Here is a 72,089-nt window from a genome sequence, read left to right on the forward strand (position 1 = left end):
GAAACATCACATCAAAGGATCAAAGACCAAATCATATGTTAAACTCTCTTAAGTTTATAAACTTTTAAACTTCCAATCAAGTGTCTCATTCATGCCTAAACAACTCGAATCACAATCAAACTTTGCACATAAGTTCCAAATGACATAACGAACCTATTCCAACTCCCGGAACAGCAATCCGAACTTGATAACATCGAAGTCAACTCCCAGTCAAACTCATGAACATTTCAAACCTTCAAATTTCCAACTTTCACTAATTAGTGCCGAAACCTTCTAGAAATATCCAAATAAAAATCCGGGAATACGCCCAAGTCTAAAATTACCATTCGGACCTAACGGAACCATCAAAACTCTGGTCCAGGGTCAAATACATAAAAGTTAAACATGGTCAACTCTTCCAACTTAAAACTTCTAAGATGAGAATCATTCTTCCAAATAAATCCCGAACACCCAAAAATGAAAATCGACGATACACGCAATTCGCAATACCTCATACATAGCTACTCATGCCCTCGAACCATCGAATAGAATGTAAATGCTCAAAATAACCTGTCGGGTTATTACACTTAGAGCTCATTTGGATTAGTTGAAAAAAGTAGCTTTTAAGTGCTAGTGCTTGTTTTATAAATAAGTAGTTACCAGTTTGGATAAAGGTGCTGAAACTTAAAAAATATTATTGAAGTGTTTGATAAACAAGTGCTGGTAAGCACTTTTTCTATTAAAAAGACAGAAATATCCTTAAAGTTATTAACATAATAAAGTAGTTGATTACTACATTATAAAAGAGTTGATTACTATAATTTATTTAATTATGAATTAATCCAAATCAAAAATAATTTATATTTTAATTTTAATTTAATTGATTACTTTAGATAATTTTTACAAATATAATTCTTGAACGTCCATTTTTCACGTTGCCCAACCTCAAAACCTAAGTAACTCAAATTCTTTTAGAGAATCTAGCAGCAGCTAGTGGCAACGTAGTTGTCAAGTTCTAAGGGTTTTCTATTATGTTCTATTTTTTCTTCTTTTTGCATATGTTCTCATTTAAAATTTAAGGATCTTGCTCTTTATTTTCCAAAGCTTTCTTTTTGTTTTTTAGTTGACTTTCTGATTTAGAGTGGATTTTGGCATGAACACTTACCAAACTATCAACAACAAACAACAACAACAATGACCCAGTGAAATTCCACTAGTGGGGTTTGGGGAGGGTAGTGTGTACGCAGACCTTACTCCTACCTCGAGGGAGTAGAGAGGCTTTTTTCGAAAGACCCTCAGCTCATGAAAACGAAAAGAGACAATATCAATATCACCAATACAAACCATAGAAAAAATAACATAATGAAAATGAGAAAGTAGATGCAAAGTAAACGCGATAGACAATACATAAACCCGACACTATGGAAAATAAAAGAGTAGTAAGACACAACCTTGCTACTAGTTGACATCGACAAAAACCCTACCAGACTAGCCTCACAAAGGTACGAAGTAAGGGAAACTCAACTATATACCTCCTAACCTACAACTCTAATACTCGACCTCCACAACTTCCTATCAAGAGCCATATCCTCGAAAATCTGAAACCTCACCATGTCCTTCCTGATCACCTCTCCCCAATACTTCTTAGGCCGTCCTCTACCTCTTCTCGTACCCTCCAAAGCCAGCTGCTCACACCTCCTTACCAGGGCATCTGGGCTTCTCCTTTGTACATGTCCGAACCATCTGAGTCGCGCTTCCCACATCTTGTCATCAATGGGAGTCACGTCCACCTTCTCTTGAATATCTTCATTCCTAATCTTATCCATCCTAGTGTGTCCGCACATCCACCTCAACATCCTCATTTCTACTACTTTCATCTTCTGGATATGTGAGTTCTTAACAGGCCAACACTCAACTCCATACATCATGGACGGTCTAACTACCGCTTTGTAAAACTTACCTTTGAGTATCGGTGGCACTCTCTTATCACACAAAACTCCAGATGCTAACCTCCACTTCATCCACCCCACCCCAATACGGTGTGTGACATCCTCGTCAATCTCTTCTTCCCTCTCGATAACCGACCCAAGTTACTTGAATTTGCCACTAGTTGGTATGACTTGTGATTCAAGCCTCACTTCCACGTCCACTTCCCACTAACCAAAATATCATAATATCAAAAGTTTAAATACATAAAGGAGGAGATAAATTATTATTGTATCTAAAAAATAAAACTACTCCATACATAAAAGACCAGGCTATATGAGTGCCTTTATCAAATGTTAAAGTGAGTATAGAAATTATAGGGATGAATTACATTTTTACATCATCATGCACCTTACCAAAAACTTACAACGAGGATTGATTTCTGCTGAAATGCTTGAGGTAAAATGCAGAAAAATGAAGATGAAGCAGAGAGGAAGAGGAAAGAAGATGACTGTTGTCTTCAGAAGTGTAGAAAAGGGGATAAATACGAGGTTTTAGCATTTTATTTGACTGAGGGTAATTTTGATATTACAAAAACTTATAATGGACAATAAAGTAATTTTATTGGTCAAATTAAAATGGCTTTTAAGCCAAAATCGGAGAAGTTGGGGTCAGCCAACTTGTTGCTTTTGACTTTTTTAAAGCATTTTTTAGCTTTTTTTAAGCAGGTTTTGTTTTTTGTCAAACACTCCAGAAAATTAAAAAGTACTTAAAAGCTAATTTGACCAGCTTTTAAGTCTATCCAAACACCCTCTTATTCGTCTCCTTGTTCTTTTATTATTCTTTATTTTTTGTATCTGCTTTGTCACCATCTCCCTTATATTCTTTTTTTTTTTTTTGCTTTGCGATTTATCCTATGTCTTCTTGACCATTAGATTTTTAGGATCTATTTTAATATTTCCCTGATTGTCACTATTTATTTTGTTCTTTTCAGCAAATCTTTATTGAACGATAGAATGTCCCAGAATCTTGTAATGTTTATAATACGTTGGAAAACTCTCATATTCAAGCTTCTGTGTATATCATTTTAAAGGATTCCTTTCTTCCTATTATCCAACCTAGACTGAGTTCAATTTAGGTTTGGTTAAATCGACCTCCACCTTAACCTTCGCCATACCAGGCCTATTTCTGTGGTCAGTAGCCATATTCATTGATAGTAGAATTTCAATAGAACTAAGAATTTGTTTCACATAGTTCGTTCTATGGCAATGGAAAGGCAAACCAGGCAGAAGGACCCATATAGGAACTTTAAGAAAATACTCCTTTGGTTTGAAATCTGGAGACCATTTTTAAAGGAACATTATTTGACCTTCAATCTCAATCGATCTTCTCCACCACACATAATTAAAATCATCTTCATTGGTAAAATTTAGAAATACAATTCAAAAATCATATACACCAATCTTAACATTATTCTTTACCGAAATTTTCTCTGCGAAGTTGGATCTAATATTTTCAAATTGAGGTCAGTCCGTAATATATTTGCCCACAATTGTTAGTTGACATTCTTCTGCCTTCACTCCATAATAATCTCTAGCTTTGGAATGACCATAGGCATCCCATTATGAGTGGAGAGTCGGGCTTTAAACATTCGAATTGCTGTGGCGATTCGAATTAGGGCTCAAAAAAGAAGGAGATTTCACCTCATTAGCATAGACTGATTTTGATTAATTTTCTTCCTCAAGTGCATGACAGAAGATGGAGGGGTTGGATTCTTAAGAAGACGCGCTGGAATGGAGCCGATTAGTGTTACTAATAGGGTCATGTGTGAGCACCAATGTGACGGCCCGATAGGTCATTTTCAGTATTAGCTCATTTTCTTTATATTATGAGACCTCCCATAGATTTATTAGATGGTTTATGACTTGCGTGCGTGGTCGGTGTCATTTTTCGGAAAGCTATTATGTGAAATTTTAAAGAAAATATGATTTTTGACTTAAATTAAGGCTTAAGTTGACCACGGTCATCGTTCTTGGTAAACGACCTCAGATAGGTATTTTGATGATTCCAGTAGGTTCTTAGGATATTTTTGGACTTGTACGTATATTTGGTTGGGGTCCCGAGTGATCCGAGGGCATTTCGACGCATTATGTGAAAATTGGCAAAAGTTTGAAAATCTGGAGTTTTGATGATCGATTCTTGATTTTGATGTTATTTTTATGATTTGAGTAAGCGAGAGAGTTTGTATGATATTATTATACTTGTGTGAATATCCGAGTTGGATCCCGAGATGATATTATTATACTTATGTTTCAGATGTGTTTTGATTGATTTTAGAATTGCTGAAGCAAAGTAGTCGCTGGTGTGAAGTTGTAGGTCTCGTATTTGCTAGGACTTGACCGCAATTGAGAGCCTCGCATTTGCGATGTCAGGCTCGCAAATGTGAAATAGGGTAGGAGACTGAAGACTTCGCTTTTACGAAGGAGTGTTCGTATTTGCAAACAGGTGGAAGGTCTTATTTATTATCATGGAGTCGCATTTGCGATAATTGAACTAGGCAGGTAGCTTCGCAAATGTGAAATCCACATTTGCAATGATGGAGTCCTTCGAATTTTGCAAAGGAAGGGTCGCATTTGTGACATCTGGGCATTGTTGCAACGATCACATTTGCGATCAGTGGTTCGCATGCGGACATTGCAATAGTGAACAACAATACTTGCAGCTGGGTAAAAATGGAAAAGTTTGGGACTTAGCTCATTTTACAATATTTTTCGACCCTAGACTCCATTGGGGATATTTCTTGAGAGCATTTTCTCTTAGTTTTATTGGTAAGCAACTTTAATTTACTTTCCATCAATTCCCATTACGTTTTCATAAATTTCTTCATCAAATCTATGAATTTCAAGGTAGAAAATAGGAATTTTGGGTAGAATTTAGGAATTTTATAAAATTGAGATTAAGACCTCGAATTAAGGACGAATTTGGTAATAAATCACGTATCCGGGCTCGGGAGTGAATGGGTAATCAGTATTTGATCCAAATCTCGAATTTCAACCATGTGTGTTCGGGTTGACTTTTTGTTGACTTTTTTAATTATGATCAAAATTGAACCTTTTTCATTCAAGGGTAGTTTCTAAATCTTGTTTTGGATTGTTTGAATGATATTTGGCTAGATTCGGTTGGTTTGAAAGCTTGTTCTAAAGTAAAGGTCGTGGTTGATTATTGATTTTATTCCGAAAAGAGGTAAGTATCATGGTTAACCTTGACTTGAGGGTATTAGGACTTGATTGGTTTGTTGCTTGATTTATGTATGGGGACAGTGTATATACAAGGTGAAGAGTGTATATGTATTGTCATGGTTAAGCATGTGTGGAAGACTACTTAATTGCATGTTTTCACTTATACCATATTTTCTTTTATTCCGTGTTATTACTCGTTATGTGCTTTAATTGCTACTTGTCATTACTATTTAAATTCATGCTTTCATGCGTTACCTGCTTCAATTTATTATATGTCCCATGTATTCATGTCTTCATTTATTTATCATCTTTACTTGCTTTATGCTTTTGTATGTTGTTAAATAGCCGCTTTTACTTGTCTTGTGTCTTTACTTGTTTAATTGAACTATCTTAGAGACTTTATTTGTTTAGTTCCCTTTTGTGTTACGTTGTGAGATACTTCGTAGCTTGTTGTAGTATTATAATATGTATATGTGGGATTGGATTGCACGCCACAATAGTAATGATATGATATTGGGATCGAGTTGTACGCCGCAGCAGTATTGAGATTATATAAATGGGATCGGGTTGTACGCCGTAACAGTATTGATGTTACATATGGGATCAGGTTGCATGCCGTAATGGTATTGTTATTGTGTGTGGATCGTATTGCGCGCTAAAACAGAGAAGTTCAATTATGGCTATTCTTGGCTTTTGATTATGAACCGTTGTGTTGTGGAACCTTGCATTGATGATATTCTAGGGCCCTCTGTTGGGTATTTCTTATTCTGGTTTTCATGTTAATTGTTGTTTCTCTATTCCGTTATTATTTTCCACTTATACTCGTAAAAGTATATAGTGAGTGCCCTGTCATAGCCTCGTCACTACTTCATCGAGGTTACGCTCATACTAACGCATGTCTTCAGTATTATAATTCTACACTTCTTATGCAGATTCCGGTGTTGGTCTCAACGGCGTTTAGTGGAGATTGCTCGGACCGCTCATCCAAGAGACATGAGATAGATATGCACAGCATTCGCAGACCCCAAAGTCCCTTTTCTATCTGTATTACTGTTTATGTTATTTCAGATAGTTGTATTTTATTTCAGATTTTGTATGTAGTATTCTAGTCACTCATGCACTTGTGACACCAGTCTGGGTTTATACTACATTGCATTGGTTTCGGGTTATTACATTACTAAGTATTTCAAACTTAGATTCTTAATCATTTGCTTTTAGATTGTGAAATTGAATAACTATTTAGCTAATATTGGCTTGCTTAGCAAGCGGATGTTAGGCACCATCACGGCTCTCGAGGTTGTGATTTTGAGTCGTGACAAGTTAGTATCAGAGCACTAGGTTCCCTAAGTCTCACGAGTCATGAGCAAGCTTAGTAGAGTCTTGAGGATCGGTAATGATACGTCTTTACTTATCTTCTAGAGGCTATAAGGCTTTAGAAAACTTCACTTCATTCATTCCCTATTTTGCGACTCTATCGATCGCGGAGTTTAAATCATTATTCTCTTAATCTCTCATAGATGGTGAAGACACGTATGACATCCACAACTGATCAGGAGTCGGAGTCCCAAGTTGCAGCCAATACCAGGGAAGGGGCTGGGGCCGAGGTAGAGCCATAGGGAGAGGTAGAGCTCAGCCTAGAGCACGCACATAAATACTTGTTGTCGAGACTGAGATCGAGCAAGATGAGGAGATCCCTGTTTCGATCGCGCAAGTATGTCACGACCCAAATCGGAGGGCCACGACGGGCAACCGGTGCCTTACTCAACCGAGTACCAACGTAACATATTTTTCTTATCATACCATCATGGATAAGTAGGCCAGAAGGGTCGTCATGAGCTAACCGGAATAAAACATAAGGGAAGACTAGACATAGGACGACCCAACATGATATAGAAACTAATACATGTGACATACGGGCCTATAAGGCCGACATGATCATTTGTACACTCAAAACATAGGCCGACAAGGCCATACAAGTATCCATATACACGACATATGTCTACAAGCCTTTATGAGTTCATAAACATCATAAAAGTCAAGACAGGGCCCCACCATACCAATCAATACATGTCCAAATCATACTTACCAAATAGGCAACTCCTGAGCAAGTGGAGTGCACCAGCACTTATAGCCTACTAGGAGGACTGTCAACCTATCTATCGGGACCTGCGGGCATGAAACACAGCGTCCCAAGGCAAAATGGATGTCAGTACAAATAAAGTACTGAGTATCTAAGGAATGAAAAGTAGTATATAAAAGACATGAAAAAAACATGAAGTAAAGGACTCAACTTGTAATTCTGAATAGTTCTGTGAATCATGAAACATTTATAATGTCATGCATATGTGTATTAATAACATACCATGCATAGGTATATGCATGCATAACATCATCAAGCTTCTGAGGTCATCCCATCATATCATCTCGGCCTCTGTAGGCGAAATCATCAACATATACCAGGTGATCAGGTGGTGGTGCATATATAACGCTGTAACCTTTCCTCATACCCCATATACCTATTATATATGCGTATATAACTCCATCTGGGCATGGGTCAATATACATGTATAAATGAATGCAATGCATAATGAAGTCAGTAAGATCTCTCGGAATGTCATAAGATTAATATGCCTTCGGTTAATATCACAAATAAAATTTATCAACTTATGTATTTTCTGAGACCCATGAATAGACGATATGATAATAGGACATATGGGGAATCAAGAACATAGGCAACCCTAGTACTTCTAAGAATAGAGTAATTTGTGAAAGTTACGTGTTTGCTTGTTTTGTTGTATCATATGGATCATGCCAAAAGGAAAGAAGGGATATCCTTAACATAACCTAACTCCGTTAAGTACTTAATACCTTCCAAGCAATTCTTCAAACAACTCAACTCAATCTACCATAGCATAAGGAGATTCAAAATCAGTGTTGAGTAATGGTTAAGTCCTCAACTTAAACTAGTAGCTCGTTTATGTAAATTTGGGAAGCATCTCCCCTATAACAAGGGCCTCCTCCAATACCATATATAAAAAAAAAACAACTAGAGAAATCCAGCAACATATAAATATCAATAACATGAGACCATTTAACAACAACAAGTCACAACTACTTCACGACTAGCGGCAAGCTCCGATTGGAATCAATATCACCCCTTATAGACTCCTTAATTTAACTTAACAGTATCATTAAAATGATAATGAAGTCATGCATTAATGATTACAGCCTTATACCATATATTTATAACAAAGGAAACAATCCACAACTCCAACTATCCTCAATTAGCAACTTTATTTACTAGTTCATGTCTAGTCCATCCATTTAACTTAATCAACATCAAGATAACCTTAAGCACAAGCTATAACACAATATACATACCTCCTACAGTAGCTTCAAGTCAAAATCCAAGTTACATTTAGCTTACAATAGCCCTCAATGGAAATACAACAACATAGAAGTGACTTAAGCTAATCTTCACTTCCAATCTCAAGTTTTATATGATTCTTTCACCAATTCACTTGATAAACATATAGACATGTATAAAAATAGAAACCATATCATAATCAAGTTATTTTCCCCATTTTCCATCCATTTATAGTTCATGGAAACTTCCAGCCTTAACAACATATATATATAGCCTTAAAACAACCCAACAAAAGATAACAACATCTCTTCCCCTTTCAAGTGCTATCTTGTAATCCTTCACTCCAACACCACAAAAACATGTAATTAACCTTAAACACCATCAAAATGATGTTAACAATACCTTATCCAGTAGATAGAATTCGAACCCTAAGCTTAAATTAGCTCACCATCATCCTTATTCCCATCACAACACCATAGAGGGGTTATTCTACACCTTTGGCTAACTTTGATGTTGAATTATGGTGTATTTTTTAAAAAATTGTTTGGAGCCTTAGGGGAACTGTTTGGGAGGGTTTGAAGAGTGTGAGTATGGAAGGAGGAAGAAAAATGAGCAAAGCTCATCCCAAAAACGAGATAAAAACAAGCGAAGGTCGGCCACCGACCAAGTGGATCCCATAGGGGCTTCCTGCGCAGTATCGTAAAAATGCGAATATCTCTCTATCGTGATATCGTATTGATGAACGGTTTAATGCATTAGAAACTAGATCCGTAAATATTCAATTTGGTAGGTGGATCACCACATAAGTAAATTTGGAGAAACGTTCATCAACATTTGACCTAATAGTTGGCACATTTATGAATGTAACTTGTGATGACCTTTGCCAACTTTTATTCCACAACTTACTTGACTTCATAACACACGACTATCATAAGACTAAAATAGCTCATAAAATAACCTCCTTATCATGTTAAGAACCCTAGTCTCTGTCACGCCCCGAACCTGAGGGGCGAGACCGGCACCCGGTGCCTCACCTATCCTTGCGTACCAACTTGCGACTAAGGGACTCTGAACATATAATGTCATACTTTAGCCATGGGCCACATTGCAAGACAATTGCGAATGCTGACTAAACATCAATAAGATGCTGGGTCGACAAGGCCGTCATAACTACTACAGCTGGCAAACATACAAAATATACATAAAAGGCCTACTGTGATCGGAACAGGGCCCCGACCTACTCATATCATATATACATATATACACAAGATGTGCATAAAGCTCTAGACCCAGAAACTCCGAAGGGCATAGAGCTTACCGAACAAGCTAAACTCGGGCAAACACCTAATGAGGAGGTCTACTTGTCAGTCTTTCTGAACCTGCACGCATGAAATGCAGAGCCCCCAGAAAAGAGACGTTAGTACGAAATAATGTACCTAGTATGTAAGGTAATCTAAAGATATGCTCACCTGTTGATACTGACTCAACTCTCTCAATGTAGTATGTAAAATAGTTGTCCGGCCTTATAAGGCTCGGTATATATATATAACTGCTCTGCCGTAGTAGGCTTGCTCATAGGCGCTCGGCCATAGTAGGCTCGGTATATAACTTACCATCTGATCAGAGGTTTCCCAATAGGGGCCTGCCCATCGATTATAGCTCGATTGTAATGAAAATACTGTAATACTGTATATATAGGCTCTCTACTCTCTTGACTAGAAGAAGACAATACTCAATTAAATATGAAGTCCTGATAAGGATAATACCGTAATTTATGAGACTAGGATAATGTATATAAATTTGGGAGTATGAACTTCTCTTTATGCCTCATTATCAAACACATATAGTTACGAGATCATGCCAAAATGAAGGAAGGGCTTAGCCTTAACATACCCGAGCTGATTCTCTTGACAATCCCTTTACACACGTCAACTGCGACAACACGTTACGGCGGATCGAGTAGGGAAAATTCCGTATGATATTCTTGGAAAAGATTGTACCGTACTCCCTTAGAGTCGCGATTTCACGCTGCTGCAGTTTCATACGAAATGTCGAGCTCCATTCTTTACTTAGCAGGCCTTAGCATCCTACTTTTAATAAGATAAGAGATCTCTTAAATTAGAGAGTTCCATCTGTTACTTGCATCTAGATATAAACATCTCAATTTGTAATTTGATAGGCCTTTTATATAAGTGGGTGTGGGACCCATATTTTGTAATGACTAAGCCACTAAATCTGACACCTTATCATAAGAATTATGAATCATTAATTTGGACAAGGTTTGCTGCCACGTTAGGTTCCTTAGTCTTTATCTAAAGACCCTAATTAATCATCCACCAACTCTTTAATCAACTTATTAATTCCCCACTAATCCAATAATTAACCAATTACCCACATAGTTAAGAAATATCTCAAAATATTTGAAATACTACTCACTATTAACATACCTTATACACCTTACTATCATGGTCATGTGGTACCTTGTATGGTACTAGTCCATAAATACCGTGTATTTTAGCATGGGCCATATTTTATCCCAAAATGTCAAACTTCGACAAAATTCATTTTCTTTGATTTGCTTACCCTCTTACCTTCACGAATTTACTCGTCACTTGTTTTAAATAGCATAGTGCTTATAATCTCAAAATAATCTCATTCCCGAGCTTACCTCGATTAACATATGATGAAACTTTAACGTACAAAAATGCGGGATGTAACATCTCATTTCTGAGCTTTCATAAAATTTATTTATGGCATACTTTCACGTAAAAAAAATATGGTGTGCAACATTGTTCCCCCCTTTAATACATTCGTCCTCGAATGTTGACTGATGCACTTATCATTCTCATAACCCATAGCTCTTGCGAATACTTTAGTACTCCTCTTGCCATCTAGGTAACTGTTCTGTGAATGAATCCCAAAGGCCAGAGCATTCCTCCCTTTAGGCCTCTTTCTCACACCACGACTCGTGGTGTGAATCCTTCCAATCTCGTGGATGCTGCTACCTTCTATCATGTAGCCTGTATGACTCTGCCCTTGTAAGTGCGCCTATGCGACTCTTCTCTCCTTTTTCCTCTAGCTTTTAGCCAATCTCTAGGCCTCACCTTGTAAACATATATAGAGCTTGATAAGATGTCTCTCTGGGCATCTATATGTATACTGAAGTTCTTCGCTCGATACTTTGTCGAACCTATGAATATTGCTATATCTTATTTCATAGACCCAGTTATCTATTCATATGACTTTACTGCATATAGATAGGGCATACTATACCATAACTCTTACTTCGATTTATCGTTACTGAGGTTTGCTTCCAAACTCCGGGTTACTCTCATTGCTTATCCTATATGTATAAGTCTAAGTCCTTTAATGCTTCCTCATTACTGTTCATCTTAAGAATGATGGCCTAATATCATCTCATACTTTGTGTTCCATTGTTGATTCACCTAAAAATTAATCTACAATCCATAATCGTATTTCATAGCATCCCAATGTGATTTACCTTATGTGGGTATTTTAATCCTGTACAATTCATGAAATCATTACTCAATCGAAGGTCCAAATGTCATCCTTCATCTATGACAATTACACCTTAATTGTACTACCAGGGCATCATTCCATCTCTTCTAAATACTACTAGTCTTAGACTCCTTTGAGTTCATTCACGCTATACTGTACTTTCTATAACATAGACAAACCATCAGCTTTATTGTTTCCATGGGCTTAATCCCGATGACTTATCAATTTTCGTCACCTTCTTACTTGCCTTTTCTTATCCTTACTCATGTCTTTCTAAAACCTTGTCGCTCTACCATACTTTAGCTTGCGACTTACATATATCTATTTATATTACTTGTAACCTCCCATCTACTTGCTTTCACCATAGATTTCCTTATGTTGTTCTGGAACATCAAGCGGGACATCACATCGTTTCTAACTCTTCTTTACTCTCATAACTAGACCTCTCAGTACCTAGAAACCATAGACTGGAAGATATGCCACTGACGATGCCGCTATCATTCCTAGATACTGGATCCTCACACTTCTAGCCTTCTATCCGTAGTATGGACTATTCATAACCTTCTACACCTGAGTATCTCGTACGTTGTTCACATTTACCGTGCTTACCTTAAACTCTCTCATCGTATCTTCTATCTCTTTCATAACCCCACTTCTACATAGGTATGATTTACATCCATAACTTGAAACTCAATTATAATACTTGCACCTCTAGCGCATACGTAGTCCAGTGGGAGCTTCATACTGACTTCTTATGAGGCTGGTACTTTTCTAATTGGCTTTATCATAGAGCCTTTATAGAATATGGTTGTTGTGCTATCTTTCTTGCGCCTCTGATATTAAGATTGATTCCGCTATGTTCTCAATCATGATTTCTATAATTCTCTGGGTCCAATAATCAGACTCCTGATTTACTTAGTTGATTAAACTCTTTAGTTTCCTCTTCCTTCTGATCAGCCTTCATGTAGTCTTAAGCTATCTTCCGATCTGCAGCTCCTAGTATTAGTTATTACTTTAGCGTTTCATGGGCGCTATGGAATATCTATGATACAATCTTCTAATAATTCAATCCTTTGTCTAAGCCCTGGGCTCAATTCTTTCTTTTAACTTATACCGGAGTCTTCTATGGCTGTATGAATGTTAAGATATGCTGCATGGATAATACTCTGAACTCTTAAGTGTGTTCATAACGTAACTAACTCTGGGCCATCGATCGAATAATTCCTTCTGTTCCTTCTCAACTTTCTTTAAATGTAAGCAATTACTTTTCCTGGTTGTTTTGTCACTTGTTGCATGAATACTTGGTTTATCTTAGTGCCCACATATATTGGAATTCCATACAACCCATATGATCTTGAATATCATCTTTTGACTTTTTTCTTTTTCCCGTCCATCTTTTGAGTGCATACGTTGTTGTAGTGAGACTGTTTTTACAAGACCATTTCCTCTTTAGGTCACTATGCTTAGGTTGAAGCCTTCTTCCTTATTTTCTCAGCTAGCCTTTCGTTGTAGTACTTAGGGAAGACCCTCTGACTCTTGTAAAACTGCGAGCTTATTACATCGTATACTCGACAGACCTTTTGATGTCCTTACTTTCCTATAATTATCCGTAGTTACTTACCTCCATGCCCTTGTGCTTGTAGGGTTGCTTCTGAACTAATATTTTGATTGTCTTGCCAGTGGCATTCTCTTTTATTTCCGTAACACTCATACGGTACCTTTAACTTTCCCAACTCTTATTTGAATATACCTCAAGTATTACAATGTCATATCTGCGAGACTAATTACCCCACGTTAGGGTTCACTATGTTTATCTTGCACGATCTGTTGATTTGTATGTATCTTCTTGTCTAGCCATAACTAGGCTCTTCCTGAATCAATTACTAACTACTAGTTGGCCCATTCTTATATCAATATTCCGCATAATCTTTCATGGGTTATTTCCTTTGTCTTAACTTACCTCTCGCACTGGCTCCTTATTTATCCGTAACATCCTCGGCAGGAACCCTTACTTTCTTTCCTTGACGTCATGCTTGCATTGTGTTCTGGAATCGTAGAGTATCGGTAGGATTTAGATAAGTGCAATCTCATTCCTTTCTCATTTTTATCGCATTCTTCCTTTACTATTCCATAATTACTAGAACCACTTAATTCTGACTTAATGCTATATTACCCCATATTCCCCCCTTTAGTGGAATATTAAGGGTTGGAGCCACGACAATCTACCTATAAATGTTTTACCTTTTCATCTTTGGCGTCTTGTCACATCATCGATAACCCTTACTCACCTTGCGGTAATCCTTCTATACCAAGGATAACAAAATTCCTTACTCGCGAGGGTGACACTTAGTATAACTGGCACATACAGTCCCTTAAGCTTAACTTTGCTCACATTCCTTGCTTTAGGGAAGCGTTTTCCTGAAAGACCATTCTCTGAATTTCTCATGAATCTTCTTCTGTCGTCCATTCTATTATCGCCGGACCACAATCTCTGAAATTCTCATGATGCCGACTATTATCAAATCACTCAGTCCCTAATTCATGTTTAGTTTATCTGGTTCACCAGCCCATACTGATTTCTATTACTCTGGGGGTCTAGCTTTTCCTTCTGGTAATCGCGTTGAGTCACAAACTTATTTCTCGAAATGAGGATATGACTTTATGGCCTATACTCTTTTGTTGTCTCAAGGTCCGTCACCTCTCGTTTTTCCTTCACTTGACTATAGACTCTGTAATACTGTGATTCATTTCATTTTTTTTAATCTTCCTTGTCATCCATGTATCATATCTTACTCACAATGCTTCATTAACTCTCTTCTTTTTTTTTCCTGCTAACATTTCTTTCTATCACTTTATTCTAAAAACTTCAACAAGACATTCTTTTGCTTTTAGCTCCCCTTGTTCCATCCATTGGTTCTTCGAATTTCCTAACATTCTCTCTCCACTAGGGACGAGAGCTATACTAAGGTAATAGTTATCCCTTCAAGGCTTCCACTGCCTATCTTTGTAGTACTCATATCTAGCTGTACTAATTTAGAGTGCACCATCTGGGTGTCTCGCAAAGGAGATCCATTAGCACATTTGCAATATCCTTCAGAAATGTCAATTAACACAAACAATCCATTCACCATTTTGGGTTATTCTAACCCCAGCCGGATCCTGATATCCGTCCTTCTCTTATACTACTTATGTTAGCCCACATAGGGCATACCTGAGATGGGTGTGGCCAATTGTACATACCTCTGTTACTATTGAAGGTAACTCAAATGCTTATATTTCTCTGCTTAAATTGTAAATACTGTTAATCTTCATTAACTAGGTAATTCGTACCCTTCTTCACCTTGCTTCCTTTACTTGCTGAAACTTGTGTCTACCTTCCGATTCTCTTATTCCTCTTTACCGTAAGATTGGATAGGAATTCTTGCCTTAGGGATACTTATCAAGAATCTTACACATCCTAGTACACACATGATCTACTCAAGACCTTACATTTACTCATCATAAGCATCATGAAAAATTGAGTTCCTCTGACACAACTCTTCCATAGCCACATTCAATCTTTTACCAACTGTCATTCTGGATGTAGGCATCGTCATATTATGAATAAGACAGAGTTTAGGAAATTGAATTCTTACAACGGAGCTATACCACACGAACTAGAATAAGAAGAAAGAGTGACAGTCCTAAATGCCCTGTAGCCTCCTACTTATAAGTGTGGTGCACAACACACCCATAAACAAGACTCTACAAGACACGGCTTGTAGACTCCCTAGGATATAACTGCTCTGATACCAATTCTGTCACGCCCCGAACCTGGGGGCGAGACCGGCACTCGGTACCTCACCTATCCTTGCGTACCAACTTGCGACTAAGGGACTATGAATATATAATGTCATACTTTGTCCATGGGCCACATTGCAAGACAATTGCGAATGCTGGCTAAACATCAATATAATGCTGGGTCAACAAGGCCGTCATAACTACTACAACTGGCAAACCAACAAAATATACATAAAAGGATTTCAAGCCCAAAATACTGCACTAACTGACAGGATATGTCTACAAGACTCTACTTATATATATACTGTGATCAGAACAGGGCCCCAACCTTCTCATATCATATATACATATATACACAAGATGTACATAAAGCTCTAGACCCGGCAACTCTGAAGGGCATGAAGCTTACCGATCAAGCTGAACTTGGAAAAATACTTAATGAGGAGGTCTACCCGTCTGTCTTTCTGAACCTGTAAGCATGAAACGTAGAGCCCCCAGAAAAGGGACGTCAGTACGAAATAATGTACCGAGTATATAAGGCAATATACTGAAAGCTGAAACTTAACTGATAACATAATAACTGAAAGTAACTGGGAGTCAAAGATAATCTGAAGATATGCTCACCTGCTGATACTGACTCAACTCTCTTAATATAGTAAGTAAAATAGTTGTCTAGCCCTCTCTCTCTATATATATATATATATATATATATATATATATATATATATATATATATATATATATATATATATATATATATAACTACTCTACCAACTGGGCTCGCTCATAGGCACTCGGTCACAGTAGGCTCGGTATATAACTTACCATCTGATCAGAGGTTGCCCAATATGGACCTTCCCATCGATTATAGCTCGATGGTAATGAAAATACTGCAATACTGTATATATAGGCTCTCTGCTCTCTTGACTGGAAGAAGACAATACTCAATTAAATATGAAGTCCCGATAAGGAGAATACTGTAATTTATGATACTAGGATAATATATATAAATTTGGGAGTATGAACTTCTCTTTATGCCTCCTTATCAAACACATGTAGTTACGAGATCATGTCAAAATGAAGGAAGGGCTTAGACTTAACATACTTGAGCCGATTCTCTTGACAATCCCTTTAACACACGTCAACTGCGACAACACATAATGGTGGATCGAGTAGGGAAAACTCCGTATGATATTCTTGGAAAAGATTGTACCGTACTCCCTTAGAGTCACGATTTCACCCTTCAGGACCTCCATTCTTTACTTAGAAAGCCTTAGCATCCTACTTTTAATAAAATAAGAGATCTCTTAAGAGTTCCATCAGTTACTTGCATCTAAATATAAGCATCTCAATTTGTAATTTGATAGGCCTTTTATATAAGTGGGTGTGGGCCCCACACTTTGTAATGACTAAGCCACTGAATGTGACACCTTATCATAAGAATTATGAGTCATTAATTTGGACAAGGTTTGCTGCCACGTTTGGTTCCTTAGTCTTTATCCAAAGACCCTAATTAATCATCCACCAACTCCTTAATAAACTTATTAATTCTCCACTAATCTAATAATTAATTAATTATCCATATAGTTAAGAAATATCTCAAATTACTTAAAATACTACTTACTTTTAACACACCTTATACACCTTACTATCATGGTCATGTGGTACCTTGAATGGTACTAGTCCATAAATACCGGGTATTTTAGCTCGGGCCGTATTTTATCCCAAAATGTCAAACTTTGACGAAATTCATTTTCTTCGATTTGCTTACCCTCTCACCTTCACGAATTTACTCATCACTTATTTTAAATAGCATAATGCTTATAATCTCAAAATAATCTCATTCCCGAGCTTACGTCGATTAACTTACGATGAAACTTTAACGTACAAAAATACGGGATGTAACATCTCATTTTCGAGCTTTCATAAAATTTATTTATGACGTAATTTCACGTATAAAAAGAAATATGGGGTGTAACAGTCTCACCCCAAAGTACATGTTATAACATTCCACACTTATCGACTTTCGACGAAGCTTATTTTTCGTTTAGCTTCTAAGCCTTCCAACCCTCTTGGTACTTGTTATTCATTATCTTAAAGATTTGTAACCTCCAAGATAACATGCTTAACTTACTTTATGTACTTTCAAATATAATTTCATTTCTGAGCTTACATCAATTGATTTACGACTTACTGTCACGTACAAAAACATAGGGTGCAACATCATTCCCCCCTTTGGAACATTAGTCCTTGAATGTTGACTGATGCACTTATTAGTCTCATAAACGGATAGCTCTTATGAATACTTAAGTACTGTCCTTGCCGTCTGGGCAATTGTCTTGTGAATTAATCCAAAGGCCAGGGCATTCCCCCCTTTAGGCCTCTTTCTCACACAACGAGTGGTCGGAATTCTTCCAATCTCGTAACTGTTGATACCTTTTGTCATGCAGCCTGTATAACTCTGTCCTTGTATCTGCGCCTATGCTATCTTCTCTCCTTTTTTCTCCAACTTTTAGCCAATCTCTAGGCCTCACTTTGTGAACATATGCAGTACTATGACAAGCTATCCATCTAGGAATCTATAGGTGTACTAATGTTCTTTGCTCCGTACTTTGTCGAACTTATGACTATTGCTATATCTCTTTTTCATAGCCTCGGTTGTCTATGCTTATGGCTTTACTACGACTAGGTAAGCCATACTACACCATAACACTTACGTCAGTTTATTATTACCGAGGTCTGCTACCCAACTCCAGGTTACTCTCTCGCTGCTTATCCTATGTGTATAAATCTAAGTCCTTTAATGCTTCCTCATTACTATTCATCTTAAGAATGACGGTTTAATCTCATATCATACTTTGTAACTATTATCCATCCATTGTTGATTCACCCTAATGTTGATCCATAATCTACCACTGATAACTTGAAACTTCTTACATAATACATTGTCACTTGGGCTCATATCTCATCGGGGAACATCTGAAGTGATTTTCCTAATCCACCTTTGGGACGATACTATACTTCAATAACCGTATTTCATAGCATCCTGATGTGATTCATCTTATGGGGGTATCCTAATCCCGTGCAATTCATGAAATACCTTTTCATTAAATCATTACTTCAATCGAAGACTATATTCCTAAATATCATCCTCTTATCGCTTATCACACTCACACTCCTATTCTACTACCAGGGCAGTATTCCATTTCTTCTAAATTCTCCTAGTCTTAAACTCCTCTGAGTTTATCCAAGTTATACTAAGCTTTCTATAACTTATGAAAACCATCAACTCTCTCGTTTTGATGGGCATAATTCCGAAGCCTTACGGATTCTTGTCACCTTCTCACTCACCTTTTCTTATCCTTACTCCTATCTACCTAAAACCTTGTTACTCTACCATACTTTAGCTTGTGACCTACACATATCAATTTATACTACTCGCAACCTTCATTTAACTTGCTAGCACCATAGATTTCCTTTCGTGCCTTCTCAGTTGTCATCAAACATAAGCAATTACTTTTCTTGGTCGTTCTGCCACTTGCTGCATGGATACTTGGCTTATATTAGTGTCCACGAAAACTAGAATTCCCTGTAACTCATATGATCTCAAATATCACATTTGATTTTTACTTCCCATTCATTAGTCACGATAGGTGATACTTTCTTATGGAGTGCATACAATATTGTAGTGGTACTGTTGTTACAAGATCATTTCTTCTTCAAGTTACTATGCTTATGTTGAATCCTTTATCCTTATTTCCTCAGCTAGTCTTTTGTGGTAGTACTTAGGGGAGACCTTATGACTCCTGTAAAACTGCAAGCTTATTATATCATATACCCGAAGTAATTTTTGATGTTCTTACTCGCCTATAATTATCCTTAGTTACTTACCTCTGCATCCTTGTGCTCGTTGGGTTGCTTCTGAACTGAAATTTTTGACTGTCTCCTCAGTGACACTTTCTTTTAATTCTGCAACACTTATACGGTACCTTTAACTACACCAACTCCTATCTGAATATTTCTCAAGGATCACAATGTCATCATATCTGCGAGACTGAATTCCCTATGTTGGGGTTCACTACGTTTATCTTGCATGATTTGTTGATTTATCTGTATCCTCTTATCTAGCCATAACTAGACTCTTTTTGAATCAACTACTAACTACTCGTTAGTCTATTCTCATATCTATATTCCGCGTAATCTCTCTTGGGTTATATCCTTTGTCTTACCTTACCTCTCGCATTGGCTTCTTATTTATCAATAACATCCGGGGGGAACCCTTACTTCCTCTCCCCGACATCGTGCTTGCATAATGTTCTGGAATCATAGCATATAAGTAGGATCTGAATAATTGCAATCTCATTCCTTTCACATTTTTACCACATTCTTCCATTACTATTCCATAGTTACCTTATCATCTTTGCCGTCTTTTCACATATTCACTGATACCTTCTGTACCAAGGATAACTGAAGTTCTTACGCATGAGGGTGACACCTAGTGTAACTAGCACACTTAGTCCCTTAAGCTTAACTTTGCTCGTAGTGCTCCCTTTGGGAAGCGTCTTCTTGAATGACCTTTAGAGCCTATTCTTCCATTGTCCATTCTATTATCGCCGGAATGCGATATCAAAAATTCTTATGATGCCGACTATTATCAAATCATTTGGTCCCTAATTCATGTTCAGTTTATCTTGTTCACTAGCCCATACTGATTTATATTACTCCGGGGTCTAAGTTTTCCTTCTGGTAATCACGTTGGAGTCACCAACTTATTTCTCAAAATAAGAATATGACTTTATGGCTTATACTCTTTTATTGTTTCAAGGTATGTCTTCTCTTGTCTTTCCCTTCACTTGACTATAAACTCTGTCATCCTGTCATATTTTGATTTACTGTTATCACTCATTTATCACATCTTACTCATAATGCTTTATTTACTCTCTTCTTATTCTCCTGCTAATATTCCCGTCTATCACATTATTCTAAAAACATCAATAAAATATTCTTTCGCTTTTACCTCCCCTTGCTCCATCCACTGGCTCTTCGGGTTGCCTAATATTCTCTCTTGACTAGGGACATGGCCACACTAAGGTAAATATTTATCTCTTCTAGGACCAGTGCCTGTCTTCTGAATGTTATGAACATGCTAGTATTCATATCTAATTGTATTATTCTAAGAGTGCACCATCTGGGTGTCTCACAAGGAGAACTATTACCACGTTTGCAATATCATTCGGAAATGTCAGCTAACGCTAACAATCCATCCACCATTTTGGGTTACTCCAACCCTAGCTAGATCCTGATATCCTGTCCTTCTCTTAGACTATATCTGTTAGCTCCCATAGGGCATAACTGAGATGGGTGTGACCAATTGTACATGCCTCTGTTATTGTTGAAGGTAACTCAAAATGCTTATATTTCTCTGCCTGAATTTCTTCACCTTGCTTCTTTTACTTGTTGAAAATTGTATCTATCTTTTGATTCTCTTTTTGCTTTTTACCATATGGGTGAATAGGTATTCATGCCTTAGGGCTCCTTATCAAGAAGGTTACACGTCTTAGTACACACATGATCTGCGAAAGACCTCACATTTACTCATCATAAGCATAGTCCAAAATCGAGTTCATCTTACTCAACTCTTCCACAACCACACTTAATCTCTTACCCACTGTCTTTCTGGATGTAGGTATCCTTGTATTACGAATAAAATAGAATTTAGGAGTTTAAATTCTTACAACTCAGCTCTACCACACGATCTAGAGTAAGAAGAAAGAGTGACAGTTCTAAATGCCATGTAGCCTCCTGCTTATAAGTGTGGTGCATAACACGCCCATAAAAAAAGACTCTACTAGACACGACTTGTAGACTCCCTAGGACATAACTGCTCTGATTCCACTTTTTTCACGACCCAAATCGGAGGGCCATGACGGGCACCCGGTGCCTTACTCAACTGAATGCCAACGTAACATATCGTTATTATCATACCATCATGGGTAAGTGGGCCAGAAGGGCCGTAATCAGATAACCGGAATAAAACATAAGGAAAGACTAGACATAGAATGACCCAACATGATATAGAAACTTATACACGTGACATACGGGCCTATAAGGCCAACATGATCATTTGTACACTCAAAACATAGGCCGACATGGCCATACAAGTATCCATATACATGGCATCTATCTACAAGCCTCTAAGAGTACATAAATGTCATAAAGGTTGGGACAGGGCCCCGCCATACCAATCAATACATGTCCAAATCATACTGACCAAATAGGCAACTCCGGAGCAAGTGGAGTGCACCAACACCTTTCGCAGAGCTGATAGCCTACTAGAAGGACTGTCAACCTATCTATCGGGACATGCTGGCGTGTAACGCAACGTCCCCAGGCAAAAGGGATGTCAGTACAAATAAAGTACTAAGTATGCAAGGAATGAAAAGTAGTATATAAAAGACATGAAAGAAAAAAAGGAGTAAAGGACTCAACCTGTAAGTCTGAATAGCTCTGTGAATCATGAAACATTTATAATTTCATGCATATGAGTATAAATGTCATACCATGCATAGGTATATGCGTACCTAACATCATCAAGCCTTTGGGGGCATCCCAGCATATCCTCTCGGCCTCTGTGGGCGAAATCATCAACATATACCAGCTGATCAGGTGGTGGTACATATATAACGTCGTAACCCTTCCCCATACCCCATATACAGATTATAAATGTGTATATAACGCCATATGGTCAAGGGTCAATATACATGTATAAATGAATACAATGAATAATGAAGTCAGTAAGATCTCTCGGAATGTGATAAGATCAATATGCCTTCGGTTAATATCACAAATATAATTTATCAACTTATGTATTTTCTGAGACATATGAACAGACGATATGATAATAGGACATATGGGGAATCAAGAACATAGGCAACCCTAGTACTTCTAAGAATAGAGTCATTTGTGAAAGTTGCATATTTAAACGTTTCGTTGTATCATCTGGATCATGCCAAAAGGAAAGAAGGGATAGCCTTAACCTACCTTAACTTTGTGCTGAGTTAAGGCATGATAATAACGATATTTTATGTTGGGCAGCATCTCCCCTATAACAAGGGCATCCTCCAATACCATGTGTTAACAAAAACAACAAGAGAAATCCAGCAACATATAAATATCAATAACATGACACCATTTAACAACAATAAGTCACAACTACTTCACGACAAGCGGAAAGCTCCGATTGGAATCTGTATCACCCCTTATATACTCCTTAATTTAACTTAACAATATTGTTAACATGATAATGAATTCACTAATCAATTATTCTAGCCTTATACCAGATATTTACAACTAATGAAACAATCCACATCTCCAACTATCCTCAATTAACAACTTTAATCACTAGTTCATGTCTACTCCATCCATTTAACTTAATCAACATCGAGATAACCTTAAGCACATGCAAGAAAACAATCCACATACCTCCTACAATAGCTTCATGTCGAAATCCAAGTTACATTTAGCTTACAACAGCCCTCAATGGCAATACAACACTATAGAAGTGACTTAAGCTAATCTTCACTTCCAATCTCAAGTTTCATATGTTTCTTTCACCAATTCACTTGATAAACATATATAAATACATAACAACATAAACCATATCATAATCAAGTTATTTTCCCCATTTTCCATCCATCTTAAGATATATATATATATATATATATATATATATATATATATATATATATATATATATATATATATATATATATATATATAGAGAGAGAACAACCCAACAAAAGATAACAACATCTCTTCCCCTTTCAAGTGCTATCTTGTAATCTTTCACTCCAACACCACAACAACGTGTAATTAACCTTAAAAACCATCAAAAAGATGTTACACATACCTTAGGCAATCGATAAAATTCGAACCCTAAGCTTAACTTTGCTCACTATCATCCTTATTCACATCACAACACCGTAGATGGGTTATTCTTCACCTTTGGCTAACTTTGATATTGGATTATGGTGTATTTTTCTGAAATTTTCTTGGATCCTTGGGAGAACTATTTGGGAGGGTTTGAAGTGTGTGAGTATGTAAGTAGGACAGAAAATGAGCAAAGCTCATCCCCAAAACGAGATAAAAACAAGTGAAGGTCGGCCACGACCAAGTGGGTCCCATAGGGGCTTCCTGTGAAGTCTCGCGAAAACGCAAATATCTCTCTACCCTGATGTCGTATTGACGAACGGTTTAATGTGTTAGAAACTAGACTTATAGATATTCAATTTTGTAGTTTTATCACCTCATAATTCAAAGTAAATTAGGAGAAAAGCGAAGCTACATTTGACCTAGTACATTTATGATTGTAACTTGTGATGACCTTTGCCAACTTTTGTTACACAACTTGCTTGACTTCATAACACACGACTATCATACGACAAAAATAACTCATAAAATAACCTCCATATCATGTTAATAACTCTACTATCACCCCAAAGTACATATTATAACATTCCAAACTTATCGACTTTCGACGAAACTTATTGTTCGTTTAGCTTCTAAGCTTTCCAACCCTCTTGGTACTTGTTATTCATAATCTTAAAGATTTGTAACCTCCAAGGTAACATGATTAACTTACTTTATGTGCTTTCAAATATATTCTTATTTCTGAGCTTACATCAATTGAGTTACGACGTACTCTCACATACGAAAATATAGGGTGTAACACAGTAGGAACAGCTCAGATCCTATAGGGGTTCATCGCTACCAGTGCTTCAGAATGCCCTAGTTCGCCTGGCCCAAGCCACTGTGTTCCTTATGTCACCAGCCATCTCTCAGGTTGGGGAGGGGCCCAGGCTCCTGCTACTCACACTTCAGAGCAGATGTCTCACGGGTATCAAACCCCAACATTTCTACCAGTTAGGGTGGCTTATCCTGTTGTTGCTACATAGCCCGAGGAGAGACCCGCGATGTCAGCTGAGGGGATGAAGAGGTTGGACAAGTTCACTAAGTTGTTTCCCCCTCAATTTGGTGGTACATCCTCTGAGGACCTCCAGGATTTCATGGACCGTTTCCATGAGATATTGGGCAACATGGGGATAGTAGAGTCTAACGGAGTTGACTTTATAGTGTTTCAGATGCATGGCTATGCCAAGAGGTAATGGTAGGTATATGTTCAGGGCAGGCCAGCAAGTTCACCTCCTCTCGCTTGGGCCTAGATCTCACAGTCATTTTTGGAGAAGTTTATTCCCTTCACTCAGAGAAAGGACTTCTGCAGTCAGTTTAAGCGCCTTCAATAGGGCAACATGACCTTTACTCAGTATGAGACCAGATTTGTGGATATATCACGCAATGAATCTATCTTGATCCCTACTGAGAGGGAGAGGGTATAGAGATTTATAGACGGCCTTACCTATGGCATCAGGCTACAGATGGACAAGGAGATCGAGGATGATATCTCTTTTACCCAGGTAGTGGAGATGGCTAGGCGGATCGAGAGGATTCGTGTCGAAATTAAAGAAATGACAACGAGAAGAGGCCTCGTCATTTTGGTGGTTTCAGTGGTACCTCGTCTGGAGGCAGGGGTTCATTTGGTAGAGGCCATCCTAACAGGCCTGTTCAGTGCCGAATACGAACTAAGAGTTACCAAAAGTACTAGAAGAAGTTATACGCTATAGACACGAGTACCGAGCTTATAAGATATTTACTGTTGCATGTTGTTGTAATGTTATTTATGCATAAGTATGTTCCCTACGGACAGTCTATGAATGGGTAGGTGGAAAATAAAGGATTAACCTATGGACGGTCAATGAAACGCATATGTAAGATAAAGTTTGGCTATGGATGGTCCCATGTGTACGCATAGTCCGACACGAATATTGTGAGCCATACAGACCGTATGCTTTGCTATGCATATAAGCCACCAGATAGTTATCTTCTAGTGTGCCTTACGGATGGTCTACCTTGCTACGCGTAAGAGCCACTTTGTATTCTGATAATAAGTAACGATGATGATGAAATAAGAGATCACTAAGCAAGGGTTGATAGGAACAGTTCAGAATCTTATGATAGGATGAGTTGTACAATCAGATAGATGGGACAAATGGTCTAAGTGATAGTGATATAGTAAGCCAATCTAGAGTACATGGTAAGCCCACTCTTGTTCTTATCATTTAGTAGACTAATTTTGTATTCATTCATGATTTTTAGTTTTAAGAGGTGTAATTGGCCTATATCTATGATTCTAGTGCCGAGGTGCTTTCTATAGATTCAGTACCGGTGGTGAGTGAGTTCCCAGAGGTGTTTCCTACTGATTTGTTGGGTATGCCACCTGACAGGGATATCGACTTTTGCATTGACTTGGTTCCGGTCACTCAGCCCATTTATATTCCACCATACCTTATAGCTCCAGTTGAGTAGAAAGGATTGAAGGAGCAGTTGAAAGATTTTCTTGACAAGGGATTCATTGGACCTAGTGTCTCGCCTTGGGGTGTGCCAATGTTGTTTGTAAAGAAAAAGGATGTACTGACAAGGATATGCATAGATTATCGGCAGTTGAACAAGGTCACTATCAAGAACAAGTATCCGTTGCCGAGGTGTTATGACTTATTTGACAGGATTCAGGGTCCCAAAGTGTTTATCAAGATTGATTTGAGATCTGGCTACCATCAGGTGAAGATTAGGGTATCGTATATCCCTAAGACATCTTTTCGGACTCGATATGGTCACTACAAGTTCTTGGTGATGTCATTTCGCTTGACTAGTGCTCCATCAGCCTTTATGAATTTGATGAACTGGGTGTTCAAGCCTTATTTGGATTCCCTCGTGATCATCTTCATTGATGAGCAGCATATATGGATTGTACTTCAGACTTTGAAGGATCGTCAGTTATATCCCAAGTTTTTAAAGTGTGAGTTATGGTTAGACTCAGTTGCCTTTTTTAGCCATGTTGTGTCTTCCGAGGGTATCAAAATGGATCTTAAGAAGATTGAGGTAGTTTAGAACTGGCCTAGACCTACTTCGGCTACAAAGATTTTGTTTTTCTTGGGTGTCGCGAGTTATTATCGCCGAAACGTGGAGGGGTTTTCATCTATCTTAGCCCCATTGTCCAAGTTTACCCAGAAGGGTGCTCTTTTCAAATGGTCCGACGAGTGTGAGGTGAGCTTTAAGAAGCTCAAGACTGCATTGACTACAGCCACAGTATTGGTGTTTCCTACGAGTTCAAGATCTTACACCATGTATTGTGATGCATCACGTATTAGGCTTGACACGGCATTGATGCAGGACGATAGGGTGATTGCCTACGCATATTATAAGTTGAAGGTTCATGAGAAGAATTATGTTGTGCATGATTTGGAGTTGGCAGCCATTGTTCACGTGCTGAAGATTTGGAGGCACTATCTATGCGGCATTCCATGTGAGGTCTATACCGACCATCGGAGTCTCCGATACGTGTTCAAGCAGAAGGACCTTAATTTTCGGCATCAGAGATGGTTGGAGTTACTGAAGGATTATGATATCACCATATTATTTCATCCGAGGAAGGCCAATGTAGTGGCCGAAGCATTGAGTAGAAAGGCTGAGAGCATGGGCAGTTTGGCATATTTACCCACAATGGAGAGGCCACTATCCATGGATGTTCTGGCTTTGGCCAATGGATTCTTGATGTTGGATATTTTGGAGCCTAGCCAAGTTCTTGCTTATGTTGTGGCACAATCATCATTATTGGTGAGCATCAAGGTTTGCCAGTTTGATGATCCTCACTTATTGGTGTTGAATTATACGATGCAACAGGGTGGTGCCAAGGAGGTTGTGATTGGAAATGATGGTGTTATCCGGCTTCAAGGCTGGATTTGTATTCCGAACGTTGATGGGTTGAGAGAGTTGATAAGTGAGGAGCCTCACAGTTTGCGCTATTCCATTCACCCATGTGTCATGAAGATGTACCGTGACTTGAAACAACACTATTGGTGGCGGAAAATGAAGAAAGATATAGTTGGTCATGTCTCTTGGTGTTTAAATTCCCAGCAGGTGAAGTTTGAGCATCAGAAACAGGATGGGTTGACTCAGAGATTGGAAATACCGGAGTGGAAATGGGAGCGACTCACTATAGATTTGGTGGTAGGCTTTCCATGGACCTTGAGGAAATATGATGCAGTTTGGGTTACTGTGACTGGTTGACTAAGTCCGCAAGTTCATTCCACTGATGACTTCCTATTCTTCAGAATGGTTGGCTCAAATTTTACATCCAGGAGAATATCCTCCTACATTGCGTGCCCATTTCTATCATTTTTGACCAGGGCACGCAGTTCACATCGCATTTTTGGAGAGCCATGCAGCATGAGTTGGGCACGCAGATCAAACTCAATACCGCATTTCATCCTTAGACTGACAGAAAGTCCGAGCGCACTATTTAGATTCTAAAGGACATGTTGCGGGCATACTTTATACATTTCCGGGGACAGTGGGACCAATTTTTAACTCTAGCGGAGTTCGCCTATAACAACAGATATCAGTCGAACATCCTGATGGCTCCATACGAGGCCTTGTATGGGAAGCGATGTTGTTCGCCGGGTGGTTTGTTTGAGCCCGGTGAGGCTAGGTTGTTGGGCACAGAATTGGTCCGTGATGCTTAGTAAAATGTTTAGGAGATTCAGGAGCGGTTTCGTATAGCTCAATCAAAGGAATAGAGTTGTGTGGCCCGGAAGGTTCGAGATGTGGCTTACATGGAGGATGAGCAGGTTCTTCTGCAAGTTTTGCATATGAAGGGCGTGATACGGTTTGGGAAGAAGGAAAAGTTGAGCTTGAGTTTTATTGGCCCATTTGAGATTTTGGAGAGGGTTAGGGAGGTTTCTTATAGGATTGCATTGCCTCCTAGCCTCGCAGGGGTACATCTGTTATTTCATATCTCCATGCTTTGGAAGTACCATGAGGATAGGTCATATGTTTTAGACTTTAGTACGATGCAACTTGATGAGAATTTAACCTATGAGGAAGAGCCGGTGGCTATTCAAACCAGCATGTTCGAAAATTGAGATCTAAGAGTTTTCCTTCTGTGAAAGTACAATCGAGAGGCCAGCCGATTGAGAAGGCTACGTGGGAGTTCGAGTCTGATATGAGGAGTAAATACCCGCACTTTTTACCAGTCTAGATACATTTCTATGTCCATTAGAGGACAAACGTTTCTTTTAGAGGTGGAGAATGTGACGACCCTATAGGTCGTTTTGAATACTAGCTCCTTTCTCTATATTCTGAGACTTCCCGTAGCTTTATTTGATGAGTTATGACTCATCTGGATGGTCCGTGTCATTTTTTTGGAAAGCTATTATGTGAAATTTTAAAGAAAATGTGATTTTTGACTTGAAATGAGGCTTTAGTTGACCACGATCAACGTTCTTCGTAAACGACCTCAGAGCGGTGTTTTGATGATTTTGGTGGGTTCGTATGATGTTATGGACTTGTGCACATGTTTGGTTGGGGTCCCGGATGTTGACGATCAATTTTTTCCCTCACTTTTAAAATTAAATTATTTAGACAATGATTTGGAGTAAATGTGGTGAAAATATTTTCTAATCGATAATACCTATTTTCATATAAATATATTAGGAAATTAGTAACTAATAGTGTTAAATTAACAATTTGGTAGTAAATATTACCCTTAATGTTTTGAAATTATTAAATTTATCTCCATATTTCGTTACACAAGTTTTACAATAATTTAACAAATTAATCTTTGATATTTTTAAATACATCACTTATTGTTTAAATTAATCCGAAATTAATCTCATAATTTGGTAAATAAAGTGTTTTATTAAATAATTAATTAACTACGAGTAATTTATAGTGTATTTTATAATTATATTTTTATCACATTTAATTAGAATTAATTAAGCTAAATTAAGTTAATTTTAAAGGGGTTAAAAGACTAAAAGGCTACAATTGCAAAAGTCTAAATAAACACAATGTGGCTATTCTTTAAATCAATTCCAGCCCAAAACGTTGGCCCAATGCTACCCGAGCTAGTCCAGAACCAACCTCTCTCATCCACCTTGGTGATCCCAACCAATTCCTGAGAGCCAATAGAATCGTGTCATGTCACCCGTCAAAACAGAGTTGATCTGGGCCGTCGATCCAAATCATCGATGGTCCATGTTTATTCCTGTTTTCTATTTATAATTTAACCCCACATATTACGTCAAATGTTGTATCATACAGATCTAACGGCTCCAATATTTTCCTGATAACTTTTTAAAAAACCCATATGACCTGAATTATCAGAGCCGTTGATCAAATGATCCAACGGCCCAGATCCCGTGTTGCATTTTTAACCCAGAGACACTACTAACCTTAATTCATTCGTTCCCAAAACAGCCGCCCCTCTTTCCTCTTTTCCTGTCTATTCTCCCAAACCCTCCATGCCCATCAATCATGAAACCTTGCACAAATCAGTGCAAGGTCACAAATTCGAACCTCACAACACTCAATCTACCCCTTATGCCCACGACTCTAGTCTGATTCTTTCCCATTTCATCACTAAAATACAAAACCCTAATCTGAAACCCTAGATCTAAAACGTGTTACCTAGAATCCATCAATCCCTCTTATGTTCTTTCAAATCGGAGCATGCGTGGTTGATATCTTCATATTTATCATCACTATTCATTGTCTAGAGGTCAAACGCAATGAACTCTTGACCTTGGATATTTGACCGATGGATCCTCACTCTCAACAATCGAATCTTCCATCCTTGTGCTTAGGTAAAACTCCTTCACTGATTTCCCTCTATGTTTTTCTGATTTTACTCCCACTCTATCATCATCAACCATATCGTCACCTTCCACTACCTATTTTGAATTATCTGGAACCCTAAGGCTTCAATAGCCACTATAAATAGGAGCCTCCAATGCTCTCACCTAACAACACCTAACAAGAGTTTAGCATAGACGAATCTACCTAAAAGCATTGAAAGATTTCAAATTTTGAGTCTTTTTCGGTCAAGTTTTAAAGTTCCAGTAGCATAGTTATCATGCTACCTGATCGTCTGATATGTCCTGTAACCTTGAAACTCTATAGAAACCTCATTGTATGCTAGTTAACTGATCCTTATTAACTTCTATACTTGTGTGTTTCCCAGTGATGTTTATGAACGTTTTACATGTTTGGCATTCAAGGGAGCTTCATGTATAAACTACCATGTGTCTTATTTGAATACTATTTTGTCAAAGAAGTAAATTGAATCTTGCCTGCTTTAATAACCTAACAATGTAGAACTTAAAAATGGAAGTCTACTATTGTCATTCACATGCTTGAACAAACCTATTAATACTTGCTTGTCCTATTAAAATGAACACTGCCCTATATTGGGTTGATATCCTTGTCTATAAAGACAAAGTTATCTAGATGTTGATTAAGAACCTGATAGACTAAGTGATCATACTACTAAGTTTGGATTAGATTAAGACTGACTATCTGGCATACTTTGATGTCTCTACTTGGTTGAACAAGGTTGTTAGTATAGGTGCTTAGTGGAGTAAGGCCTTAATCATGTATATGCTTACTCTTGATTATGCTTAAGACTACTGCAATGACTATTGATATACTGTAGACCTAGATAAAGGTCCTGAAATGTTATGTCCATCAGAACTAATTAGTTCATCTCCTCATATCGTTCACTAGGTTCATATCACTCAATTAGATATTTTGAACTTGGATTAGCTTACTCACAGCTTACCACTAATACTCTTTATTTTACATCTGTGTGACAGTCTCCTTAAGTATTCTGATACATGCTATGAATGATCACTGATGTCACTGGACATTATAAGTATTTGTAGTAGTTGGCCTATATATTCTAGGTTCTGATATTAAAGTTAATGGTGTAATCTTAAAATGTTCATGTCTTTGCATTTTGATTATATTCTCCGTAGCTTCTAAGCTTTGTGTACATGAACCTTTTGTGTCTACTGCTTCTCTCATGTTAACTATCGAGTGAATACATCATTTGTATTTAAACATCTGAGAAAAAGTAAGTGTGAGTGGCTTAGGGTATTTTGAATATAACTGAGTTTGTGGTAAAGATGCCCTTCCCTGACACAAGCATTATTCGGAGTCTGTGAGACCATTGTGAACTCTGAAGTGCCAGGAATTCGAAGGGTACCTTGTCCATAAATAAGGCTTTATTCCGATTTTTTAGTCATTGACTCTTATTAATCATCTTGGATTAATGCAAATAAAAGCTGGTTTCACCGTATTCTTTAAACATGTCTATTTTTTACAATTTTATTTTGTTGGGCCTCATGTTAGTTTCACTAATTTTTTTTCTTTTGTATCCATAATTGAATTGGGCCTGCTGAGCTCTTTCGAACTCAGGCCCAAGTTCCAGTATAGGATCTTTTTTGCTGAATGGAGTCTGCTACTGCATAAGATCTGCTGGGCCTGGTCCACTTGCCCAATATCAAAGACTCTAGTTTTCTTTCCCCTTTCCTTTTAGACGATAAACTTGGCTTCTCATTTCTATGTATACGTATTTGATACTAACATTATTATTGCATGCGTATGTTATATTTTGATCATTTTAGGAACCTAGGCAAACCAAAGTCCATAGGTAAATAAAGAAAGAATTTCAGTTTATATCATGAAATATTTCGATACTTTGATCACTTACTTTTTAAATAAAATACTTCATTTATGTTATCACTAACCATTTTCAATAAAGTTTTGAGTTTTATACATATTTGAAAGCAAACGACCATTCTATTAAAAAGTCGGAATTGAAATGACACTCACAAGGCTGATTTTCAAGGAGAATAAAACCAAACACGGCTGGTAGACTAAGAATTATCAAACTTCAATGAATTTTTTGAAATATGGCTTCAATTGAAAATGATTTTCAAAGGTATATCCGTGACACATCTCCGAGTAGTCTTTTATTCTACCAAATTATACGATAGCCATATTGTTTCAAGAGACAAAATATTAAAAACATAGCATTATTTTATAAGTCTTGCTCAACTTTGTAGGTATAAATATTTCAAAAGATTTTCATAACTTATAAACATTATAAAACTTATGACTCCTTTTCCAAACTACATATACACAACCTTCTTTCAAAATGGTAGATTTTACACAAAACATAAGATAATTTGCAGACTTTAAGCACTTAATTAAGTAGAATGTAGACCCTTACTTCCCTGAACCTAGCCTAAGTTCTAAGGAGCTACCTTTGGTAGATTTTAAGGGGTGCCTAACACCTTCCCCTTAGAAAAATAAGAATCATAACCCAAATCTTAGGGGTTAGTAGACCAATAGGATAATAATCTAATAGACAAATAGGTACCCTAATATACGTTAAATATTAGGTGGTGACTCTCTTTTATCAACAACAGAAGAACCCCTAGTTGAATATTGTTTTGACCTGTGCAAAATAGGGTGCAATAACATGGCGACTCTGCTGGGGAGTTTACACTTAGGTTCTAACGTTAGTAGACCTAGGCTAGATCTGAAACTTGGAGATGCTTGTTTATATGCTTCTTTAACTGTGCTTCACTTTGCAAATATGTGCTTACTTGTCTTACTTGTTTAACATATGTGTCTGCTTTTAATATTGTTACTGTTATCACCAATTATCGGTTACTACTTTATACGATGTCATCACATTCTTTCCTATTGAGTCTTGGCTGTAAACTATCACACACAAATGACACGCAAGGGTTGTCTTTTACACCCCCTCCGAACCTTTTTTTAACATTCTCTAGTTTCAGAGAACGGCTTTGTTAGGTCTGATATAACGTCTCGCAGTGTACACTCCAACTCCAAAATTAGGAAACACTCTATTCTAGCAAACATAGGTCATACTCATAAACCTTAGGCAAGTCGATCTTTGGTACGGACCACGATTATGGAAGCCACCTTAATATCAATGGGTCACGCACCCAATAACATGACTTTTGTGAACGACGAACCAATCCAGAGAGGACGCTAAAGATTCAGAGAAAATACTTACCAAACCCCTTTCACCTCTTTGATGGAAATCAACCACAACATCCCCGAAATCAATATGGTCATGGGTGCACCACACAAGATGAAACAGTGGTGGAGAAACTTTCGCCGAGAGCATGGAGATGAGAATAAAACACACTTCGGAGCACTGACCGCTTTGATGAATATTCGAGTCGACAATGTCCTTACCAGGTTATTGATAGAGTTTTGGAACCCAACTTAGGTGGTTTTCCAGTTCGTCGATTATGAATTGACACCAACATTGGAGGAAGTCACTAGCTTCACGGAGTTTCCATTTGCTGGGAGAAAACCAATACTGCCAGTTGTAATCCCCGACCACAGGTTCCTTCATACATGGGGTTTGAAAAATAACAGAAATCTGAGAAACATCGAAGATGGAAGGGTGAGCTTTGACCAACGATTCGACAGATTACGACACCGGGAAAGTTATGAGTGGCATCTGGAGGAGTTTCAATGCGATCAAGTGACATGGGAGAGTCTCCGTCCCTTAAACTTTTCTCTGGCATTGTTGGGATTACTAGTCTTCCCGCAAAGAAAGGGGTGAATCAACATCAACCTGCTTCCCCTGATCCTGGCAACCTTTCGAAGGAATCTACAAGTCACCCTTGTTCCCAAGATATTAGCAGAGACATTCCGAGCACTGTCAGCATACTCCAGAGGATATGATTTTTTCAAAGGATGCAACCTACTACTCTAGATATGGGTCACAAAACATTTCTTTCAGAGAGAGGCAACAGTCGACTATTTTATTGGCATCAGTAACATGATCAGGAGCTACTACGAGAGAATGAGGATTGGGTGATGCCGCACGAGCAAGAGGAGTGGCGAGACATGCTGACCCATCTGAGTGAAGAATTTGTGAACTGGAAGCTTTCATGGTTAGGTGGCAGGGAAATCTTGAGGAACCCCAAAAAATAATTCATAGAGTTAGTAGGACTTGAAGGAATTCAGCCATATGCACCTCTACGGGTTCTAAGGCAATTTGGTCTGATCTAAGACATGCCCCTCTTGTCAAGGATAGCTTTATATAAATATGGCTACAACAGACAAATTCTAATCCCGAGGGTGAGAAGACTTCAATATGAATGGAATGACTTGATCATGATGCCAATAGGTCAGAATTCCTGATGTACGCCTGAATAATTCGTGTGGCTCAATGAGGAGGATGAGTTTGCAGACCTAGCAGAGAGGGATTGACTGGACAATAAGAATTAGCGGCAGCTCTACAAATATATCACGATATTTTCCCCACTATCTTGTTTACCATTGCCATGCATCGACAAGTGGTTCCAGGGTCGGTCGACCATATATTGCCACCACTAGAGGACGATGATCGGGCGGTCGAATATATAAAGATAATTAGAAATAGAGCCGGTGGAGGATCCCGAAGAAGAGCCTGAGTACAACAATGACGAGGAGGGGGGAGAAGTTGAAGAGGTGACGAGCTCTTCACTTTTTACTCAACACTTGCAACTGGTTTTTTCTTTTGTGCCCCCTTTGCTACATTCATCTCAAAAGTTAGTCTCCTCACCCACTCTAAGCATGAGTTTTCTCTCGTGTATATCTAATATTGCTCTACCCATCGCTAAGAATGATCTTCCTAGGATGAGGGGGAACTCCTTGTTCTCCTCCATATTCACTACTATAAAGTCTACATGAAATACGAACTTATCTACCCGAACTAACACATCTTCCACTATTCCCTCGGGTATTATAGTCATTTGGTCTGCCAGCTACAAAGATATGGGTACAGACCTTATCTCTCCAATCTCGTTCTCCAATTTCCTATGAATAGATAGAGGCATTAGATTAATTTAGGCACCAGAATCACATAAAGATTTATCAAAATGAATAGTTCCTACAGAGCAAGGTATAGTAAAACTCCCTGGATCTTCACACTTTTGTGTGGGAGTTTATTTTTCAATATCGCGCTGCAATACTCTCTGAGCTTGACCACTGAGGTCTCCTCGATTTTCCTTTTCTTTGTAAGGATCTCCTTCAAGAATTTGGTGTAAGCATGCATTTGTGTGAGCACTCCTGTGAATGGTAAGTTTACATGAACCTATTTTAGCACATCTAGAAATCTCCCAAACTGCTTGTCTAGCTTTTCTCTATATAGCTTTTGAGGAAAAGGTAAAGGTGGCATATGCTCGCTCTCATCATGTTCCTCCCTTCTCGAAGTTTCTCCCTTATTCTTTTTCTCAATTTTCATCTAGCCCTTCTTCTTTTTATTAACATCACTCTTCAACTGCTCCCCACTATCTTTTTCAAGTTTCACATCATTTTGGATCGGGGTGGGATCTTTTAACACTTGCCCACTTCTCAGAGTTACAGCATTCACTGTTTCTTTGGGATTTCTCTCAGTATCAGCGGGGAGAGTTCTTGTAATCCTCTCAAACAATAGAGTCACTAGCTACCCAACCTGACTTTCCAGATTTTGAAAACCAGCGCCTAGTTCTTTGATAGCCGTTCCATGTTCACGTATAGTTGGGCTATGAGTTTGAAGCCTCTCATCAGTTTATAGAATGAAGGCCTTCATAAGATCTTCTATGCCACACTGAATGGGCTATTGAGGCTGAAATTGCTGCCTCTGCTGATTCATAAAACCAGGAGCTCCTTATCCCTAGGTTCTACAGTTGTTTTGTTGCCATGCATTCGCAGTACCCCCAGGTGAACTACATGAAAAACATGGGGTGCCTCTAACTCATTGCATTATAATTTCCCACAGCATTCACTTCCTCAGTTGAGGCTTGACACTCATGAGTAGGGTGTCCTCTTCTACATATATCACAAGCTGCATGAGGCTCATTTTGTCTCGAGGCTAAGGTCAGCTTTAGTATTTCTTTAGCCATAATATCAAGTTGTACCTGCACAGATGTATTAGAATCAACTTGGTGAACACTAGTTGATCTTCTTCTTTCAGCACTCTCAGAGGGCCACTGATTAGCATCTTCAGATAACTCATCAAGAATTGTAACTATCCCCTCTGGAGTCTTCTTCATCAAAGGGCCTCCAACTGCATTGCTCAATATTCTACGCGAGATCGATGTCAATCCTTCCCAAAAATCCTGGAGTTGCATCTAGAGTTCAATTCCGCTATGTTGACACTTTCTAACTATCTCCTTAAATATCTCCCATACTTCAAAAACAGTTTCAGTCTCTTTCTGGCAGAAGTTATGGATTTCTCTTCTAATCTTGCCCGTCTTAGCTGATGAGATATATTTATCACAGAATTTTTTGGTCATCTCCTCTCAAGTTCTGATCGATCCACTGGGTAAACTTCGAAGCCACTCCTTAGTATCATCTTTAAATGAAAAGGCAAATGCCATTAAGTACACTGCATCTTATGACACCCTATTGTATTGAAAGGTGTTCATAATCTCCTCGAAGTCCATTAAATGCGTGTTTGGATTTTTGTTTGGCTTCCCTCTGAAGACACAACAACTCTGAAGGGTTTGAAACAACCATTGTTTCAACTCGAAATTGTTTGCTGCAATTGAAGGTGGTCTAACACTGGATAATCCTTGATTGTAGACTGGTCTAGCATAATCGTCCAGTGGTCTCCCATGCCTGGGAGCTATATTTCTAAACTGGTCTGCAATCAAGGGTTGATGTTGATTAAGTCTGTGACCCCTCTCTTCGTCATAGATGTTGTGCACATCTCTAATAACTGCTTCCTCAGCATCTCGTGCAACTTTTTCTCGTTGTCGGGCTGCCTCTCTTGCAGCCAAATCTACATTATCATCACCGTTTCCGACCATAGATTCTTGGTTGAGGATTGCCCAACCTTTTCTAAAGTCTCGGTGAGATCTCTTTCCTTCCTCAGCTATCGCATTTGTTTTTCTATCTCTGGCTCGTATGGTAGCACTTCTTTCGTAGAAGCTCGAGTCATGCACCAATCTTAGCCTATAACCTGCGTCCAACCAAAGAACACCAAACGTAAAAGGAGAAAATTAAAATAAAATAAAAATAAAAATTCCTGAATTAGCACTACAAACTACTTCAAACACTGTTGATTGTTAATCCCCGGCAACGTCGCCAAAATTTGACGAGATCGAAACACACTCCTAAATTATGCTTGCTACTAAAATATAGTATAGTATAATATCGTATCCACAGGGATTGGATGTAAACAGTATTCTCGTAGTTTCTAGCTTGGTTGCTATCCAGGAGAATCAATAATTGAGATTTATAAGATATATAACTAAAATTAACTAAGAATCTAAAGTTATTGACTAATGACAATCAAAGCAAGGAATAAGCAAAGAAGGTTATCAATGGTAGAATATAGGGTTTTGATAGGATAGGTGCAAGATAATTGTTCGGGATATAACTCTAGATAATTTACTTCTAATGTTCAAGTGAGTCTGTCGAATTTACTCAATTATCAGTTCAAACGTTCAGCAAAAACTCCTCTCTCGATTAAGTCTTAACCTCACAAAATGAACCAATTTAAGCACGTGAAGATATGCAAGAATGCATTGTGGGTTGGTCTTTAGGAGAACCTCTTTCGATTATTCTCCTAACTAGGTTTAATCAATGATTCAACTAGCCTCTTTCGATTACTAAGAAGAATTAATGAACTCAACAAACAATATACTGCAAAGATATCACAAGTTATGCCTCTCTTGATTACATGAACAAGTGAATATAGATGCAATAAGTAAATCATCCAAAACGATTCAATACATAAAACTAGAGTTATAATCCACAAACAATCATCAAAACACTAAATCCATCAAACCCTAAAGGGGAAATACTCCATAGATATGGAGCAAATCATCACAAATAAAGTTAAAGTAGAGGAAAACATAAATTCAATCCAAACTCGTGTCTTGAGAGAGGAAAGGATGATGAAATCTTTGTGATCGTGTTCTTCCAACTCCTCCTTAGACTCCTTAGGTAGAATATGTGTCCAAAGTCCTCAAAATAACATTTTCCATGTATTTATACCAAGTAGGGTCGGGCCTAGACAAAACCACCTTCTCCTAGCTGAAATAGGAAAATAACTCTGTAAAATTTGCACAGGTGCGCCGCATGGTGCGACGCGCCACGCGGAGAATTAGTGGGGAAATCCATAGAGCTAATTTCTGATAGGCAGCAGATGATTGCACAAGTGCGGCACCCAACGCGCCACCCCATGCACCGCGGTAGTGGGGAATTCTTAGAGTACGGACCAAACTTTTATTTTTGACGTCCATCCTTGGTCCTCGACCCCCGGACACGATTCTGACTTGATCCCTTGGGCTTTTACTCATATTTCAAAGCTCTAAATTACTCGAATTCATTCCATAACATCTACATAGCTCAGAGTCACTCCTACAAGGCATAAAATACACAATAAGAGCAAAACACTATAAAGATCAAACATCAATAAAGTGCAGTGAATTAGAGTGCAATAAGTGACTAAAACACGTAACTATAGCCTACTATTAAGAGGACCCTAAGAAGGAGCTTGAAGAAGAAAGCTTGGGAGGTGACTTCGAGGACGATTATTAGTGGCTGGTTCATTTCCTTTTACCTTGTACCCCACTTTCATTTCCCTAAGGGAAACATATGATCCCATGTAATGTTGTAAACTTTTAAATGCAATGTTGTAACCACAACTCCAATCTATTATGATCCAAATCCTATCAATAAAAAACCAAAATTTTCTCCAGAACTAAATATGTCAAAATCTTATTGTTTGTCAAACATTCACGACATAGGCCTACCTCCCGCAAAGAGAGGTCTTACGTATCTTAGGAAATGCATTTATCTAAATACGTGAACTAACTACTATATGTGCTTTTGTTTGTGCAATTTCTGAAACTGACTTCAACTTTTCCTTACTCTTTCTCAATTTATTTCTCCCTCGAAAAACAGAGGTTAGTTTTTGTTGATACGTAAAGCTGGCTGTGCCACCGTTCAATCTGAGATCTAAAGGGATGATGTCTGCAACCGACGACCCGGCTGAAAATACTCTACTAATAGCCAACATCCCAGGGCAATCGGGGGAAAAGGACGATACCCGAAATGATGAGCATATTGTGAGAATCGCGCGAGAAATGGAGTCACTAAGAGAAAAGTATGGCATATCCGGGAGCTAGCACACTTGGTCGTGATGACGCTTTCGCAACCACCTAACCAGCAACCAGTATCCAACCATTGTCACCACAAATCCCACAACCCAAGTTATACAACCAGTAAACCCCGCAAATCTGCCGAATCCCCCTCTATATACACCTTATGTACCAAATTACGTCCAAACACCACAGAATCCACCAGTCACCACCAACTTAGTTCACACCTCTCCTCGTGATAGTATCACTTTTTCCAACAATCAAACTAACCACAAACCACCGCACATGAGCGATATGTTCCACCGGTATATGCCACTTCAGAGCCTACCTTTACCGCACCCGTCACGGTCAGAGTGCCCTACGAGATCAACCAATATGCTGAGAAGGATAAATAAGCAAAATACAAGGAAGAGGATTCAATGTTAGAACAGTTACGAGTATTGAGAAAGTATATAAAGAATCTCCAGGTTGCTCGAGGGAGCAAGAGCCTAGATTATGAGGACTTGTGTACTCATCCTGATGTTCACATGCCCCCAGGGTATGATCCTCCAAATTGCGACATATTTAATGGAACAGGTGATCCCCATGCACATTTGAGGGCCTACTACGACAAGCTGGTCGGGGTAGGACGGAATGAAAAACTGAGAATGAAATGTTTTATAAGGATTCTCATAGGAGAAGCACTTACTTGGTATACCCGCTAGGACCCCAGGAATTTGAGAGAATGGCAGAACATGGCAGTGCACTTTATGAATACCTTCCAATTTAATACCGAGATCATACCAGCAAGGTTCAATTTGGTAAATTTGTAGAAGAAATCCTAGGAATCATTTCAAGAGTACGCTCGATGCTGGAGATCAGAGGCTGCCAAACTTCAATCCCCACTACACGATAATGAACTAACCAAGTATTTCATCAAGGCCCAAGAGGGAATTTTTTTGTAAAGATGATGGGTCAGAAATTTTCCGAACTGGTTAAGATGGGTGACGTATCGGAAGAAGGAATCAAATCAGGCAAAATACAGTAAATGAACGCATTGTAAGCCGCCGGCAGGGCAAAACAATCCAGTTCCGTAGGCAGTGGGAAGAAGGAGGAAGTAGCAGCGATTGTCCCCTACTATCAGTCCAGTCCTCCTCGCAGAAACAACTCCTACCCTGTAAACACCCATCCTGCACATCAACCAACCTACGCCCCGGTATATAATGCCCAACCGTACTACAATGCTCAACCTCAATAAAAACCGCCCTGAGTTCATATAAATCTAAACCCACCACAACCATATGCTCATGTCCAAAAAACCACCCATCAAAATAGACCCGCCTATGCACCACGGCCATGCCCAAACCTTGAAGAAAGAAATCCCAGAAACTACACTCCGATGACTTAACCCCTAGCTAAATTGTTTGAAAGGCTGAAGAGAGATGGATTGATATACCCAATGGAAGAGAGAATTCCCGACCAACCCTCCAAATATTTTGACGCAACCAAGCCTTGTGCCTACCACTCGGGTGTTCTTAGGCATGATACCAAGGACTACTATGGATTAAAAAATGAGATAGAGCTGCTAATCAAGAGTGGTTCCATCCAATGTACCCTGGCTCTGCCAAATTTAAATCGTCATCCATTGCCAAACTATAGAAATCAAGGAGCCAACATTATTGCATTGGGCGAGGATTATGATATAAAGGGGACCATCGTCACCATTGGGAATGCTGAAGCTACAAGGGTGCCACCCCGAAAGACTCTATTGAGTACTGTACAATTGAAACCTCTTGTGATTGTCCAAATATACCAACAACGATCCACTGCAGCTATTAGAAATGAGGAGCGTCGAGAATATAAAATAGTGCCATAGACTTAACAATCAAAATGAAAAGGTAAATGAGAGATTCCGTATCTGCTCACGAGATGACGAGGTCAAGAAAGTGTTACGCTCCAGAGGAGGTGAACCGAGGGAACCCGATTAGGGAACAGAATCAAAGAAGAAACATAACAGATGCCGAGGTGGCAGATTTTTTGTGGAAGATGCCAATTAAAGAGTACTCCGTGGAGGAACAGCTGAGAAAGACCCATGCTTGCATATCAATCAGGGATTTATTGATAAGCTCCGACAGTCATAGGGATGCTTTGGGGAAGGTACTAAGCGGAGAAAGTGTGCCAAGCAATACTACCAGCGAGATGTTCGTACAACCGTTGGAAAGATGGTCGAAGGAAACATGGAGAGATGAACACCCTGTGGAGAGTATGGATCATAACAGAGCTCTACACATCACAGTCAAGTGTGGGGATAAAGTCGTGTCTCGAGTACTTGTCGATGAAGGATCCGGAGTAAACATTTTCCCATTCTTTACTCTGCGAGATTAGGGTATTCATTTGAGGGAAGTGAAATAAATCCATGTAAGAGTGAGGGCTTTCGATAGGTCACAGAATGACGTCATCGGAGAAATCTACTTAACCTTATAGATTGGACTAGTCGAGTTTCCAATATTGTTTCAAGTGATGGATATTTTGTCTTCGTACAACCTGTTGTTGGAAAGGCCCTAGATACATATGGCAGGGGAAGTTCCTTCCACTCTCTATCAATGTATGAAATTCGACTAGGATTGCTAAGAGATTGTGATACATGGGGAGTGGAGTCGGTCAGCTTACCTGGAGCATGTGGTCCCTTTCATAGAACGATTAGATGGGGTCGCCTTTCATGCGGTCCAGATCATGCAGGCAACAGAGATGTAGAAGAGTGAGTAAAACCACGATATGCAGTTGCCATACATGTCGAAGATAGCTATGAGAGAGATGATGAAGTATGGGTACCGACCAGGGACTGGGCTGGGAGACCGATCACATGGGATAACAGAGCCAATTGAACCAAAAGGTTAGAAAGGTGCCGCTGGCTTGGGGTATCAACCTACAACTGGAAAGACTTAAACTGGTAAACTTAGGAAAAAGGCTTTTGTACCAGAGCGTGTTCCGGGTACGGGTCAGAGCCCACCACCAAAGGATGACATCACTGATGGAGAAGAAAGATTGTTCGTGATCATGATTGAGGAAAATTGCGACAAAGAAGATATCAACACTCCGACTATTCGGGATGTTGAACAAGGAGAGACCTTGTAGAATTGGATCGCCAGCCCGCCTCTACTTCGCCGGGAGTCTCGGTAGTGTGGAATTGTAATAATTTTGAAACACGCACTGTCTATTGAGGCCTGAACCGTACCTGTACTTTTTTGTTAATTGCCTCTTTGAACGCTGAGACGTTCCTTTTCATGAAATAAAAGAATTAATTTTCCTAAAATCATTGTAAGTTCCATGTGTACCTCTTATTTATACTTTGTTTTCCTTTTTAGTAATGAAATCGATAAAAACTCGCGTTCCGTGATTATGACATATAACAAAACCCTTGAGCAAAACGATCCAGACTATGAAAAATACGATAAGAGCATGATGCCTAAGAACCTCCCGCAAGAGATCGAGCAGCCAGAAAGCCAGAAGAAGCCCAACCTTGAAGAAACAAAAGTAATCAATTTGGGAAACGAAGAAGACGTGAATGAAACTAGTATCAACATCCATCTGAAGACAGAACAGAAGGAAGAATTGGTAGCGCCAGACCGTCATCATTTCACAACGGTACCCACCGATCTCGCCAGACCGCCAGTCAAGCAAAAACCCAAAAAATTTATGCCGAATTTGAATCTATGTATAAAAGAAGAAGTCATCAAGAAGATAAAGGCAAATGTGGTGAGAGTCACCAATTATCCTACATGGTTGGCAAATATTGTACTAGTACCAAAGAAGGATGGGAAGATTAGGATACGTGTGGACTATCGAGATCTCAACAAAGCCAGTCCAAAGGACGATTTTGCTCTACTAAATATTCATAACCTTATCAACAACTGTGCGAAGCACGAGTTGTAGTCGTTCGTGGACTTTTTCACCGGGTACCACCAGATTCTGATGTATGAAGAAGATGTGGAGAAGATAATGTTCACCACGCCATGGGGAGTTTATTGCTATAGGGTCATGACATTTGGCCTCAAAGACGTCGGTGCTACCTACATAAGGGCCATGACGACCCTCTTTCATGACATAATCCACAAGGAAATTGATGTATATGTGGATGATCTCATCATCAAGTCTCGGAAGAGTGCGGATCATTTGAGTGAGTTAATGAAGTTCTTCAAACGTTTGCGGAGGTAGAATTTGAAGTTGAATCCTCTGAACTGTGCATTCGAAGTCACCATATGAAAACTGTTAGGTTTCATTGTCAGCGGGAAAGGGATAGAGTTGGACCCTTCAAAGATCAAGTCCATTCAAGACTTGCCACCACCTAAAAAGAAGGAGGACGTGATGAGCTTCCTTGGCAGATTAAACCACATCAGCAGATTCATAGCCCAGTCCATAGTAATCTACGAGCCTATTTTCAAGTTGTTAAAGAAGGACGCTGCTCCAAAGTGGAAGGAAGAATGTTAGAAAGCTTTCGACAGAATTAAGGATTATTTGTCAAATCTACCAGTGTTAGTTCCTCCAAAAATCGGGAAGCCATTGTTATGTACTTGTCCTTTTTTGGATAATGCATTTGGATGCGTGTTGAGACAACACGATGAAACTGGAAAGAGGGAGCAAGATATCTATTACCTAAGCAAGAAGCTCACACCGTATGAAGCCAGGTACACCTTGTTAGAACGAACCTGCTGCGCTTTGATCTGGATCGCTCAGAAGATAAGGTACTACCTATCAGCATATACCATGTATTTAATATCCCGACTCGATCCACTCAAGTACAGCTTCCAGAAACCAATGCCTATAGGAAATTTGGCCAAATGGTAGATTCTTCTCAGTGAATTTGATGTTGTGTACGTGACGCAAAAGGCTATCAAGGGACAAGCATTGCCGATCATCTCACGGAGAACCCGGTAGACAAGGGTTGCGAGTCACTTACTACATACTTCCCTGATGAACAAGTGTTGTTCGCATGGGAGGACATTGCAGAGTCATACTCGGGGTGGAGAATGTTTTTCGACAGAGCTGCAGATTTCAAAGGTGTAGGGATTGGAGGAGTCCTAATTTCTGAGATATGACAGCATTACTTGGCTTCCGCCAAGATAAGGTTCCCTTGCACAAATAATATGGTAGAATATGAAGCATTCATCCTCGATATTAGAATGGCAGTCAACATAAACATCAAGGAACTTTTGGTCATAGGAGATTCTGATTTGCTGATACACTGAGTTCAGGGCGAATGGACCACCAAGAATGTCAAGAGACTCTCATATTTGCACTGCGTAAAAGAGTTGTGTAAGAAGTTCACTAAGATTGAGTTCAAACATGTTCCAAGAAACCAAAATGAGTTCGCCGATGCTCTTGCAACCTTGTCATCAATGATCCAACATCCAGACAAGAATTACATGGACCCCATCGAGATAGTGGTTCGATATTAGCATGCGTACTATTTCTATGTAGATGAAGAGCTAGACGATAAGCCGTGGTACTGCGACATCAAAAGGTTCCTTGAAGCAAGAGAATACCCAGAAAATGCCACCAGTGGTAAGAAGCGAGCACTAAGAAGACTAGAAAATCACTTTTTCCTTAACGAGGAAGTCTTGTATAGGAGGACCTCAGAATTGGGTCTATTAAGATGTGTAGATGTCGCTGAAGCAACAAGACTACTGGATGACTGGTTTCACTTTGGCCAAGAAGATTTTAAGTCCCGGGTACTTTTTGATGACCATGAAAAGTGAGAGTATCTGTTACGTGTAGAAGTGTCACCAGTGCCAGATTCACGGAGATTTCATCCGGGTTCCACCTAATGATATGAACGTAATGGGTTCTCCTTGATCGTTCGACGCTTGGGGCATGGGCGTGATTGGACCTATAGAGCCTGCAGCGTCAAACAGACATTGTTTCATCCTGGTAGCCATTGACTACTTCACCAAATTGGTTGAAGCCTCTACATACAAGGCTGTTACGAAGAATGTAGTGGCATATTTTGTCTGTAACAACATAGTCTGCAGATTCGAGATCCTAGAGCCGATCATAACTGACAATGCAGCCAATCTCAACAACGATCTCATGAGGGAGATTTACAAGAAGTTCAGAATCGTCCACCATAATTACGTAGACTAAAGGCCGCAAATGAATGGAGCAATTGAAGCAGCCAATAAAAACATCAAAAGGATCTTATGGAAGATAGTGGACGAGAAGCTATCCTTTGCCTTATTAGGTTACCGCACCACTATGAGAACGTCCTCTGGAGCAACTCCATACATGTTGGTATATGGCACAGAAGTTGTGATACTCGTAGAGGTCGAGATACCATCTTTGAGAGTCATTCAGGAAGCCAAACTATATGATGCATAATGGATATGTGTCAGGCAGGAACAACTCATGCTCATCGATGAAATGAGAATGGAGGTAGTATGTCATGGTCAGCAGTATCAAAATAGGATGGCCAATGCATTCAACAGATCTCGGTAATTCACACTGGGTAATTTGTTTTGAAGAAGATATTCCCTAATCAAGAAGAGGATAAAGAACAAATCACACCAAACTGGAAAGGTCCTTATGTGGTCCATCAGGTATTGTCGTGAGGAGCATTGATCTTAGCAGAAAAGGACAACAGAGTAAACAACAAAAATACATAAAACAATCAAAAAGAGTCAAGTTTTGTTGACAGTGTAGTTAGATTTTGTTGTAACAGAACTACGACTTGACTTCCCATGGGAGGATGCGTAGGCAACCCACGTAGGGTTCGGTCTCACTCTTGTAATAAAAATCATCAAAAAAATATTTCTATACATTCGAAACTACACCGCGACTTGATTTCCTTTGGTAGGAATAACAGAAGAACCACTATTTGAATCTTGTTTTGACGTATGCAAAATAGGGTGCAACACCAGTTGACCCGAGGGTGTTTTGGCACTCTATGTAAAAATTGGCAACTCAGAATAATTTGCAGACTTTAACCACTTAATTAGGGAGAATGTAGACATTTACTTTTCTAAACCTAGCCTAAGTTCTAAGGAGCTACCTTAGGTCGAATTTAAGGAGTGCCTAACACCTTCCCCTTAGAAGAACAAGAACCCTTACCCAAATCTCACTGGTTAGTAGATTAATAGGATAATAATCTTATAGACAAATTAGTACACCTAATATACCTTAAAATATTAGGTGGCATCTCTCTTTTATCAGCAACAGAAGAACCACTATTTGAATCTTGTTTTGACCTATGCAAAATAGGGTGCAACACCGGGTGACCCGAGGGTGTTTCGGCACATTATGTGAAAATTGGCAAAAGTTGAGATTTTAAGTTAAAAATCTTGAGTTTGATGATTGATTCTTGATTTTGATGTTATTTGATGTTATTTGATGATTTGAGTTAGCGAGCGAGTTTGTATAATGTTATTACACTTGCATGAATATTCGGATAGGAGCCCGAGGGGCTCAGGTGATTTTCGGATGTGTTTTGGTTGATATTGGAATTGCTAAAGCAAAGTAGTTATTGGTGTGACGTTGGAGGTTTCTCATTTGCGAGCAACTGATCGCAATTGTGAGCCTCGCATTTTCGATGTGAGACTCGCAAATCACATATGGGATGGAAGACTGAAGACTTTGCTTTTGTGAAGAAGTGATCACATTTGCGGACTGGTGGGAGGTTGCATTTGCGATCTTGGAGATGCATTTTCGACAATTGAACTGGGCAGGCAGCTTCGCAAATGCGAAGCATTGGCTGCGTTTGCGATGACGGGGTCCTTCGCAAAATGTGAAGGAATGGTCGCATTTGCGACATCTAGGCATTGTGGCACTGATCGCATTTGCAATCAGTGGTTCACATTTGTGGACATCGCAATTGTGAACGATACTAGCAGCTGGGTAAGAATGGGGAATTTTGGGACTTAGCTCATTTTACACCATTTTTCAACCCTAGATTCCATTGAGGCTATTTCTTGAGAGCATTTTCTCCAAAATTCATTAGTAAGTAACTTTAATTTTTTTTTCCAACAATTCCCATTACTTTTTCACGTATTTCTTCATCAAATCTATGAATTTCAAGGTAGAAATTAGGGATTTTGGGTAGAATTTAGGAATTTTATAAAATTGATATTTAGACCTAGAATTAATGTTAGAAACAAATCATGTATCCGGGTTTGGAGGTGAATGGATAATGAAAACAAATTTTGAATCTCGGATTTCAACCACGTAGACCCGGGTTGACTTTTTGTTGACTTTTTCAATTATGATCAAAATTGAACTTTTCATTCGTGGGTAGTTTCCAAAGCTTATTTTGGATTGTTTGTATGATATTTGGCTAGATTCGGTTGGTTTGGAGGCTTGTTTAAAGGAAAAGTAGTGGCTAATTATTGATTTTGTTCCGGAAAGAGGTAAGTGTCGTGGTTAGCCTTGACTTGAGGGTATTAGGACTTGATTGGTCTATTTGCTACTTGATTTATGTGTGGGGATGGAGCAAGGTGACGAGTGTATATGCGCTGTCATAGGTTAATCATGAAGGGCGGGCTACTTAATTGCATGTTTTCATTTATACCATATTTTCTTTTGTTCCATGTTATTACTCGTTCTGTGCTTTAATTGCTACTTGCCGTTACTTGTTAAATTCATGCTTTCATTAGTTACCTGCCTCAATTTGTTATATGTTCCATGTATCCATGCCTTCATTTATTGATCGCCTTTACTTGTGTTATGCTTTTGTATGTTGTTAGTTAACCGCTTTTACTTGTCTTATGTCTTTACTTGGTTAATTGTCTTATTTTCTTCCATTCACCCTACTATTTATATTAAACTGTCTTAAAGACTTTATTTGTGTAGTTCCCTTTTGTGTTACATTGTGAGATACATCGTAACTGGTTGTAGTATTATAATATATATATGTGGGATCGGGTTGTACGCCACAACGATATTGATATGATATTGGGATTAGATTGCACGTCGCAACGGTATTGAGATTACATATGGGATTGGGTTGCACGGTGCAACGGTATTGATGTTATATATGGGATCGGGTTGCACGCCGCAATGGTATTGTTATTGTATGTGGATCATGTTGTGCGCCGTAATAGAGAGGTTGTATTATGGTTATTCTTGGCTGTTGATTCCGTTACAGTATTGTGTTGTGGAATTGAGCATTGATGATATTTTGTGGCCCTCTGTTGTGTACTTCTTATTTCGGTTTTCATGTTAATTGATGTTTCTATATTCTGTTATTGTTTTCTACTTATACTCGTACAGGTTTATAGTGAGTGCCCTATCATAGCCTCGTCACTACTTCATCGAGGTTAGGCCCGGGACTTACGGAGTACATGGGGTCTACTCATTGTACAATTTTGTACTTCTTGTGCAGATTATGGTGTTGATCCCAACGGCATTTAGTGGACATTACTTAGATCGCTCATCCAGGACACTTGAGGTAGAGCTGCAAAGCGTTCGCAGACCCTAAAGTACCATTTCTATCTGTTTTGCTATTTATGTTATTTTAGATAGTTGTCTTTCATTTCAGACCATATATGTAGTACTCTAGTCGCTCATGCACTTGTGATACCAGTTTTTGTGTTTAGACTAGGCTGTGTTGGTTTTAGATTATTACATTACAAAGTATTTTAGACTTATATTCTTAATCATTTGCTTTTAAATTATTAATTTTAATAACTTTTTAGCTAATGTTGACTAGCCTAGCAAGCGGATCTTAGGCGCCATCACGACCCAGTGGTTGGAATTTTTGATCGTGCCAAGTTGGCATCAGAGCACTAGGTTGCCTAGGTCTCATGAGTCATGAGCAAGCTTAGTAGAGTCTTGAGGATCAGTACGGAAACATTTATATTTATCTTCTAGAGGCTATAAGGCTTAGGAAACTTCATTTCTTTCTTTCTCTATCGCGCAACTTTATTATATCGCTGAGTTTGAATCATTATTCTTTGAATCTCTCGCAAATGGTGATGAAACATACGATATCCACAGTTGATCTGGAGCCGGAGCCCCAGGTTGCAGCCACTAAACTGGAAAGGACCGGGGCTGAGGTAGAGCTCAGCCTAAAGCACGCGCAACATCACCTATTGTCGAGCCTCAAATAGAGTAGGATGGGGAGATCCATATTCCTACCATGCCAGTAAGACTAGCTCAGGTCCCGGGGGGGTTCATCGCTAAGCTCGTGCTGCCCTAGTCTGCCTGGTTGGTCTTATGGAGAGTGTGGCCTGAGCTAGTATATTCCCTATGGCACCAGCCATCTCTCAGGATGCAGGAGGGGCCCAGACTTCCGCTACTCATACTCCAGAGCAGATGACTCATAGGTATCAGACCCCACCAGTTCTACCTGTTAGGGAGGCTCAGCCTGTTGTTGCTACACAGTCCGGGGAGAGACCCGCGATGTCAGCTGGGGGGCTGAAGAGTTTGGACAAGTTCACTAAGTTATTTCCTCCTCACTTTGGTGGTACACCTTCTGAGGACCCCCATAATTTCTTGGACTGTTGCCATGAGATATTGTGCAACGTGGATATAGTGGATTCCAACGGAGTTAACTTCAAAGTGTTTCAAATGCATGGTTCTCCTAGAGGTGGTGGCTGGTATATGTTCAGGGCAGGCCAGCAGGTTCACCTCCTCTCACTTGGGCCCAGTTCTCACAGTTGCTTTTGGAGAAGTTTATCTCCTTCACTCAGAGAGAGGACTTTCGCAATCAGTTTGAGCGCCTTTAGTAGGGCAGCATGACCGTTACTCAGTATGAGACAAGATTTGTGGTTTTGTCATGCCCATGCAGTTATCTTGATCCCTACTGAGAGGGGGAGGGTGCGGGGGTTTATAGATGGCCTTACCTATGGCATCAGGCTACAGATGGCCAGAGAGATCGAGGATGATATATCTTTCACTCGGGTAGTGGATATTGTTAGGCTGATCGAGATGATTCGTGGCCATCACAGCCCCCGTGGCTGGGATTTTGGGTTGTGACAACCAAGCACAAGGTATATATTTTTTTTCTTACCGTTATGCGTCAACGTGTCTTTTTGTACGGAGAACATATTTATCTTTTTTGATAGAGATCACACATATGCAAATTAAATACTCCCTCCGTTTTAATTTATGTGAACTCATTTGACTGTGCACAGAGATTCAACAAAGAGAGAAGACTATTTTGGAATATCGGCCTAACTTCAAAAAGGTAAGTGTCTTGCTTAACCTCGAGTGGGGCAATTACACCTTAGGCATCGAGTCTTATGTGCCATTTGTGAAATGTGAAAAGCCGTGTATGCGGGGTGATGAGTACGTACTCGGTCTTATATGTGCAAATTTTTATTGGATTAAAGTCTTAGGCATTATTGTATAGTAAATTAGGTAATCATGGATAATTATTAAATCATCTGTTTTCCATGCGTAAATCCTTGTTGTTGAATTTATTTTTATATGACAATTTGATGAAATTATTACTTGTATATTTATGTGAATTCCGTGAGTTTGGTGGTTAATATTTCTTGAAATTTGATTTCACTATGGATTTTACCTCTGCTAATAATTAATTAAGCAAGGTTAAGAAGAAGTGCTAATATAATTATCTAAATTTGCATTAATGAAGGCTTTGCTTTATGCTAAGTAATTTCTATCTCTATTGATTGTTTTTGGGTATTATATACATTGTGTGGAGCCTTGGGCTATTTGTTGTGAAATTAATTAATTTTGTTATATCTTTGGAATTTGGTTGTGGCCATTGGGCAAATTGTGATATGAATTGATTTTTATTATGTTGCCGTAATAATTTTTCGTGTAAATTATTTTATTGTGTGAGTTATTATTTTGGGGAGATAAGGGTGGCTTTTCACCGTTGATATTATGTGGGTATAAGGGTGGCATTTTACTGTTATTGTGTTTGTTGGAATATTATCTGAGCGGAGCGATAAGGGTGGCTATAGGAGCGATAAGGGTGGCAATTGGAGCGATAAGAGTGGCTATTGATATTGTCTGGGCGGAGCAATAAGGGTGGCTATAGGAGTGATAGGGATGGCAATAGGAGCGATAAGGGTGGCTATTGTCAGGGACGATATGTGATGATATGGGGTTGTGGTGTTAATGATTTTCATGTGATGCTGTGATTTTCTTGTATTTATTTTTATACCTTGTGCAATTTATCTTGTTATTAGTAAATTGATAACAATCTGATTTATGTTGAAATTGAGAGCATGCGGCTATTGCTAGGCGGATTATAAAATGAAATGTGGGCACGAGGTGCCGTAAGTAAATAATGATGATATTTGGCAAGTAAATTGTCCGTGCAGTTGTGATATGAAATGAGGGCACAAGGTGCCGAGTAAATATGATGATTTAATTATGGGCACGAGGTGCAGTGGAAATATGAAAAATGGGCTGAGACCCGTGTTTACGAAAAATATAAAAATGGGTTGAGACCCGTATTTTTATGATTTTGAAATGAGGTGTTACATGGTGACTCTTTAATCTAAAAAATTATATGCAAAATATTTATTTGAAAGGATTTTTATTCAAGAAGAATTATATGAAAGAATTATATTTGGAAGATTTATTCGACGAAATTATATTTGAAAAGAGTTTTATTTGTAAGAATTATATCTGAAAGATATTTAATTGAAGAACTTGATTTAGCGAGTGTAATTGTATTTATTAATTATTGAGCGATATTAAATGGTAATTTTATTGTCTTACTGTACATATCATTGGTTGTCTTATATTGCCTTGATGTTATTTGTTTTCTGTTATTTTTTATATTATATTGCACAAGTTATTAGACTAGTGAGTGTCTTGACTGTACCTCGTCTCTATCGACCGTAGTGTACTCATACTACACTTCTGCACATTTTTGTACAGAGTTAGGTATTGGAGATATCGGACTTGAGCAGAGTTAAAGCGGGATCGTAAGGATTCAAGGTAGAGTTGCTTGGTCGTCGCAGTCCCTTGGAGTATTTTCATTTCATTGTACTATTAATTTGTAATCAAACAATATTGTATATTCGGTCCTCGTGATCATTCCATGTATTCAATTAGAGTTCGTGACTCAGTACTACCAGTCTTGGGAGGTTGTATATTCATATTTATTCCGCTGTTAGTTTTAGTTACTTATTCAATTCAAAAACAAATAGTTTCGCTTCAAAATGTAATTAAAATCGGCTTACTTAGTTTTAGAGACTATGTGTCATCACGACGTCTGATGAGATTTTGGGTCGTGATAATTTATAATGTGAAACAGATTAGAAAATATTTTCGTAATTGTATCGGGAAAAATGGTTTAAGTGCAAAGAAAACCAAGCTCATCTGTGAAGTTTGGTAAATTGAAAAGTTTCACGTGGGTTCACACTTCACACTCAATAATAGAATTCATTTTCCCACGATAGTGGGCGGTCAATAAAATTATTAAAATGTCCTGCCTCTTTTGGGCAAATGATAACTATGTTATTTTTGTCTTGTTTAATAGCCTTCTATTAATAGCAACGTGAGTAATGATTTCTTTCTTTTCTTATCTTTGTTTTCCTCCATAGACTACAGTGACTATAACATTACGGTTGGTGGAGATAGGACTTAGTTTGTGACCAAGAAAACCTCAAACGCAGACATTAGTGTAAAGTTATAGCCCTAGCCAGACGAGATCCGTGAAAGATTCATATAGGTTGTGAGTAGGGGTGGCAAATGGTTGGGTCGGGTCGGATATGTGACGGGTCGAAAATGTATAATGAAAAAATTAATAAATTATCTGAACCGACCCATATTTAATACGGATAAAAAACGGGTTAACCGGCGGATAATATGAGAATTCTCTCAAACTTGATGAACCTTCAATTTGAGGTTTTACAAATGTAAAAGCTAAACTCATTGGTTATCCATTGGTTACCCATTGATTATCCATTTTCTAAATGGATAATATGGTTCTTATCCATATTTGACCCGTTTTTAAAATGTTTATTATCCAACCCATTTTTTAATGGATAATATGGATGGTTAACTATTTTCTTTTAACCATATTGTCACCCCTAGTTGTGAGCATCATTTGCTATCTCCTTCTTGAACAAGATTGAATCAAAATAGATCATTGCAATTTGAATCAAAATAGATGATTGCAATTTTGGATAAAGAATTAAAAGAAGCCAAACATGTTGGTGAAATAGTGGGACTATCGTCCAAAATGATCAAACTATAGAGAACCCCAAAATATAAAAAGATCACCTAATTGAAAAAAATATAAAAGGTGCTTTTTTATTCCTGCAATGAAGGAAAAGGTCAAGTAGGAGTTGGGGGAAAGAAGCTCTAATGTATTTGAATCGAGTTTACGAGGTGGAATGAGCCCCGAGAATAACACTCTAATATTAAATTAATTTGATTACCAACAGTCCTTTTGCTTTCTTTGTTAAACAAACAAGTTAAGGATTCTTCAAAGGAGCTTTTTTTTTTTCCTTCTAATGGGCCTAATTATTAAAAATACAAATAGGTGAATCAAAATTGGAGAGATCGATTTAGCGCTAAAGCACGGGAAAATGATGAGAAGCCACTGAATGGGTTAACACTTTCTCTACCGAAAGATAGTCTATTATTAGATCTTGAACTTGAGATCTACACTAACTAAAAATAAATAAATTTAACCAATCACATAATATCCATCTGTCTTACTCTCCGTTACAAAAAAATTAACACTATTTTGTTATTAGTCTGTTTGAAAAATATTGACACCTTTTAATATTTCATTAATAGAAAATATTTAAAGCCACACAAATGTATAACACGTTTAAGACTGTCACACAAATATTATAACTTATTTAATGTCACATATTACTAAAATCTTCCCTTTCTTTATTAAAATTTATAGTGTCAAACTAGGATAATTTTATTTGAAAGGGAGGGAGTATTACTTGTAGAGTTGGATAAACTAAGTGTAAAAGCTCTCCAACGTTCATTCAATATTTGGTGTGACAAATGATGATTGATGAGATAGTGAAACAAATTCACTGGTCACTTAGCACTTGAAGATGTGAATGAATCAAAAAAAAAAGCAGCCAACAGTCGAAGGGAAGAGTGAAGCTTTTAGCCATTGTGCGTTTAGCCAAACTCCACTAAAGAATCGCAAAGGTAGAAGAGGAGAACCCTATTTTGCCTTTGCAAAAGTCCCCTCTATTGAATAATGAACTTTCACTTATTATTGATATGACCTTTTATTTACTACTAGTATTATTTTTTGGGGCGCAGATTAGAAGTGGTGGCTATAGGGTAGTGTAGTGCAGTCCGACCAAATGACTTAATTTAAAGTGAAGTTTCCTTGAATGGAATAACGTCCCACTCTTGTAATGGCTGAAGTTGATAGTGTTTGCTTCCTTTAAGGTTAAATATCTGACAGAATATGTACCCTTTGGCCCTACTGTCACTCACTCACTATTTTAATAACAAAATATCTTCCCACTAAATCCTGTTTATTCTCAAAATTGGATGGGGATACAAATTGCAAAATTCATACATTTGAAAGCAATTTATCTGAAAAAGTGATCCTCCTAGTCAAGACATGGACAAATATTAGAAGCACAAATTATCGAGATAATAGTAGCTAATGATGTTTAAGATGGTGAACCTGTATATATGTGAAATCTAAGATCATCAAAATCATCAAAATATCGACTCAATAGAAAAATAAAATAGGATGCACGAGATGGAAGAGAGAGATTATAATCAAATTAAGAAGTTTGGTACCACTAGCTTAGTTAGAGAAGTGGCTAAATTAAGGGCACGTATCGTGTCAAAAGAAAGAAAGATATGATATCGATCCACAGTTTCTATGATATTCTAGTCCTCACCCAAGATTTGTTAATGAATTTACTAATTAGTGCATTAAGATTAATAAAGAATAAGGAGAGGAGTTTGATAATGTAAGTAATTCTATCTCAACTATGTTCCTATACATCTTTCTAACAGAAATTTATGACTAATTAATGAATCACATCAATTAGCACACTTTGCTAGACTCATTTGGTAAGGCTTCAATTTTATCGAAACTACACACTCAAGGTCAAATGAGCATGGTGCTAGAATATTGGACTAATGTTACTAATAGAATTAGAGGTAATATTTATCACAAGAATTACCGCCCGTGGCAAACCAACGTTCGTATATTTCATACCTTAAGAAAAGAGATATAGATTGGCATTGGATCAAATGCAACAATAATTCAGTGAAGGCTCAGTATTGCAATACATCTTGTCATTTTATTACAAAGTATAACTTCACTCGTGTCTACGTCCAGCAGTTATATTACGGTAATTTAAAGAGGTAGCAGGGTGAAGACCTTTTCCGATACATTGCGTTATCTTAGTAAAGTAACTTGGCAGAATAACTAGGTACGGTGAAATATATTGAGAAGTAAGCCGACGACCGACGTGAAAATAGTGAATCATCTGAATAGTGAATTGTGTTAGAAAAATAATAATTGAAAACGAAATTGAAGAAGGCTTGAGGCGTGAGAACGATTTTCCTTAAAGAAGATATATTGCCCGTAGACAAATTGGAGAAATACAAACAATCTTCTTCATGATACACAAGCCAAGAATATACTTGCAGATTTTTCTATATCCACTTTGTTGGAAGTACTTCTATCTATAGAGCTACCATCGGACCTTTTCAAAAAGATATGTTCTTTCACAAACAGACGCATCTGTTTATTTAAATATATTTAAAATTTAAAATTCAAATAAAACAGATTTTAATTGTAGAAATAAATAAAAATAAAAATTATTTATTTTAAATCCGACCCGGCCAACTATAAAATAGACTCGGAAGACAAGCGCAACGCGCGTACCTAAAGACTAATATATTATATATGTATTTGCACACATATAAGAGTATGTGTTCTAAATTAAACACATAAAAGGACAAGGAATTAAAAGGCAACAAAGGTGCCCTTTCACCACTCACATGCTCACATGCTTTCCAACAATACATAACAAACTATTCTTCAATCCCCACTAGTTTGTTATATTTCTCATAATATCATGCATATTGGAGAGTATCTTATTTAGATTTGAACTTTCTATTAGTGTAAATATCTTAAAGTCTTGACGAAATTATTGGTAAGTTAAAGGTTTGAACTACAATTCCTTGTGTCAAAACCGAAAATATCACACGCACAATATTATACAGTTGCTAAGAAAATCCAACACGTTTATGGCCATGTGCTCATCATGACTTCATGAATATTTACAAGATCAACCCCTTAAACCTTGTTGGAAGCGGCACCACTTCAATATTCATATAGGTGAAATTAGGTATAATGTCCCTGTTACTAAAGACATTTACTAATTTCATTAAGATTTAATTCAACCTCTTCATGTAACAGTTTGCACCACGATATTTTTTATTTTGCCCTAGTTATTTCAGACATTTAACTTCTTGACTCCTCTCATAACAATACGTAATACATTAGAATTAAGGCTCTGAAAGGAGATCAGTGCTTAAGCACAAAGCAACTTGTTATTACCTTATTGAACTTATTTTGTTAGAGTGTATACTAACTCAAAGTTGGGTTCCCGTTGCTTGTATTTAGTTTAGAGGTTTTAGCCCCATTCCTTCACATGATTGTTGTACTATATTTCTCGTCAATGGTTTGGTAAGTGGATCTGCTAAATTCTCATTTGATCTCACATACACAATAGTTATAATCCCATCTGTGACTAATTCTCTTATATAAGCGTGCCTTATGCTTTTATGTCTTGATTTCCCATTATATATCTTATTGTAAGCCACACACATGGTAGTCTCACTATTACAAAATACAGAAAGGGCTGGCATCGGTTGTGGCCACAACTTTATATCTGTATACGGGTAAAACCGAGTCCGCTGCATTACTTGACGTCCCGATGGGCCAAGCGGAGCAGAAAGTTGACCGTAATGTATCGGAGTCAGAACGAAGAACCCCTCATCTCAAGGCTCGGGCAAACACCTGCCCTCGGGGATATCATGGCCATATCCTCGAGGTCTGATTTAAGGATTGAGACTTTGGAGAGCATTATGAAGCAGCTGCACACAACTAACAATGGGACGTGATGTCTGCGCCTAACTGGATATCACGACGTAAATCTCGGCCTGTATCAGCGGTGAATCAGTGAATAGCATGGAGTAACACATATATCAAGGAAATATACTCTTATTTTCTCTGCTATTCAAAGTTCTTACTTTTGTTCATCAGTTCATCATTAGTATGAGCCCGAGATCCAAGCCAGGCATTTCATTAAGCTGTTACTAAGTCCTAGGTCATTCCCCTTAATTGGTTCGATAATTTATTACATCATTTATCTGTTTAATCTAACGCCATTGGAACTGCCGGAGGGTTACAAACCTCCCAAGTTCGTAATGTTCGATGGAACTGGTGATCCGAAAGTGCATCTGAGGACATATTGTGACAAACTTGTAGGAGTGGGCAAAGATGAATGAATCCGTATGAAACTGTTCATGCAAAGCCTCACCGGAGATGCATTGTCTTGGTATATCAGTCAGAACCCGAAGAAGTAGGTTAATTGGGTAAGCATGGCGTCAGATTTCATGGAGAGATTCAACACAAAGAACGCACTAGACGTTTTCTACATTCAAAATCTCAAGAAGAAACCAACAGAAACCTTTCGCGAATATGCTACTCGGTGGAGATCTGAAGCCGTGAAAGTAAGTCCCCCACTTGAAAAAGAACAAACGAGTAAGTTCTTCGTCAAAGGTCAAGACCCGCAGTACTATGAAAGGCTTATGGTTATTGAAAATCATAAATTCTCCGACATCATCAAGCTGAGAGAAAAAATAGAAGAAGGGATTAAGAGTGGGATGGTAACAAATTTCAAGGCACTGCAGGCCACGGATAAAGCATTGCAATCGGGAGATATTTCGGAGAAGAAAGAAGTAGGAGCCCTAAGTCTTCTCTCACATACCAAACACCTCCACCTATATACCAAATGCATCCACCCACATACCAGCCTTCACCCCCCAGATACCGACAACCTGCTACCACCTACCATGCCTATAACACTCAACCTGCATACTACCACTCGCCATTACCCGCCCACCAAAACTACCAAATATCACGACCAAACTTCGACCGCAGACCACCTAGACAATACACCCCAATCGCTGAGCCCATAGACCAATTATATGAGATATTGAAGGCTGTTGGTTATGTCACTCCCATCCCTGACCTATGGAGAATTCCTTTTAGTGGATTAACCCAAATAATACATATGCCTCTCATTCAGGCATGACGGGTCATACAATTGATGAGTGCCGCACACTGAAAGATAAGATTCAGGCATTGATCGACACCAAGGTCATACATGCAAAGGAAGTTGCATCAAATGTTCGTAACAATCCTCTCCCGGATCATAGAGATGAGTGAGTGAATGTGATAGAGATCGACGAGGAATGGGATCCGGAGGGGTCAATCGGACTCATTCGGGAGAGGGATGATCCCAAAACGTCTCCGGTCACCCTCACACCCATTGTGGTACAAACCCAAGCACCGTTTGAAGTCGAGGTAACTACACCATTCACCGTGATGGTAGCCCCCACGCCATCTTACAAGTCTGATGCTATCCCATGGGATTATGTTGCGGAAGCAAGGAGAAAAGGAAAAGCAAAAATGGAGGAAACAGGTGCGGCTCAAGGCATGACTAGAAGTGGCAGAGTCTATACACTTGAGCACCTGGGAGGAACAAGCAAAGAAGCTGCATCTAAGCCGCATGTTGTTGAGACTGGACCTGATGACCTTTGGAGAAAGATACAAGCAAGGGAATACTCTATCGTCGATCATCTGAACAAAACTTCCGCTCAGATATCCATCTTGTCACTGCGGCAAAACTCCCAGACACACAGGAATGCCTTGATGAAAGTGCTGAGTGAAGCTTATGTACCCACCAACATCACTAGTGGGGAGATGGCCAACATGGTCGGACAGGTACTGGAAAGCCATAAAATCCCCTTTCACGAGGATGAATTACCACCAGAAGGACTAAGTCATAATAGGGCACTACACATCACTGTGCAATTTGAGGATAAATTCATCGCCAGAGTCCTGATAGATGGGGGTTCAAGTCTAAATATATGCCCGCTGAATACTCTACAGAGGTTGGGTAAAGGCCTGCACGAGATACGGATGGGAAATATGAATGTAAAGGCATTTGATGGATCCCAAAGATCCATAATCAAAGAAATCAACCTCAACCTATGAATGGACCAGACCTGATTTGATGTTGAGTTCCAATTTCTGGATATATCTGCTACCTATAATCTATTGTTGGGACGACCCTGGATACACGCCGCTGAGGCAGTGGATTCTACTCTATATAAGGCTATGAAGTTTGAATGGAATCATCAAGAAGTGATTATCCATCGGGATGGAAGAAACCCCATCTACACCAATCAGATCGTTCCATTCATCGAGAATATGAAGAAGCTGGGTGGAGAAACGTACCATCGCATTGAGTGAGTCAACGCAATTGAAAAGGATCAATGGTGTAGTAACAAGATAGAAAGCATATTACTATGGATAGGATATGGACCTGGCAAGGGTCTCGGCAAAAACCTTCAAGGGATCACCAAACCCGTACAACCGCAGAGTCATGGCACAACTATTGGGCTCGGATATGAATATACTTGGCAAGAGTACCAGGATTGGTCGCCTCCATGGCGTGGTCCTTATTATCCGCTGGAACAACTAGTGCCACCTCTGCACCAGACATTTCATCAAGCTGACATGATGTGGGGATCTGAGAAAGATGAAGTCTTAGCTGGCATGAGGAAACTATTTCTGGATAAAGAAGATATGGATTGCAGTGCGATAGTTAAGGAGGAGGAGGAGGAAGACCTTACCATTCAAACCATGGGGAAATGAGATGTTCTCAAAAGGTGGACTGCTGCACCATCCCGGGCCCGTCGAGTTCCTGGGTAGCTTGGCAGACTAACATCAATTATTTTTAAGAATTTGAGACATTTTCAGTATTTTGTTTTGAATAATTACTCGAGTCATCGAGCCACATTTGTTAACGTTTTAAAGATTTTAATTAATGCATTGCTACTTTTCGTATTTACTATTCTCCTCTACATTTTCTCTTTTAACAGCATTATTACTACCTATCCCGATGAACTTTTGACTGTGACATGTAATGAGACAACGCAACACAAGAATAGTGATCAGAGGACCTGGAAGATGATACGATACCTGAGGAAATCATCAGAGAAGTGAAAAATTTTGAAAACAAGCCAAAGTCCAATTTAGACGAAACTGAAGCAGTTAACTTAGGGGATTCCGAACTGGTTAAGGAAACATGCATAAGCATTCATCTATCACCGTCAGAGAAAGAAAAGTACATTAGATTCCTAAAAGAATATGAAGATATCTTTGCATGGTCCTACGATGATATGACGGGTTTGAGCACATCCATAGTAGCTCACAAGTTACCCACTAATCCTACATGTCCACCGGTAAAGCAGAAGCACAAAAAACTCAAGCCGGATATGAGTTGAAGATAAAAGAGGAGGTCACCAGGCAGATCAAAGCCAAGGTTCTTAGAGTGGTCAAGTACCCGACTTGGTTGGCCAATATCGTGCCAAGTCCGAAGAAAGATGGAAAAGTCAGAGTATGTATTGACTACCGAGATCTAAACAGAGCAAGTCCCAAAGATGATTTCCCATTGCCTGATATACACATATTGATCGACAACTGTGCCAAACATAAACTCCAATCCTTTGTGGATTGCTTCGTGAGGTATCATCAGATCTGGATGTATGAGGAGGATGCTGAAAAGATAGCCTTCATCACGCCATGGGGAATATATTGTTATAAAATGATTCTATTTGGCCTGAAGAACACCAGAGCCACTTACATAAGAGCCATGATAACTATTTTTCATGACATGATACACAAAGAGATAGAAGTGTACGTGGATAACGTTATCATCAAATCTAAAAGGAGTACGGATCACATAGAGGATCTGAGGAAATTCTTCTATCAGCTTTGTAAATATAATCTGAAACTCAATCCTGCAAAGTGTGCTTTCGGAGTCCCTCCCGGGAAATTATTAGGATTCATCGTCAGTCGCAAAGGAATTGAGTTAGACCCATCAAAAGTCAAAGCAATCCAAGACTTACCACCTCTGAAGAATAAGAAAGATGTGATGAGCTTTTTAGGGCATCTTAATTACATCAGTCCCTTCATAGCACAATCAACAGTGCTATGTGAGCCGGTCTTCAAAATGCTGAGGAAAGATGCTGCAACAAGTTGGACTGAAGAATGCCAGAAAGCGTTCGACAAAATCAAGGAGTATTTATCCAAATGCCCGTTCTGGTCCCACCAGAGCCAAGAAGATTGCTGCTGCTTTATTTGTCTGTACTAGATGGAGCTTTCGGTTGCGTTTTGGGACAACATGATGAAACTGGAAGAAACGAGCTGGCAATATATTATTTGAGCAAGAAATTCACACCCTACGAAGCCTGGTACTCTTTGCTGGAACGCACCTACTGTGCTTTGACATGGATAACTCAGAAGTTGAGGCATTATTTTTGTGCATACACTACATATCTTATATCGAGGATGTATACACTGAAATATATATTTTAGATTCCCATGCTTACGAGTAAGTTAGCAAAGTGGAAAATATTACTGAGCGAGTTTGACATCGGCTATGTAGCTCAGAAGGAAGTCAAAGGACAGGCATTGGCAGATCACCTGGCAGAAAATCCCGTAGACGGAGAATACGAAGCATTGAAAACGTATTTTCCCTATGATGAGGTGTCGTTCGTGGAAGAAGATATCACTGAAGCATATAATGGTTGGAGAATGTTCTTCGACGGAGCAGCAACATTCAAATTAGTAGGTATCTGAGCTGTTTTGGTATTAGAAACCGGCCAACACTATCCAATATCTGCAAAACTCAGGTTTCCATGCACCAACAATATGGCAGAATATGAGGCTTGCATTTTGGGACTCAGGTTGGCCATTGACATGAATGTTCAAGAGCTATTGGTAATGGGAGGTTCCGATCTATTGGTGCATCAGTTTTTAGGACAATGGGCTACAAAAAACACCAAAATATTGCCACATTTGCACTGTGTACAAGAGCTGATCAAAAGGTTCACAAAGATAGAATTCAAACATGTTTCGATAGTTCAAAATGAGTTCACTGATGCATTGGCCACTCTATCTTCCATGATACAACACCCAGACAAGAACTTCATCGATCCTGTCCCAATAGGAATTCATAAACAACCAGCTTATTGTGCTCATGTTGAGGAATAGAGCGATGGAAATCCGTGGTTCCATGACATCAAGGAATATTTGCCAGAAAGAGAATTTCCAGAGCACTCTACCCATACTCAGAAGTGCACGCTTCGAAGATTAGCCAACCATTTCTTTCAAAGTGGAGGAATTCTAAATAGAAGAACTCCTGACTTGGGATTATTACGGGGTGTCTACATCAAGAAAGCTTCCATATTGCTTGAGGAAATACATGTCGGAACCTACAGAACACACATGAATGGTTTCACCTTAGCCAAAAAGATGCTAAGAGCGGGGTATTTCTGGATGACTATGGAAATAGACTGCATCAAGTATGTTCAGAAGTGCCACAAATGCCAGATACATTCTGACATGATACGGGTACCACCCGATGAACTCAATGCAACAAGTTCACCTTGGCCTTTCTCGGATTGGGGTATGGACATCGAGCCCGCTGCTTCAAATGGGCATAGATTCATTCTAGTGGCCATAGACTACTTCACAAAATGGGTTGAAGCGGGATCTTACAAAGCCGTAATTAAGAAGGCTGTAGCATATTTTTTTTGGGATTGCATTGTTTGTCGGTTCGGAGTACCAGATTCAATCATCACCGATAACGCCGCCAATCTCAACAGCGATCTGATGAAGTCCATGTGTGAAACCTTCAAGATCAAGCATAAGAACTCCACAGCATACAGTTCGCATATGAACGGAGCCGTAGAAGCCGCCAACAAGAACATCAAGAAGATATTGAGGAAAATGGTAGATAATTACAAACAATGGCACGAGAAGCTGCCGTTTGCTCTGCTCGGGTATCGTACCACGATTCGCACGTCAATTGGGGCAACTCCTTACCTATTGGTTTATTATACTGAAGCGGTTATTCCTGCCGAGGTAGAAATCCCTTCTTTAACAATTATACAAGAAGCTGAGCTCAGAGATGCAGAATGGGTACAGAACCTGTACGAATAACTAGCTCTCATTGATGGTAAAAGAATGAATGCGGTGTGTCACGGTCAACTCTATCAGAACAGGATGGCAAGAGCCTTCAACAAAAGGGTCAGACTGAGGCAATTTACACCGGGGAAATTGGTGCTAAAATGAATCTTCCCACATCAAGATGAAGCTAAGGGGAAGTTTTCACCCAAATGGCAGTGTCCCTATATGGTTCATCGGGTACTGACGGGAGGAGAACTTATACTTTTAAATGGACGGAGAGATTTGGCCGAAACCTATCAACTCAGATGCAGTCAAAAGATACTATGTTTAGGATTGTTCGCACTTCTTCACTTGATGTAACTGAACTACGCTTGACCTGATTCCCATTTAAGAGGGGATATATAGGCAGCCCTGTGGGTTCGGTCACATCTTAATAAAATCTTCATTTTCCCATGATCAGAAACTAGGGCAAGATCACAAGTTCAACCAACTTCGTCATCTGCGGAACAGCCAAAAAACATTGTCAGAAGTATGCATTTAAACTGGGGAAGAATTTTGAAGACCCTCAAAATTCTAAAAATAAGGAGTTGAAATGTCTCTAAATGTGTCATAGTCACCGGTCCATCTAAATTATTTGATCTCACATACTACAATACATTTCAAGCAACTATATTTTTGCAAATAATTTGTCAAATGCATACATATTTTTTGAAAACTTTGTTTCCATGACAGTCGAAAGCTACCAAGGGTAACTCAAACAGGACTGCAAGACAAGAGTGAAGGCAAAGCAAGGAGTCAAGAGCACGAACCGACCTTCCCCCCGCAAAGCTCACGATTTTTTTTTGAATGCAGGCACGATAAAACAGCAATATTTGCAAATACATACGCATATCAAATCACTACCTTCATGATGACAAATTACCAAATGTAAACACATCCAGCTAAGAGATACTTCAATCTCTCACTGTCACTCATCGCTTTTCTTGCATAAGGATAAGCACTGCTTTTCCTTTGCATGAGACTAAGTATTGTCTCCCTTTCTTGCATAAGGCTAAGTATTGCCTCAATAATTGCATAAGGCTAAGCATTGCCTTTCCCCGCATGAGACTAGCATTGTCTCCCTTTCTTGCATGAGGCTAAGAATTGCCTCTGTAATTGCATAATGCTAAGCACTGCCTTTCCTTTGCATGAGACTAAGCCTTGTCTCCCTTCCTTTGCACGAGACTAAGCACTGTTTCCACTTCTTGTGTGAAGCTAAGCATTGACTCCGTAATTGCATAAGGCTAAGCATTGTCTTTCCTTGCATGAGACTAAGCATTGTCTCCATTCCCTGCATAAGGCTAAGAATTGCCTCTATAATTGGATAAGGCTAAGCACTGCCTGCATGAGACTAAGCATTGTCTCCACTTCCCACATGAGGCTAAGCATTGCCTCCATAATTGCATAAGGCTAAGCAATGCCTGCATGAGACTAAGCATTGCCTCCTTTCCTTGCATGAGGTTAAGCATTGCCTCCGAAATTGCATAAGGTTAAGCACTGCCTCTCATTTCATGAGACTAAGCATTGTCTCCATTCTTTGCATGAGACTAAGAATTGTCTCCTTTCCTTGCATGAGGCTAGGCATTGCCTCCATAATTGCATAAGGCTAAACACTGCCTTTCTTTACATGAGGCTAAGCATTGTCTCCATTCCTGCATGAGGCTAAGCCTTGTCTCCCTTCCTTTGCATGAGACTAAGCACTGTCTCCACTTCTTGCATGAGGCTAAGAATTGCCTCTGTAATTGCACAAGACTAAGCACTGTCTTTCCCTGCATTAGACGAAGCATTGTCTCCTTTCTTTGCATCGGGCTAAACACTACCCTTATCTCATACAAGACTAAGCCTTGTCTTGTCCCGTCCTCGCATATAACTAAGCATCATTTGTTTCTTTTATTAAACGATCGATACTGCCATATCCTTGCATTTCATGGGCTGAAACATCGCCATCTTGTCTGAAGGCGTCATAGTCCGAAGGCACCATCCTCATAGCCGGGAGACACCATTCCATGGCCTGAGGATCTCTCGATACTGCACATCATTATTCAAAGGCGTCATAGTCCAGAGGCACCATTCTCATATCCCGAGGACACCATTTCATGACCTGCGAATCCCTTATCATACGTTTCATGGCCCAGGACATCATGGTCTAAGGACATCATCCTCACCGTCCAAAGACAACCTTCATGGTGCAAAGGGAATCTGCATCACTTTTAAATAACCCATATATATTCGCATGCACCGTGTTTTAAGTTTTTTAGGTAATTCAAGAGGTAATTGTCCTGCAAACGGGAGCAATCTTCGTTCCGGTTTCCGTCCACAGCATTCGCATCCTTCGATTGCTTCAAACATAACCGACTACTAGCAATTGACTACCTTTTACTCTACGATCGTTCGAACATTTACCTCATACACTCGTAACATCCAAAATTCACATTCATGACCCCATCTAAAATTGTCCGTTACTTACAACAATATCCTACCCAAAAGAACCTTTTCGAAACATGTGACCATTCTTATCACAACTCCATCGGTTTCGTTCGCCGTTGGATCCATAACTACACACGGCCTGATTCCCGTAACACCAGAGATATGTAGGCAACTCAGGAACCAGGGTTCAACCCCATTTTTCAAATCACATCATTCCCACTCAATTCAGCCAAAATTGGTTATCATTTTTCTTTACCTGACAAATCTTCCATCATTCCTGAGTAAAGAGGGGAAGCTGTTGATACCCAATTTTGCCCTCATATTTTTCAAATAAGTATATCTACTTTCAAAATATCATTTTTGCATCATTACTTAATTTACAAGATTTATACAAGCATTTTCTATAATTCTTTTTATAATCTTAAATCTTTTAAAAAATTGATTTTTTCTTACATTTAAATTACTTTAATATTTACTAATTATTTTCTTAAATTATTTACAATAGTGTAATCATCCAAATTTGTTATTTTACACTCACGTACATGTTTCAAAATATTTGACATTATTTCATATAATTATATATATATATTTTAGTTATTTACGTAATTTTGTAATAATAGCCTATTGTTATGCATAATTACAATTATTATTCATGCTACAATAGCATTTTTGTTTTATAAAAGTTAAGTTATTATTTTCAGTCATTTTATTACATAAGTAATATTTTATTACTTATTAATTATTTTTATTTAAAATAATTTTGTGTATTTAACTCTTAGCCCAATTTTAGGCTAATTTCGGACCAAAACCAGGCCTAAAGCAGCTGGCCTATCTCCATTACACCATTCATCAGCCCAAACCAAACAACCCTCTTAATAAATCCGGTCGCGACCCGTTTTGAACCGGCCCCACTCCCATTTAAATCCTGGCCGTTGATCTCAAATGATCAACGGCCCATAATAATTCTCCCACCTTCCTTATATCCCATCACCCTAACCCTAATTCCATTTTTCCATTTTCGCCGCCTTTGAACCCCTCAATCCCCCCCTCCCCCTTTTTCTCTGAAGAACCCTAATCGCCGCCCTTCACCAATCCCTCTCCTAATCCCGTTAACAATGGGATTCACCCATTATTTACTTACCATACTTATGTTACTTCGCTACTGGTTGCTTCTTTAGGGTATTACACAGTACTTACTCTATTTTGGCAAGTATAAATCTTTGAATCAAGGGAATCAGTGTTAATCGTAGGGATCCAGACGATATTTCGTCTATATACATTTATAGCAAGGCTATATGGGTCCGATTCACCAAGATCCTCGGCCAATCTTTGATTTTTGTCAACTAGGGTTTTTTGGGTTTTCTCCTAATCCGATTCAAAATCGTTTCCGCATGTTACTCTTTCCTTATTTTTGTGATTCGATTGATGTTTTCCTTTTCTGATTTGGTTAACTGAACACTATATAAACTCATCCCCAATTCCCTTTTGAAGGAGAGAAAAAAGTTCTCACTTCTATTGCACTTAATATATTTTCCTCACTCGTTCAACTTCTCTGAAACACTTGGCTCTTAGGCCGGCTGAAAGCCAAGGCCATAATATTATCAACCTCCTCCGGTGTAAGCACTGCTCGGGGCCCTTACGAGGCTCCTGTGAACTTTGAAGCATCGAAGATTTGGGGTCTTGCTACCAGTATCCTAAAATCTTTATTCTTTTGCTCGCATTGCTACAGGTTAGTGCCTTTAACTCTGGCAATGTTCAATATTTTTCCTTCTGTATATCTCTATATGTTCTAGGTATTAAAGACGTTTAAAATTCTGTGAGCATGATTTAACTCCTTTGTTAGTTGTGAATCCTTGATATTGCACTGCTATAATACTCCCCTGTCATTCTTTATTCTTTGATAGTTGAATGCATTTTAGTACATGTGATAGATTCCAGTTTGTTCTTAGTTTGCGTTAGGATAATATGTGTTCTTCACTATATCCTGCACTTCTATGTTGAATTTCCTTGTTCTCTTTTGGAATCCGTTTTGTACCTCTTATTTTTCTTGCATCTGAACATGTTTTAGTTTTGAGATTCAATGCATGTCTATCTTATGTGTTCTTTTAAATCTGACTGTCATGACTATCTGTTGTTAGTTATAGAATCCCCTTCATGCGTTGCTTTGGATACTACTAAAACTCTATGAAAACCTCCCTCTACTTTGAATGAATCATTTAGTGATGAGTCTTGTGTTTAATCGACTGTTCTTTGTATACTAGCCACAACTATATGGGTTTTATGTTGTAATACTGCTTCCTTGCTATTTGTAATCCTGATCTTCAGCATCACCTAAGATTTTAGATAAACATCCCATTTTCCTCTTATGTATGTTAATGAGTAGCTAATCTACCCCGTTTTATGCCATAAGTTTCTGTACTATGATCTATTCCCCATTATATTAAGTTTTTCATGATATTGGCCAAGTTGTACCATGAGTATGTTGATATGCTATCTGGGACATTATTAGAACTGTCATGCTAGAACTTTCATTGTACTAGACTAACATTTGAAATCATTTAGGTTAATCCTCTATTCTGAATTTGTGTGGCATTGTGCACCCTTATATGTTGATATCAGAAAACCCGATTCCCTAACTCTCAATATGTTTTCCTGCCAATGTGCTATCTCTTGCTAAGTGTTTGAACCTGTAATACCAACCTGTTCTCTAAGTCTTGTTGATTCTATTAACTAGCATGTTATATGTTTAATCAACTCTGCTATGTCTGCTTCTAAAAGTACAAGTGCACCTCTTCAATTTCTATCACTTAATCACTGTTCTCTCACTCTCATCTGTTATCTATATTATTCTGAATCTATCGCTCTTGGCCGGCTGAAAGCCAAGGCTACCAAAACTCTCTCTATTGACCTCCCTAGTGTGAGCATTGCTTGGGAGTCCATTTGAGACTCCTGTGAACTCTGACACACTAGGATTTGGGGTCCTTTGGCCACCCTCTTTGCTGGTGGAACTTAAGATGTCTCTGACACTTAGCTTGCCTCTCTTATTATGTTTGTTGAATCTGTAAACGGGGTTGCTTAATTCATTTTTGTGTGATTCGATAATTTACTTGGCTCATGTGGTCAATTTGTGACTGTTTGGCCTGGCATGAGTTTCTTTGTAACTTTGGGCTATGCCGATGGACATAGTCTCCTGTTTGAGAGATGTTTGGACCTGGGCATGCTATTTGTGGAAATTGAGCTTGTTGAAGGCCCAGGCAACGCTGGGTTATCTTCATTTTTCAGGCCTGCTCTTGGGCCTGTAGCCTTATTCACGTGTAATATTTATATTTATATTCTTTGGGCCTGTAATAATTTATAATAACAAGCAATTGGGGTGTTAGTAAAATTAGAGAAATGGGTATATTCTAATGTTCGCATAAAAGGGTAGAAAAACATGCCTATAGGATTTACATGACTTACTTGTTATTTTATTCAACCTATCATATATGCTATTTAGTTTCCATGTACACTAGTAGAAACCATGCCTATAGGGAATCACACACTCAACCTGTTTTACTTCGCCTACTACTTTGCATTATTAGACAACATGTCTATAGGAAATCAGTATCAACAACTGTTTGCTAAATTTGCGTAACTGTAGCATATTCATTAGATACCATGCCTATAGGATTATTATTAACTTATGTCCTACTGATCCTCATCTATATATCATGTCTATAGGATCTTAATTGATTAATTAGCTATTGTTATTGTTATTTCTATCATATTCATCGCCTAGAAAATATGCCTATAGGGACAAAGTATTATAGAATCAGTTTCAATTGCCAACTCTTAGAAATCCTGCCTATAGGATGTTGTTATTCGCCTAGAAAGTATGCTAATAAAATCAAACGCGGGTAATTATTTCAAGCTTTCAAACGGATTTATTGCCTCATTTAGAGATTATGCCTATAGGATTTGTAACACCTATAATCTGTAAATTCATTGTTCCAATATAATCAACACTGCTTGTGCGCTTAAAATCAAAGTCGCATAGAAACCATGTCTATAGGTCTTAATGACTCTAATTGGCCTCAATTCTGGGATTATCTACTGCCTAATGTAAAATCTGCCTGCATGCATTTGTTGCTTACATGTGGAGGCCAACTTGAGCCATTTATTGTCTTTATCTGCAATCCTATTTGTTTTGACTGTCGCCAAGTTTTTTCATTTTTTAGCAGCCTAAGTAAGTCTAGAACCACCCCAAATAGAGGTCCAAAGCCTCGTGGACTATAGGCATGGGACTGGTAGTGCACGCATAAGACATGACTTAGAACTGAATTAGAATGCTTTAGGTAAACAACTTTAACATAGTAATCGGGTAGCAGGAGATAATAGTCTTTGCCCGCTGAATAATATGAGCAATTCTTATCTAAAAGGAGTTGCGAAGTATTATTTATGTTGCACGAGGTGATCCTTTAGGCTAAAAAACATAGGACCCCTCTTTCCTTTATTCACTTTGTCATCTAATATAGACCGTTATAGTTGTATCCTTGTAGTCCTTAAGATTTGTACCAATTCTCATTGTGTTATAATGAAACTCTTTTAACTTTTATTCTCTTTATTTATTTGATCGTCTCGCCTAATTATAATCCACATAGTCTTAAGTTCGGCCGGGACCCAGAGTTGTTGACCTCGAAGAGTGCCTAACACCTTCTCTTTGAGGTATTTTGAGCCTTTACCCGATCTTTGGTGGCATTGACTAGTCAAACAGAGTTATCTGCATAATAGGCGCCCTAACGCACTGTAAAAATCGTTAGGTGGAAACTTTTCTTACTTCTAACACTCTATCTCCCATCCAATAGAGTTGTCACACGTCGAAGCCCGTTTTCGCGAGAAAAAGGGGCGCGACAAAAGCATCCCTGGGGCATACTGAGACAATACCTTTGATCACTGTGTTTGAAGTAACGGCCTCTGGCCTGTCAGGAATAGCATAGAATTGAGCCTGACCGCCACCTGATCAGCCTCCCCCTCTAGGGCGACCTCTAGCTGCCTGAGCCCCACCCCAAGCTGACTGTGCGGGTGGTGAAGTGACTGGTGTAGAAGTCGTAGCCTGACCTCTCTATTGAATTAGACCTCCCAGGAGATTGGGACACTGCCTCCTGATATGCCCAAGCTCCCCACACTCGTAGCAACCTCGATCCACCAATGGTGGTGGGAACTACATCGGACCCCGAGAACTAGAATACCTGCTAGAAGAACCTGGTGCAGATGAAACCTGAACTGAATGAGCATGAGATAAGCTCTAAGCTGGGAGAGCACTGAGAGATGACTGCTCGGGCGAGCACTGTATGAACTATCGCTAGCTGATGCACCACGATGAACTTGATGAGCCATCTGAGCGGGCCATTAAGGACGACCCCTACTGTGGTAGAACTATCCCCAGAAGGAACACCGCTGAAACCGGCTGAACGACGAGGACTCTTGGCCTCCCTCTCCTCACGCTCCTAACTACGGACCAACTCTAGTCATCAAGCAATATCAACCACCTCGTCGAACCTAGCATCCGATAC

The 72,089-nt window shown here is 38.8% G+C and overlaps 1 protein-coding gene and 1 non-coding gene across 2 annotated transcripts; both read left to right on the forward strand.

Annotated features, from left to right (window-relative positions):
• The first annotated feature begins 27,426 nt into the window (after positions 1 to 27,426).
• On the forward strand, positions 27,427 to 27,993 carry LOC142169649 (uncharacterized). Its single transcript, XM_075231542.1, has 2 exons — positions 27,427 to 27,744; positions 27,844 to 27,993. The coding sequence occupies exons 1-2, from the start codon at positions 27,427 to 27,429 to the stop codon at positions 27,991 to 27,993; spliced, it is 468 nt and encodes a 155-aa protein (XP_075087643.1).
• Positions 27,994 to 36,921: 8,928 nt separating this feature from the next.
• LOC142170052 (small nucleolar RNA R71) lies at positions 36,922 to 37,028 on the forward strand. Its single transcript, XR_012699667.1, has one exon. It is a non-coding gene; the product is annotated as a small nucleolar RNA R71 (small nucleolar RNA).
• Positions 37,029 to 72,089: the final 35,061 nt, after the last annotated feature.

Source organism: Nicotiana tabacum, chromosome 15, assembly GCF_000715075.1.
Source record: "Nicotiana tabacum cultivar K326 chromosome 15, ASM71507v2, whole genome shotgun sequence".
NCBI classification, from domain to species: domain Eukaryota; kingdom Viridiplantae; phylum Streptophyta; class Magnoliopsida; order Solanales; family Solanaceae; genus Nicotiana; species Nicotiana tabacum.

Bases quoted from the DNA above. Each gene is read 5' to 3' on its own strand.
- LOC142169649 (XM_075231542.1), top strand. From the start codon at position 27,427: ATGGAGAGGCCACTATCCATGGATGTTCTGGCTTTGGCCAATGGATTC. The intron at 27,745-27,843 runs GTCATGAAGATG...AATTCCCAGCAG, and splicing joins GCTATTCCATTCACCCATGT to GTGAAGTTTGAGCATCAGAA.